This window comes from Lepidochelys kempii, chromosome 5 (genome assembly GCF_965140285.1).
Source record: "Lepidochelys kempii isolate rLepKem1 chromosome 5, rLepKem1.hap1, whole genome shotgun sequence".
Lineage (NCBI taxonomy): Eukaryota > Metazoa > Chordata > Testudines > Cheloniidae > Lepidochelys > Lepidochelys kempii.
Genome location: NC_136384.1, coordinates 119,246,377 through 119,318,465, shown reverse-complemented (window position 1 = coordinate 119,318,465; position 72,089 = coordinate 119,246,377). Strand labels below are relative to the sequence as shown.

At 43.7% G+C, this 72,089-nt stretch overlaps 1 protein-coding gene across 1 annotated transcript; it reads left to right on the top strand.

The window, feature by feature from the left end:
- Positions 1–54,407: 54,407 nt before the first annotated feature.
- LOC140911968 (tetraspanin-3) lies at positions 54,408–55,172 on the top strand. The gene has a single exon (XM_073346126.1). It carries the CDS (start codon positions 54,408–54,410, stop codon positions 55,170–55,172), a length of 765 nt encoding a protein of 254 aa, XP_073202227.1.
- Positions 55,173–72,089: the final 16,917 nt, after the last annotated feature.

Below are 72,089 nucleotides of genomic sequence, written 5' to 3'. Positions count from 1 at the left end.
CTTTCTGTATTCACAATAAATGTGGTATTTTGCCTTTTTCCCTTTAATAAGATCCTGCTGGTTTTTATTTTATTGGTACAACAATCTCAGAAAAGATGTGAAACTAGCTCTCCAATTTCGAAATGCCTCTTCCTCCACCCCTGAGATGTTACTAGCCTCCGGCATGATCTGGAGAATGATAATCCCTTTTGGGTGACTCATTATATCTCTAACACCGCAATATGGTTATTTTATTAATCTCATTAGTGTACATTAGTAACACTGATGCATTTCTATGCCTTAACAAAATAATTAACTCATTTGTCTCATTAAATTTCATATTATATTTCCATGATGCTTCTCCCAGCCAGGAAGAAGCCACCTGCTATGGCTGATTAAGTATCTTATTGGTTTAGCTATTAAAGTCACTGGTCTTGGTTCTGCTTCATCTGCACTATTTTCACCATCTCTAACAGCTGACAAAGGAGAAGCACAGGTTGTATCCACATCTGGTTATACATATCACCAAATAAAAATATCTCTGGAGAGAAGAGTAATTTATTGAAAATCTAAGAATAACCACAAGTAGTGATGAGGATGGTTTTGGGATTAAAGCACTGAAATGGGACTCTAGAAATGGTAGCACTTCCTGGACATGGAGTGAAATCTTGAATCAATGTACAGGGCCGGCTCCAGGCACCAGCTTTCCAAGCAGGTGCTTGGGGCGGCATTCAGAGTGGGGCGGCCATCCGTGTCCTGCAGCGGGAATTTGGCAGCAGCCCCGCCTCTCTTCCCACCACTGCGGCTTTTGGGCGGCAGCTCAGCCGCTCTTCTGGGCGCGGCAGCAATTCGGCAGCAACTGCTTGGAGTGGCAAAATTGGTAGAGCCGCCCCTGCCAATGTAGTCAATAGGAGTTTTGTCCTTGACTTCTCTTGAGCCAGGATTTCACCCTTCATATCTTTGGGCAAAATTTTCAAGAGCATCTGTCGTTAGGCATTTTGGAACCTTGGTCGTATTGAAAGTCAATGGGACTTAGATGTCAATATGCCTATATAATTTCTGAAAGTGGGATTTAGGCTCCTAAGTCACTTAGGCACTTTTGAAAATTTTACCCTTTGTGCTTCACTTCCTCTGCAATGCAAAATGGGGATACTAGGACTTCCCCCTTCACGCAGGTGTTGTAGGATTAATTTATTAATGTTTGTGAGGCTCTCAGATACCTATGGTACTGGAGGCCATGAAGTACCCAGATTCACAGACACTCAATTATTTTGCCCCTTTCTTTGTCAAACCCATAGAGGAGTTTTCTGTTATACTTTTCAGGATTCTACATCCCAGTTCACATATCATCCACTTGTCCAACTCTTAGTGATAGATTGACAAAAAGGTATCTTAGTGCTAGGTGAATGGATCCACAGATGAGGTAGGTTAAGAAAAATCAAATAAGAGTGTAAACTCCTTAGAGTAAGGATCTTCTATTCTTAACTGCTTGTAAAACGCTAAGCTCAAATAAATAAATAATAGCCCATGTCTTCCAGAACTGGTAGGAGCTCTGGATTGTGGAGTACATTTGCTACCTTCACCTGGAGATGTGAAAACAGCAAAGATATTCGCAAAAAGAAAAGGAGTACTTGTGGCACCTTAGAGACTAACCAATTTATTTGAGCATGAGCTTTCATTTATTTATTTATTTATTTGAGCATGAGCTTGCATCCGATGAAGTGAGCTGTAGCTCATGAAAGCTCATGCTCAAATAAATTGGTTAGTCTCTAAGGTGCCACAAGTACTCCTTTTCTTTTTGTGAATACAGACTAACACGGCTGTTACTCTGAAACCAGCAAAGATATTGAAATTTACAAAATGGTTTAGTTAGGCAGGTAGCAGAGTGAGATCTTCTTGGTCCTTTGTAGAGCTGTGTTTAAGGTTTGCATAGTTTTATTTTCCACAAGTTTCACGTACAGATTTTTTGGGTTCATTTGACACCTAAAATTCAAACTGAACTTAAAAGGAAAACTAGTTTTGCCACCCTCCTCTGTTTCCCATAGCATCCTTTCTGCCACACAGGCTCAAACTCACTGACAATTTGTGCTCTTCCATAATAATATATTCTGGTATCTTTTTGCTGGTGGAGAGTGTCTTGCACATGTTTCCAAACTTGAGACTGTTGGCAGAAAACAATTCAGAATACACAATTTGGGTGGTTAAAATGTTCTTTCATTTACTTCAAAAAGAACGGTTTATAGCTCAGGAAATAAATGGGTTTGGGAACTAAAGTCCTTAGATGTTACCCCTACAGTAGGAGACATCCGCAGAGGAAGGATTTCCTCACTGTGAGACTGTAGGAAGGGCAGAAGTGGAAGTGGAGATATTCAAAACTAGAGTTTACCCTTTTCTATCATTGGTGGAACAACGGAATAAATACATTCTGCATGATGGTGAACTAGTGGCTCATTCAAACAAAAGGCCCAGTCTGAGTACTTTATTTGCAGCCCTATTCTCTTCCACTCTTACTCACCGAGAGTAGCACTTTCTCAGGAGAGTAGTCCAATTGATTTAATTGATGTCAGTGTCAATTCTCACCTACAAAGATACAACTCCTGGTGGAATCGGGCACTTAATTTTATACAGTCTTTACTCATGTAAACTCTCATGGGGGTTAACCTGTGCAAAGGCTGTGCAAAAGCTCAGGACGATATTCTGCCAATGTAAATCCAAGGTAACAACACTGATTTGGGGGTAAGGCCCCTAGGATATGGCCCAATATGATTTGGTGATGAGGAGGAATATTGTGTGAACTCCTGGCCACACTGAAGTCAATGGGAGTTTTGCTATTGACTGTAGTGGAAACAACATTTCATCCACCATGTGCTTATATTAGGTGTCATGAGATTTCCAATGGCCCCCAATCAGTTGACTTAGTCTGATCACTGATATAAATTAGTTTCAGACTGCTGCAATATGCTGCTTGTTACACCCAATGCAAAACACAATTCCAAGAGTCATTGACCATCAGTAATGATATTTTCCTTTATTTCCTGGTGGGGTTATTCTATGGACTTTCCGTGTGACTTAATGCTGTGGATGAGACCTTCAGGATATGGACTGACGAAACCCTTTCAGTTCTCACTCGCATACAGACAAGCTACTGTAATAGTGCAACAAAGCATGGGAAACAGTGACATTGTAACAAGTAACATATTGGGGAATTGTAAATTTTCTAGTTTCTATGGCATATTTTTGTAGAAAGCCCCCGATAGGAATACTGTTGGAAGTAATTTAATCCTGGCCTTGTTACATCATAGGCGAATCGGGAAACTCGTTATTTATCTGGCACAAATTTAGCATAACAAATCAATTTAACAGGGCACATTAGACCAGGTAATTTAGAATGAAAGTCAAAGTCAAGAAGAAAAAGATTAAACATTTTTATTTCTAATAGCAGCATAATGTGCAAAAGACTTGGAGAACCTCAATGGCATTCTAAATTCATGGGGTTAAAAGCTATTGCGTCACCTCAGGAACCCCTTAGTAAAATTCCACCAACTGTTTCCCTGCCTTTGATGGAGTCACCCCCTCCAGATAATCCCCCACAGATGGTTAGTCACTAGGGTGCATAGAAATAATTTTTAAGAGGACATTTTTTTAGCCTCTGAAACTGCAAAATTGTACCCAATGATCAGACTTTTCCAAAGAGACTTGTAGGGAAGGATCCTTTTGGATCCCCAACAAAATCTTCTCACACGCTCCTCTCAAGTTGCCTCTTCATATTTATATGACTTGTGCTACACTGTTAATACATGCAGTATATTTTTCACCAGACAAATTAGAAGCATTTCCAACCAAGGGCTGTTTGATGTAAGTTTGTTTGCCAGATGGCACTTCCTCTTTTCTTAGATGTCAGGGGCTTTTTTTAATAACAGATATTTGTTTATATAAAAATGTAGATCCTCTTGTCCATCATTTTTCATTTTTGTAAGTGTAAGCAGTGTCAGGATGAGCTCCACCCTGACATCTGGTGGTGAGGTGTGGCAAGTTGTGGAAAAGAATTTCAGGGGCCGATCTCATTTGCATAGGCACACCCACCACGCCTAGAATGAGACCATAGCTGCCCAAATGGTCACTTTGGCTGCTGTGGGATCCCCAGTGTCTCTGTTATTGGGGCAGGAAGAATAAATTGTTATTACCCTGATTATGGGAACTGTGCTTGGAACTGTACGTGGCCTTTTGTTACGATGGAGGGATTCACCATCATCTAAGTAGCACTCGCTAGGCAAGGGTCATGGGTTCCAAAACTGTGTGAATGGAGAGAGGCTGGGGACAAGTATTAATACTTGGTGGCATGGGCCCCTTGGTGAGGGCCTTACATGCTAATTGCACTTCCTCCTCTCTCCACTGTGGAATATCAGAGCTAATTTTGATTTCATTAGAAGTCTAGTTACAGGCTGCTGAGCTCACTTTGGGCTGACAGTGCACCAGCACTGGGGCTCCCCTATTATAAGCTGAATTCACCTAAGCGCTGAAATCACTGAGTGTTGTGTTAAGTAGTGGGGGAGCCTGAAGATATATTGTGGAGCAGTTTGCGGGCCGGCTGGCGAAGCAGTTCGACACGGAGCAGTGTGTGGATGGCAGGAGCTGCTTGTGGGCCGTGGAGCTGAGCGAAGGAGTTCGTGGGGCGGCTGGCGGAGCGGAGCGCAGCTGAGTGAAGGAGTTCGTGGGGCGGCTGGTGGAGCGGAGTGCAGCTGCGCGAAGGAGTTTTGTGGGGCGGCTGGCGGAGCGGAGCGGAGCGCCGCTATGGAGCTATGGGGCGGTCAGCTTCAGATCACGTAAGGTGCCTCTTACCCCCGTCCCATTTCCACCCAGGTTGGGAGGTAAAGCTCCGCCGATAAACTTTCGAACTCTGGGGCTGCCCTGACCAGGGACAGAGACTTTTGGGGCATTGGACTTTTGGGGTTGCTGGACTCAAGAACCAAAGGGAAAAGGGCATGCCCCAATTTGCCTGGGGTGGGTTGTTTTTGCTCATGGGTTGTGTTATGAATCCGGTTGGTGGTGTTTCCCCAACATAATGCCACATTGTTTCTCTCTGTTATTAAAAGACTTTTGCTACACTCAGACTATGTGCTTGCGAGAGGGGAAGTATTGCCTCTTGGAGGCGCCCAGCGGGGGTGGTATATATTTGTCCCAGGTCACTGGGTGGGGGCTCGAGCCAGTTTGCATTGTGTTATTGGAATGGAACCCCTAGATATTGAACCCGGCCCTTGTTGCTGCCAACTCTGACGGGCAGAAGGGTTACATTTTTGGGGGCTCGTCCGGGATCGCCTGGGTCAGTACCCCTCGCAAGCACCTGTTGAGTGATCCACTACATTGGGAAACAATTTATATATTTTTTTTGTTTGTGCTTATATTTTGAGGAAATTACTGTTTGTATAATGGCTAATATGTCAGGTTTGTTGGGCCCTGGCTCAGCAGCTTCTAGCTCGGAGGCTGCAGCCTCGGCTGATGATTGGACAAAAGCTCTGGGGCAAATATTGGAAAAGGTTGTGCTGCCCCATGCTGAGTCAGACTCTTGTCGTAAGTTAAGATTATTTGCTGGGGAGGAGGAGTTTGAACCCTGGTTAGAGCATACCACTGAAATGCTGCAAGAGTGGGCCGTACCAGATGCAGAAAAGCGAAGATGCCTTATAGAGAGCCTTGGCGGCCCAGCATTAGATGTGATTCGCACCCTGAAGCTCATTGACCCTGGGGTCAGTGTGAAGGACTGCCTAGAGGCCCTTGAACACAACTTTGGGAGCGTAGAGGGCCCTGAAGACAGCTACTGTAAGTTCCTTAATTCCCGACAACAAAAGGGCGAGAAGGCTTCAGCCTACATACAGAGACTGGAGAGACTGCTTCAGAGAGCTGTCATGAGGGGAGCAGTGACTGCTGAGCAGATGGATCAGACCAGACTGGCTCAAATTGTAAGAGGAACTCAGTATCAGAACCCGATTCTACTTCATCTCCGGCTAAGAGAACGACGGGAACATCCCCCAAGTTACTCCCAGCTGATAAAAGAGGTCCGAGAGGAGGAAGAAAGGCAGGCTGCCAGTGAGTTTTGGGAAGCCCAAACATCGGAGCCAGCCAGCACAACACCACTGCAAATGGCCAGTGTACTGATGGTGAGCACCAGAGAGGAACTTGCCCAACAAATACAGGTCCTGACGGAATGGATAGCTGAGCTGCAAAGTACCGTTGACCGAGTTAAGACTTCTAGGAATAAGAAGCCTCAAACTGTGGCGATTGAGAAGCCCGCACTTAGAGCCACCATCCCCCCCAGGCGAAGGGGGAAAGGTCAATTCTTCTGCTACCGATGTGGTCAGGATGGACACAGTGCTGCCAAGTGCCGTAATGAAGAAAACCCCTCCTTAGTGTATGGAAAGCTGAGGATCAGTTGGGAGAGATCCGGTAGCTGCCAGAGGGTCTGGGGACGGGGACCCCCCAGGTCTGCAGGATTTGAAGATTCCCCCAGAAAAGACTGTCCAGCTGGGATCCCTGCAGGACTGATAGGGCCTCGAGCAGAGGTCATGGTGAGGATCGAAGGGGTGGAGTGTAAAGCAGTGCTTGACACTGGATCTCAAGTGACTATTATATTTCAGTCATTCTACCAACAGATGCTTAGGCACCTGCCTATACAGCCACTGACTGGCCTTGGCCTATGTGGCCTCAGCATGGATGAATACCCCTATCAAGGGTATGTCATAGTGCACCTGGAATTCCCAGAGGAGGTTGCTGGGGTGAGAGAAGAGGTAGACACAGCTGCCTTAATATGCCCTGACCCTAAAGGGACTTCTGATGTGTCTGTGCTGATAGGGACCAACTCCAGTCTCTTCAAGGTACTCGCAGATTACTGCAGAAGGCGGGCTGGGGACCAGTACCTGAATACCCTGATGATCCATACGCTTTGTGCTGAAGCCTATAGGAAAATTGAGAGCGCTAAAAGGGACACATCTGAGCTACCGCTTGGGGCACTGAAGTACGCGGGCACAACCCCCTTAGTAGTGCCTGCAAGGACGGAGCAAGAAGTGCTTGTCATGAGTACCTGTCTGAAAGGCAGTAAAGGGACGTTAGCAATGATAGAGCAGCCGATGGGAGGAGAGCTCCCTGAAGGAGTGCTGGTCCCCAGTGGAGTCATAACCCTACCTGCTGAAGCCCAGGAAAGGGTGACTATACTGATTGCTAATGAAACGAGTCGTGATATTTTTGTGAAGCAAGGACAAAAGATAGCAGACCTCTTTGAGCCTGAGTCGATCGTAAAACCCCAGTATGAAACTCCAGTTCCGGCAATAGACCCAGCAAAGTTTGACTTTGGAGATTCACCAGTGTCCGAGGACTGGAAAGATCGCCTGAGGAAGAAACTTTGTGAAAGATCCAAGGTGTTCTCACTGCATGAGTGGGATGTGGGATGTGCAAAAGGAGTAGAGCACAATATCAGACTACATGACTCTCGACCTTTCAGGGAGAGATCTAGGAAGATTGCTCTCTCTGAGATGGAAGATGTGCGACATCATCTTCAGGAGCTGGCTGCGAATGGCATCATTACAGAGTCCCGCAGCCCATACGCCTCACCCATCGTGGTAGTCCGCAAAAAGAATGGGAAAATCCGGATGTGTATTGACTACCGCACCCTAAACAGCCGTACGGTGGTCGACCAGTACACTATGCCTCGAGTGCAAGACGCCTTAGACTGTTTGCTGGGAAGCCAGTGGTTCTCTGTGTTGGATCTTCGAAGTGGATACTACCAGATCCCTCTGGGAGAAGAAGATAAGGAGAAGACAGCCTTCATCTGCCCATTAGGGTTTTATCAGTTCGAACGCATGCCCCAAGGGATTTCTGGAGCACCTGCCACCTTTCAACGTCTCATGGAGAAAGTTGTGGGAGACATGAATTTACTGCAAGTGTTAGTTTATTTGGATGACCTGATTGTGTTTGGAAGAACCTTAGAGGAGCATGAAGAAAGACTTCTTAAAGTGCTTGATAGGTTGGAGGATTATGGTCTGAAGCTTTCAATTGACAAATGCCAGTTCTGCAGAACCTCAGTGAAGTACGTGGGTCACATTGTGTCCCAAGAAGGTGTGAGTACTGATCCTGATAAAATAGAAGCACTCACTACATGGCCACGTCCAAGTAACTACAGAGAACTCAAGACCTTCCTTGGATTTAGTGGCTACTACCGCAGATTTGTGAAAAACTATGCTACGATTGTAAAGCCTCTGAATGATCTTACCAGGGGACATCAGTCCAGCAAGAACAAATCTAAGTCCAAGAATAAGGGGAGGTCCCCAAAGCCTCCTGTGCAGAGACACAATGGCCCCTTTGCACCATTTGGGCCACGGTGGGATGAGAGATGTGAAAGGGCTTTTCAAGAAATCATTACTTGCCTAACTCATGCTCCAGTCCTAGTTTTTGCTGACCCAAGCAAACCATTTATCCTGCATACTGATGCCAGTTTGGAGGGTCTGGGAGCAGTCCTGTACCAGGAAGTGGAAGGCAAATGTAAACCTGTAGCCTTTGCCAGCCGAGGATTGTCTGATAGTGAAACTCGCTATCCCACCCACAAGCTGGAGTTTTTGGCCTTGAAATGGGCCATCACTGAGAAATTTCGAGACTACTTGTATGGTGCTCAGTTCCAGGTGTGGACAGACAACAATCCACTGACTTATGTGTTAACAAGTGCTAAGCTGGATGCTACAGGGCAGAGATGGGTGGCCGCCTTGGCTAGCTATGAGTTCAGCATTCAGTACCGATCAGGGAGAAGCAATGTAGATGCAGATGCATTGTCCAGGCGTCCGCAGGCTCCAGAAGTTGCTGTGATACCCACAGATGGAGTGAGAGCTATTTGCAGTGTGAGTCGCCGAGAGCCAGAGGCCCGTGAAGACTTTCAGGGATGTGTTGCAGAAGCTTTGGGCCTGCCCCCTGAATGCATGCCTTCTGCTTCGGTGAACTATATTGCATTAGACCAATCTCCTTTGCCCATGCTCAATGCGGCTGACTGGCAAGAAGCCCAGCGGCAAGATATTGACATTCGTGATACACTACTTGCCAAAAGGGAGGGGCGAAGCCCAACTGCGGTTGTCCCACCTAACCCGGAGGGTAAACTACTATTGAGAGAATGGACCAAACTAAAACTGATTCAGGGAGTGCTACACCGAATGACCACTGACCCTTTACAAAAACAACGAGCACAACTAGTACTGCCAAAAAAGTACAGAGCCCTGGCCATGAGGGCCCTGCATGATGACTTTGGGCATTTAGGGATGGAGAGGACCCTGGAACTTATTCGTAGTAGGTTCTATTGGCCCCGAATGGCTGAAGATGTTCGCAGGAAATGTGAGACTTGCGCTCGATGTGTTCAAAGGAAAACTCTGCCCACGAGGGCTGCATATCTCAAGAACATCACCAGCAACAAACCTTTGGAGTTGGTATGCATTGATTTCTTGTCTGTAGAGGTAGACAAGAGGAATGTTGGAAACATTCTAGTAGTGACTGACCATTTTACACGGTATGCACAAGCATATCCCACACGTGATCAGAGGGCCACCACCGTTGCTCGAGTATTGTGGGACAAATATTTCTCAGTCTATGGATTCCCGGCTCGGATACACTCTGATCAGGGGCGGGATTTTGAGAGTCACCTTCTGAAGGAGGTGCTGAAGATAGCAGGAATTAAAAAGTCTAGGACAACGCCTTATCACCCCCAAGGTGATCCTCAGCCAGAGAGGTTCAATCGAACCCTATTAGATATGTTGGGAACTTTGCGACCAGAGCAGAAGGCAACCTGGAGCCAGCATGTCGCATTTCTGGTGCATGCCTACAATGCCACAAAGAACGATGCTACGGGAGTCACCCCATATCTCTTGATGTTTGGGCGAGAACCAAGATTACCCATAGACTTGTGCTTTGGTGTATCAGAGGATGGAGATAGCTATGAAACTCATCAGCAATATGTATCCCGACTAAAAGAAAAGCTGCGGGATGCTTATCGCTTAGCTACCGCTGCGGCTCGGAAGAACGCAGACCGCAACAAACATCGATATGATGCTAGAGTGCGTTCGCAGGAGCTCCAGCCGGGGGACAGAGTCCTGCTGCGAAATTTGGGTATTGCTGGCAAACACAAGATAGCTGACAGATGGAAGGCAATACCTTACCTGGTGATGGAAAAGCTGGGAGATCTGCCGGTCTACAAGATCAAACCTGAAGACGGTCCAGGGCAAATAAAGACGGTGCATAGAAACCTTTTGCTCCCTGTGGGGGAATTGGTAAGCACCCCTTGTGAGATGGGCCACGGCAGGGCCGCCGGGCAGAACAGAGGTGCTAGACCAAAGCCGCCATCCAACACAGACAGTGGGCCCCCTGCAGCTAACTTACCCCTATTCTGCACATCTGAGAGTGAGTCTGAGGAGGAAGACACAACCCTGGTGTATCCTGGGATGGAGACAAGATTTCAGTCTCGATCAGCTGAACCAAACAAGAGTTTTCCCTCTTCCGCCCTAAACCCAATGGCGGAACTATTTAGGCCCCTTTCTGATACCCCGGTGCTGCTGATGAGACCCCCCTGTGATGACACACACAGCTTATTGGACAATGGGGACAGACAGGTAGAGGATGTCCTGGGCACCTTGGACCCTCCAGCGTTAGAACTAGGAGTGCAGGGGCCTACGCCAGTAGCCGAGGGACCCTCCAGGGAAGCCTCTCCATCCGTCACTCAAGAGGATGTTCCCCTTACTTCGGCAACAGAGATTCTCAATAGACGAGACAGGGTGATAAGACCAGTGAAACGGTTAACTTATGATGCACCTGGGGTGACTAGTGAGGAGCCAATACATTTAGCACACAGGCTTGTGGAAGCTAAAGTGGGCTTCCTGAGGCCCTTTGGAGGAAACCAATGAGTTGGTATAAAGGGAGTGTGATTTGTCGGGACGACAAAGTCTCGGCTGGGGGGAGGATGTAAGCAGTGTCAGGATGAGCTCCACCCTGACATCTGGTGGTGAGGTGTGGCAAGTTGTGGAAAAGAATTTCAGGGGCCGATCTCATTTGCATAGGCACACCCACCACGCCTAGAATGAGACCATAGCTGCCCAAATGGTCACTTTGGCTGCTGTGGGATCCCCAGTGTCTCTGTTATTGGGGCAGGAAGAATAAATTGTTATTACCCTGATTATGGGAACTGTGCTTGGAACTGTACGTGGCCTTTTGTTACGATGGAGGGATTCACCATCATCTAAGTAGCACTCGCTAGGCAAGGGTCATGGGTTCCAAAACTGTGTGAATGGAGAGAGGCTGGGGACAAGTATTAATACTTGGTGGCATGGGCCCCTTGGTGAGGGCCTTACATGCTAATTGCACTTCCTCCTCTCTCCACTGTGGAATATCAGAGCTAATTTTGATTTCATTAGAAGTCTAGTTACAGGCTGCTGAGCTCACTTTGGGCTGACAGTGCACCAGCACTGGGGCTCCCCTATTATAAGCTGAATTCACCTAAGCGCTGAAATCACTGAGTGTTGTGTTAAGTAGTGGGGGAGCCTGAAGATATATTGTGGAGCAGTTTGCGGGCCGGCTGGCGAAGCAGTTCGACACGGAGCAGTGTGTGGATGGCAGGAGCTGCTTGTGGGCCGTGGAGCTGAGCGAAGGAGTTCGTGGGGCGGCTGGCGGAGCGGAGCGCAGCTGAGTGAAGGAGTTCGTGGGGCGGCTGGTGGAGCGGAGTGCAGCTGCGCGAAGGAGTTTTGTGGGGCGGCTGGCGGAGCGGAGCGGAGCGCCGCTATGGAGCTATGGGGCGGTCAGCTTCAGATCACGTAAGGTGCCTCTTACCCCCGTCCCATTTCCACCCAGGTTGGGAGGTAAAGCTCCGCCGATAAACTTTCGAACTCTGGGGCTGCCCTGACCAGGGACAGAGACTTTTGGGGCATTGGACTTTTGGGGTTGCTGGACTCAAGAACCAAAGGGAAAAGGGCATGCCCCAATTTGCCTGGGGTGGGTTGTTTTTGCTCATGGGTTGTGTTATGAATCCGGTTGGTGGTGTTTCCCCAACATAATGCCACATTGTTTCTCTCTGTTATTAAAAGACTTTTGCTACACTCAGACTATGTGCTTGCGAGAGGGGAAGTATTGCCTCTTGGAGGCGCCCAGCGGGGGTGGTATATATTTGTCCCAGGTCACTGGGTGGGGGCTCGAGCCAGTTTGCATTGTGTTATTGGAATGGAACCCCTAGATATTGAACCCGGCCCTTGTTGCTGCCAACTCTGACGGGCAGAAGGGTTACATAAGTATCTGTGTCCACCTCTCAAGTGATGAGGGCTTTTTTTTCTGTTGGGGAAGGATCTTCAGAAACAAATTGGTGTGGTAGCCGAAATGAAACTAAAGGGGAAAGGAATGCATGTACCAACCAACTGGAATCAGCGTTCGTGTTAGAACTGGTTGGAAAATGGAAGGAAATATGTTGCAAAACTATTTCCTCGTCTCCCCCACCCCCACTCCCTCACTTTTTGATGAAACATTAAGACTCTGGAAATTTTCCGAACAATTCTACACACCATTGTGTATATATAGCACAAAGACAGCGAAGTGCCTGACTCAGATGCCATTAAAGTTAATGGTAGTCTTTCTGTCCTCTTTAAAGGCAGTTTGGTTAGGATCCTAGCCACCTCTCCATGGTACACTGCCAGCTGAAGGTCTAAGTGCCTTGATTCAGCTCCTCCTGATGTCAGTGGTTGAGTTGGATCGGACCCTAAGAGAATGAAATATTGTGATGCCTACTGATAGATACATCACAAAAGGTTTGGAGGTACAAGTTCACTTTAAATAAGTATCCACCTGCATGGATAATTATCACAACTCCTGAGGCTTCCAGGTTGAACTGCAAGTCTCCTGACAGCAAGCTTTCTATTTCCAATGTTTTCCATTCCAATCAGGCTGCATATAATACGGAACAGCTTTTCTGGTCGTATTTCAGCATTTTGGTTCTGGTTGTGACCAGAATGAAAATGTAATTTTAAAAAAATAAGCATTTTTTTTCCAGGCTCCAGGAGTGTTTGGTTCAAAGTTTGGGAAGAAAGTGTGTGGTTTTTGTTTGTTTTTTAATTTTAACTCAAACAGTTTAACCATCCCTAGGGTGATCAGTAGGAATTATGGCCAAATCCTGAGTTGGTGTAAATTTTTTTGAAGTCAGTGGAGCTATACTCATTTGCACCAGCTGGTCTACATATCTATTTCAAAGTTCCATGCAGCTTCAAGGTCTATCACAGCCTGGACTGTGTTGTTACATTGGATATTTGCAACAGTGATTGCAGGCATATGCCAGCCAACATGGCAACTTGAAAATCTCCCTGAAAAGCTTGATGGGAGCCATAAATATTTACAAAATTTCCTGCGAGATCCCTTACACCTAGTCACTCTGTTTTCCCCTCTGACTTATTTTACACCAGAAAACCCACACTGAGATGCATTTAAATGATTCTATATGTTAGGGATGTGACAAATAGTTGAAACATATTCAAATCTGAAACAGCTACAGATATCTTCCAAGTACTTGGTGGAATAGCAGCAGATCCTCACATTGTCAGGAGACAGACTGCTTTCCAAAACAGTCTGATGTTGTTTGTTTCTCTCACTCATGTTATCAAATCCCAACACAGGAGCATTGGGCTACACCAGTGTACATCAGCTGATGATGAGACTCAGAGTAAGAAAGGGAAATCACACATCTAACGCAGACAGAATACTGTAACACCTCTAATTTCAGTCAGAGTGCCTCCTGGCTTCTGGAGTCGCTGCTGCACGGATCTGCACCTCTAACACCCCTTACTTCCACTGTGCTGCACTGACTTGTCCTTTGTCTTTTGTTCTGTGGCGTAGCCTTCCAGCCAAGACAGATTTCCAGTCTTGTTCCCTACTGGGGTATCTAAAGTCCAATGAAATAAAGTTCAAGCAATGGTAAACAAAAAAGTCCTCTGCCCCTTCACAGGCCTCTCTCAAAATTGCTAGCTTTGCTCTCAGCTATCCCTCAGGACTTCTTCCATGAGCGCTTATCTTGGCCTCAGGCTTCCCTCAGGACTTCTCTCACAAAAGCCTGTGTCTTGCTCTTGGTCCTTCCCAGGTCTTCGCTCACAAGAGCCTGCCTTGTCCTCTAGGATTCTCTCCTTGCAGGAGAGTCCTACCTTCTCTGCCATCTCTATCCCCAAGGTGAGTTCCCTCAGGCTGCTCATAAGGTCCAGGTGTTTGATGGCTCATCACTTAGTTCTGCTTCCTCTGGCTGAGAGTAGGGTGACCAGATGTTCAGATTTTATAGGGACAGTCCAGATATTTGGGGCTTTTTCTTACATAGGTGCCTATTACCCCCCACCCTCTTTCCTAATTTTTCACATTTGCTATCTGGTCACCCTAGCTGATTGGAAATCTGTCACCCCACATGTCTCTAATTGTTTCCCCCTCTTTTATGGTAAGTGATGGGATAAGAACTACCATACTGGGCAAGACCAATCGTCCACTTAGCCCAGTACCCTGTCTTCCAACAGTTCAGTACCAGAGCTTCAGGGAGAGGTTACAGAATAGGGCAGTTGGAGTGATCCATCCCTGTCTTCCCCCTCCTGGCTTCTGGCAGTCAGAGGTTTAGGGTCATTCTGAGTAGGGGTTGCATCCCTGACCATCTTGGCTAATAGCCATTGATGGACCTATCCTGTATGAACTTATCTAGTTAATTTTTGAACCCAGTTACACTTTTGGCCTTCACAATATCACATTGCAATGAGTTCCACAGATTAAGTGTGCATTGTACGAAAAAAATATTTCCTCTTTTTTGTATTCAACCTGCTGCCTATTCACTTCCTTGGGTGACCTCTGTTTTTTTTGTATAGTGGGAAAGGGTAAATTACACTTCTCTATCCACTTTTTCCATACCAGTCATGATTTTATAGACCTCTTATCATATCCCCCCTTAGTCGTCTCTTTTCTAAACTGAACAGCCCTATTGTTTTTAGTCTCTCTGCATATGGCGGCCATTCCATACCCTTGATCGTCTTTGTTGCCCTTCTCTGAAACTTTTCCAGTTCCACTATCTCCTTTTTGAGACGGGGTGACCAGAACGGCATGCGGTAGTTAAGGTGTGGGTGCACCATGGATTTATATCGTGGCATTATAATATTTTATGTCTTATTTTCTAGCCCTTCCTAATAGTTCCTAATAGTCTGTCGGTCTTTCTGACTGCTGCTGCTCACTGAGCTGAAGTTTTCAGAAAACTCCCAGATCTCTTTCTTGAGTGCACCCCATCACATGGACATGATAAAGGCTTGCCACTCCACACTATACCGTGTTGATGTCTGTACATGTGTATCACTAACCACTATTGGGTGGAGTGTGTCAGCCTGCTCAAGTGTTTATAAATTCACGGCTTTGGATAAATTAATGGAGTAGTGCACTTAACCGCCACAGTAGAAGCCTCTGATTGTGGAGCTGAAGGTTGCGTATCGGCATGCCTCATGCCTGAATAGCTTTGCCCTGTTCTGTCACCACAGAGGCAGAATGGTTGTCAGACAAACATTAATCCTTTGGCACTTAGCTACAGTTTGAGGCAAGTTATGTTTGCAGCTTACAGGAATGTTCTGAAACAGGATCCGAACAGAGCAAACATTTATCTGAAATTCCTTAAAAAGGTACAAATACAGATAATAAGATGCCTCCCCTACTCTGAAACTCAGAGTCCCCCCCTTCCAGGTATTTACATTTGAGGTGGGTGCAGATTCTGTGTTCTTCCATTCCTGTGGGGAAGGGGGATCTGAAGCAGCTGTTGTGCCTCCCGTATTCTGGTTCTGCCCAGGCTCTGTCTAGCACTCAGTGCAAATTAGAGTGGCCTCTGGACTGCTTGAAATCGGGCCAGTCTTTCCCAGCGCCGTAGGGTTGAGAATAGCAGGAGTGCACTACTCTCTGCCCACACACCCCTCATCCTGGTCCTCTGCTAATAAGGGTGCAAGGAAGGTCAGTGTAGAGTCATTGTGTGAGCTCTTTGCTACCCCTTATGTTGGGAATAATCCCCCAGGATTGTTTCTACCCCCTTTGTGACCTCTTTGTTCTGCAGCATAATAAAGAATCTGGCCCAGCAATGGAAAAGCAGTAAGATGATGCAAAAACTAGAAAATGCAAATATTTTGAGCCACTGCTCTTTCCCTTGAAAATGACAGTATCTGCATTTTATAACTGTACACTCAAATCTACCGACTGAAAGGGCTTTAAAAAGTTCATAAAAAGCAAAAGACGTTTCCAGATACTATCAGGAGTGCTAAAGGGTAGTGATATTTTATCTCCATCTTCCCATTAGCTTTTATGTTCATGCATTTAAAGAGAAAAGTAGGACCTGGAGACTATTCTCTTCGTTGCAAATAATTTAGATCAGTGGTTCCCAAATTTGTTCCACCGCTTGTGCAGGGAAAGCCGCTGGCGGGCTGCGCCGGTTTGTTTACCTGCTGCGTCCACAGGTTCGGCCGATCGCGGCTCCCAGTGGCCATGGTTTGCTGCTCCAGGCCAATGGGAGCTGCTGGAAGCAGTGCGGGCCGAGGGACATACTGGCCGCCACTTCCAGCAGCTCCCATTGGCCTGGAGCAGCAAACCGTGGCCACTGGGAGCCGCGATCGGCCGAACCTGTGGATGCAGCAGGTAAACAAACCGGCACAGCCCGCCAGCGGCTTTCCCTGCACAAGGGGTGGAACAAATTTGGGAACCACTGATCTAAATAAGTGTTGCTTCTCAGTCCTATAGTTCTCAGAGTCTATGCAGGCCACTTAAAGGTGAAAAATTGCATCCCGGTTGTGAAACTGGGGAAAGAACATCCTCCTCAAGAGCCAGTAATGGGAATTGGTGAAAACACACCTATGATCATAGTCTAAATCTTAAATTTCAGAGTAGCAGCTGTGTTAGTCTGTATCTGCAAAAAGTACTCCTGTTCTTTTTGTCTAAATTTTTGTCTAAGTTAGTTTAACTGGCAGTATAAGGGCCTGATCTAAAACCCATTGAAACCAGTATAAGTCTCTCCATTGACTTTGGTGGGCTCTGAATTAAGCCCTAAAAACATAAGGCTTGGGTTCGATCCCCAAATCTGCCATTGACTCTCCATGTGACCTTGATCAAATCACTTACCTTCTTCTGCATCATTTTCCCACACCTGTAAAACAGGGATGACAACACATGAAGTCTCTGTCTGCTTCATATGGGTGTGATGAATGTTAGTTAGTTGATGTTTATAAAGCATTTTAAACATGTAGAGTTGTATTCTCCTCTCAGTTACAGTGCAGTAAATTCAGAAAAAATGTCTGTGAAGTCACTAGTGTTACACAGCTATAAAACTGGTGAAAGTCAGAGAAACATCAGGCCCATAAAGCACTATATAAATACAAAAGATTACACAATTAGGCTAAGAGTCCTTCTAGTACAGTATCCCATTGCTGACTGGTCCATATCTGATGTGTCATAGGAAGTCATAACCATACTCCACTCCTCTATTGCAACTAACTAAGTGAGACCGTATCATAGTGGGGAGAGTGAACTTTTTTTCCCTAATCCCAGCCAGTGATCAGCTTTTTTCTATGGAGCCTGGTGGCTGATGAGTGTCTTTATACTTTCAATTCCATAAGTACAGGCACAATTCTCATACACAGAAAGGTTGAAGTTTGTTTTGAAACTCGCTATGCTGTTTGAAAGGATGTCTTTCACATCCAAGAAGTCTTAAAAAATTGTGTCAGATTCCAAAACCAAAGAAATTAATAAAATGGAAAGATAATGAATAACATACCACTGCCAAGGCTGTCTCCTAACTGTAGGAGTGTCAGTGATTCTGTCTTGTGAAACTAAATTTCATGGGCCTTGCTTCTCTTCCACAGTCAAGTTGCGGTGCAATACACCCCCCTGGAGTGAGGTCATCTTCTTTCACAGCCCTGAATCACCCTGCCACACATATTATATGGGGATTCCCAGATCACTGTGCTAATGATGGCTTTGAAACAAATCTTTCATTCCGACAGAAACAAAGCTTTTACAATGTAGGTGGATTAGTTGAGAAGTGCGCTGAGCATAGGCTCAAATTTCCAAATCTCCTGTGATCTTTCAGTGGTGACATGTCATTCAGTAATATAGCACATTTGAGGGTAGGTACTTACCCGTCAGCATTCCAGTATGACCTGTTACATGAGATTTAGCAGAAAACTTCCATCTTGTTCCTCTGCACATTTAAATGAGAGAAGGAAGCCTGGTTTGGCATTTCTTTAGCATCTGCGAGCCCAATCATGGTAAAATCCTGGGATACTACAACAAACAGGATGGAATTTGAATGACCTAATGCTGTATAAAGTACCACCAAAGGATCGAGACAGACACAGGTATCACGCAGGAGACTGACAAGAAGATGCCCTGGAAGCTGGAATCTCCACAGAAAGCACCCAGTCTTGATCCCACTGAAGTCCGCAGCAAAATTCCCAGGGACTTCAGTGGAAGCAGGTTCAGGTCTAAAGACCCCGATTCAGCAGAGCACTCAGCTTTACATAACTTTAAGCACATGCTTAAGTCCCATTAAATATGATGGGATTTAAACATATGCTTAAAGTTAAGCACAGGCTTATTGCTAAATCAGGGCCTAAGTAAGGATGCACAAAGTTCTGGGTGAGATGACAAGGAGATACGTTCTCCTACAGAAGAAAAAAGAATTGTCAGACTGCTAAAGATTTTGGCTCTCTTCCAGGAAGATGTTCTTGTAAAATATATCACAATTCTGTGAAAATGTTCATCAGGTAAGGGAACCCAGAGCATCACTCCCAGTTATAACTACTCAGCAAATCAGCTAGCAGATCAGCTCTTCTGCATTGCAAGACCTTCAGTATTAAGCACATGGATACCTTGATATCCATTACTTTTCTGAATGTGCCAGAAAGTTGGACGATTACCATAGCCAGCATCCAAGTTGATTTATGAGCAAATGAGCAAAACATTAAAAAAGCTTCCAGCAAATATAGTGTTTATCATTTGCTTCACCCACCCTACAGCATAAGCTATGCTGAGCTGAAGCAGTCATCCATGGTCAAAGTAATCAATATGAGCTGAAAGATGGTTGGATGTTTTAAGTACTCAATCACTGTGGTCTCAAAATTCTTGGAAGATTCAGCCTGCCTTCAAATTGGCTAGAAGAACAGTGACTCCTAAATGAAATTTGGCCTACTACACACTGCAATGTGTGATCAGAAATAGGTGGGCTCTTTCACAGAAGTGAGAACACTCATTTCTCCCCTGTGTGGATGCAGAGGATGAGTAACAAACTTGCCCTCAATAAATAATTTTTTTCAGATTATATTACTGGTTGGATGGATGAAAAAGTGCAAAATGTGTGCCATGTTGCACGGCTCTGATTAGTTACATTATTCTTTCTGTTCCCTGATTGGCTGTGTGATGCTGCAAGACCAGGTGCCAGCTCATGCCAGAGCCCCAGGCCAATTCACTTGTGTATTAGTATAGATCAAAGCGATTGTTAAATGTATAAGAGTGTATCTGGTATTTAAACATCATGAAAACTGGTGGGATGTTACTTGCATTGTTTTTACTTATTGGTAGCAAACATTTACATCGTGTATATCCCTGTAACTAAATAACCCATCAAAGGAGAAAGAAGCCTTGTGGAATGCAAATGAAGAACTTCACCTGAAAAATGCTAAAGGAAAAGCCCACGTAGTGACCCTGTCAGCTTGTGTTCTGTGAGAAGAAGCTATAAGCTTGGATTCAGGGAAAGATCCTTCATCTCTGAACTGTTTGGACTCTTAAAGGGAAGTCTACTGGATGCAAAGTGGAGATCCCCCAGAGACAGTCTGGGTACCCTGAAAAGATTGTTGGGGAAACTGGCAGTTTATTACATCACTGCCACCATTTGGAATTACAAACTGTGACTCACTGATGCATATACTTTACCTGCTTTAATCTCTCAATAACTTTCACTTCCTTTTCTTAGCTAATAAACCTTTAGTTAGTTTACTATAGAATTGGCTACCAGCATTGACTTTGGTGTAAGATCTAGGGTACCAATTGATCTGGGGTAAGTGACTGGTCTCCTGATACTGTGAGCAACTTAATGTGGTGTGATTTTTTGTTTAATTGATCTTTTATCACAAAGTCCAGTTTGTCTGAGTGGCAAGATAGACTGGAGAGCCTAAGGGCACTGTCTGTGACTCCATGGTAAGACTGGTATAGTGATCCAGGAGTTCATATTTGTTACCGGCGTGGTGAAATCTAATTATAGAACACACCACCAGCGTGGGGTGTCTGCCCTGTTTTCCGACAGTCTGTCCTGGGCATTCACAGTCATGAGCCACTCCAGGGGGCATGACAGGCTGAATAAGCAAGCACTTCTGGCTTGAATACTTGCACATTCCAATGTAAAACTGGGTTTCTGTAAACACTTGTGTGGTTCCTTCTGATGGTAAATTTAATGGCCTGCATGTTTGTAGAAGGCAGAGATAAAAGCATGTTAGAGGAGAATTAATTTCAAACTTCACACTTTTTTGTATTATTTTTCAAGCAGTAATATCGGTATGTCTCTGATCTAATCTATTGCGATTTACAAGTTTCCTCTCTTTCAAGCATCCTTGATAATTTGGGCCAGATTGGGATCCCCTTAGTCATGGTGAATAGTACCATATGCCATGAGTAGTTCTGTTTTGAAGCAATGTAGAGTAGGATACTACTCACTGTATTCAAATTAGGGTCTCACAATCTGACCCTTGGGATACATCTATTCTCCAATTAAAACTCCTTGGCTGGCCTGTGCCAGCTGACTCAGGGTTTACGGGGCCTGGATTAAGGGGTTGTTAAATTGCAGTGTAGACCAGTGGTTTTCAAACTTATTTGATAGCACCACCCTTCTTTCTGTCTGTGGTAGTTTACGCCCCCTATCCTGCCACATATACTGATAAAAAATCAACATGCAACTCTCACTAAATATTAAAACCAGTAATTCATTCATTCAAACAGAGCCATTTAAGTATATAATATATAGCTCTTCAGCCACCCAGCTCTGAAGGCAGCAGCACTATTCAGCAGCAGTGCAGAAGTAAGGGTGGCAATACCGTACCATGCCACCCTTGCTTCCGCACTGCTGCTGATGACAGTGCTGCCTTCAGAGCTGGGCCCACGGCCAGCGGCCACCGCTCTCAGCTCTGCCGTCTCATGAACCCCAGAATACATTCCGTGCCCCCCGGGGGGCATGCACCCAGCTTGAGAACCCCTGGTGTAGACATTTTTGTGCTTGGACTGGAGCTCGGGGCCTAGGTCCCTGCGAGGTGAGAGGGTCCCAGAGCTCAGGCTGCAGCCCAAACCTGAATGTCTACATTGCAATTAAACAGCTCCTTTGCTCGAGCTCCAGGAGCCTGAGTCAGCTGGCATGGGCCAGCTGCAGGGTTTTAATGGCGGTGTAAAGATACCCTTAGTGAACTCCGGTGAGCGTTTTGGTAGGTCCTGGTGTTTTGGCAAATTGTGTGCCTCATTGAAACTTTGGCTTCTCCTGTAGCCATCATTGAAAAGCAAAGCCCACATTTGCAGGTGCTGTGAAGTCTTTCAGAGCCTGGTTTGCACTTGCCAGGCAGAACAATGCACTGGAATGGAAATTCCCTGCTGAGCTCTGCAGTTACCTCCACTGCACCTGCAGGAATGAATGATACAACTTGTAGTGATGGCTGCTATACATATTTGGATTTCAGAAAGGAGAAAAGACACAATTTTACCCTTTCAAAATCTTTTTAACTTACAGCAAAGCCAGCAAAACTGCCCCAAATGCAAAACTGCATTTTTTACATGATACTGGCAAAAGTATCATGTCTGATTCTTTCCCCTGGTCTAGCTGTAGGTTTTTAATTGTTTTACACTGTTGCATCTATATCACCTCCATAGCACAGTAATGGTCTACTAATCTAGACTTGGTATAAGAGAGAGATTTTGTTGAATTTCTGAGTTTCCCAGAAAAGACCCAATCTGATTTTGCTTGCTGGTTTCTTTTTAAACAGTGTTAATGTTTAAAGACCTGGGGTGAAATCCTGGTTCCATGGCAAAACTTCCATCGACTTCAGTGGGGACAGTATTTCATCCAGGGTACGCAACTCAATGGGAATTGAGGGAATTTTGCATCTTCCACTTTTCAGACACTAAGGCCCTGATTCAGTAAGACATACAAGGCTGTACCTTACCTTGTGAGTGAAGTTGCAGGGCAGCAGCAGGTCCAGGCTAGGGGTGCGTTCTGTAGCCGACTCCTCACTGCTGGAGGTGGCCAGCTGGAGCGGCATGTCCCACAGAGCCCGGGGCCCAGAGGAGGGCAGAGCCCGGGGGTCTGCAGCCCACTGTCCCTGGCCAACATGACTTTGCTTGATGGTGGCAGTAGGTGGGCAAGGACCCTGGGCCAAGGGACCTGCTGGTGGACTAAAGCAGAGGCTGCCCCTATCTGCTGCAGCCTGGCTGAGCAGGGCCAATGAAATCAATGCCAAATTGGAGTCCTGTTTCACTGAGGTGACAATGTTCTTTAGTGATCAGATGGGGGGGCTTGCACCCAGAACTTCTATTCCCAACTTTTTCAGTCACTTGCTGTGACCTGTCAAATCACTTACACTCTCTGTGCTTTAATTTCTCCCCTCTGTAAAATGAGGATAATAAAACTCTCAGGAAATGTGGCGTTGGGAGGTTTAGTTATGGAAGGTTTGTCTTGCAGAACACTTTGAGATCCTCTGATGAAAGCTATTGGAGAGGAACACATTTGGATTGTGGCTGTAGCTGAGAAGAAACCCTGCTCAGTAGCATCAGGGAATTTTAAAATGGAAAGATGGAAAGAAGTAGTTAAAAAGTAAAATATTTCTGGCACATGAGTTATTCTTTTCTGGGAAGTCTGCATACCATAACTCAAGTACTTAGGCTTGAGGAGCAAATGTGTTCATAAATGAAATGATCTCCTCGGCAGTAGCACTGATTGTGGTTGGCAGTATTCGTCGGATGAGTCTACAAAATTCATCTTGAAGCAGCCATCACAAAGTATCACCAATTAATGAGATCAAGGCCTTTTCCTTCTCTTTATTTCTTTCCCTTACACTGGACTCTGTAGGCCAAATCAAGATCACATTTTCAGCAAGCTAATCATGCTTGCCTCAGCCACTTCATAAAAACAATGCTGAAATAAAACCTAAGGAGCTTGATTCTCCTCTCAGCTTTTCTGCTGTAATCCTGAAGAAGTCAGGGTGTAAAAAGAAGTGTTAGTGAGATCAGAATCTGGCCAAAAGCTTTTAGATAGGTCAATCTTCTTTCCATTAAGATTGTGAACCATGGAGTGCTTAAAAGAATACAAAAGTTCTTGTTCTTTTAGTGAAAATGGTACAGTATGTGCTTGGTTGACTGCGGTAGCCTCTGGTTTTTAAAGACACCTGCAATGATTTTAAGACAGCTATTTCTCCAGTTAGCCTATTGATCACTCTTTCTTTCTCCATTTTACAAGATGCCAGAAGATTTAGAGTACACTATTAAGAGGAATTTGCTGGTTAATTTTAAATATTAACCTGATAAACACCACCAACTTTTCAGGGTCCTTAAAAAGACCCTGAAAACCTTCAAACATGTGAGGCCTTGGAAATAGCTCACCTGTTTTTCAGTTATTCTTTCTCTGTTTCCTAATTACTATGAGCAACACTGGATCCCATCCAGGTTATGTCTAAATCTTGCAGATTCTTTCTGCATAACATCTTTAAGATATACCGTTTACTATTGATCCACACAGATAAAACCCTTGTCCAGGCTTTCTTCATCTCAATTACTTTAACCTGGGCCTTGACAAATGAAAAGATTTGGTCTTGACATATGCAAACTTACCTGGCTCATGTCCATTCTTATAGGGGCTACAAAGATCATTCTTCTAGCCTGTCGCTTTGACCAGGTCACCCTCTCTTTGAATCCCTCCCCTGGCTCCCCCTTCTCCATTGCATCAAATATAAGTTGCTTGTCTTCACTTCCAAGGTCTTTGATGGCCAGTCTCTGTGGCGGTTCAATACAAGACAGGACACGGCGTTAGGCAAGCAAGGAGGCAGGTCTGCTGACGGGATTGCCTCTGTCAGCTTTTCCACCTCTCTTTTATTTCTCTCCCCCCTGCGCATTACATACCCCAACTGACGCAAAAGGTGGAAATAATATGACTTTGATTAATATTCCTATTTACTAGCCTCTATCTACTACAATCTTTGTTCTCAGGCCTTGAGCTTAGGCCGAGGAAGCTTCCCACGGTTGATGTCCTTATTTTGACTTCCCAGATGGTCCATGTTTCCATGGTCCATGTCCTTGGACAGAGCAATGCAAAGTGTGCATTGCTCCTACACAACAGTCAGGGTGTTCCCTGACTGTTTCCAGGTGCATGAACGCTACATGAACCCTTCAAGTCTCCACCCTACCTATCATTACTCAATCACTATCAAAATGTTGATTCCTGCTTCTGATCGGCCCAGGATGCCAGCCTTCATTGCCCACTTGTTAATTTTCAGAAAACCTCCTTTGTGGTTTTCTCTCATGTTGCCCCACACACTTGGGAGGCGCTCCCTGTGACCATCCGCAAAGCTACCTCATTCTCCTCCTCAAAATCCCGCCTTAAAACTCACTTTGGCTGTGAGCCCTACATAAAGTTGACAATGGTTAGGTTGCTGGTGGGCAGAGACCACAGCCTGTCTTGCTGACTAATATTGTCTCATTGTTTCCTTGAGTTCCCTACTCTGTTGGTATCCATCTGTTGTCTCTTGTCTTATGTTTATATTACAAGCTGTTTGGGCCCGTCTTTGTGTTCTGTTTGTGTCTCAGTCTGCTCATGCCTTCCTTCCCTCTTTCCTTTCTTCAGGCCCGCATCTTTAAGGCTTTTCCTGGGATTTTGGTCTCTGAAGAATACACCTCACCATATTAGCTGGAGACTGAAAGGGAATATTCCCCCTCTTAATGGTTTCCCTATTATTTCCTCAAGGACTGTTGTATTAATTGAGATGGAATAAAGGGGCCCAAGGAGTCAAATGTGTTCACATGACCCTGAAACTGTCCAACTTCAAGCAGTTTTAAACAAGGTTCTGGATTTGGAATGCCAAGACCTCAACCCGCTTAGTACCATGACGAACACCATTAAAATATTCTTTAAAACCTGTTATTAAAGGTGCAGAAAAAAAAGAAAAACAATGAAAATGTTTGAAATGTAAAATCTTACTAAAGGATTTTGTATTAACAATATCCTTTGTTCCCTCTCCCTGGAGCTGTCAAGAGTCTTTAAAGGAAAAACATCCCTTGTTTGGCATCCTGGATGGTATCAAAGAAGATAACAATTGTACTTTTGCAGGGAAAGAGAAGAAGTTATCTGAGGTGAGCTGGAGATGTTCTGCTTGCTGCTGTTGTTGAAGTCCAATCCCATTTCCTAAAAGACACACAAAGACACTCACGAAAGAGGAAAGAAAAGAATAGCAAAAATAGAAAATGCAGCTTTTGTCTCCCGTGTCAACTCTCATTTGCAACTTCACTGCTGGGAAAACACAGGTACAGCATCCGATGAAGTGAGCTGTAGCTCACGAAAGCTCATGCTCAAATTGGTTAGTCTCTAAGGTGCCACAAGTCCTCCTTTTCTTTTTGCGAGGTACAGCACACAATCTTATCAGCCACTCTGAGACCTGGCAAACTAGTACCAACATCAGGCCGCTTAGGGCGTTATATTTAGTCGCCCCTTTCCAGTCACAGCAGTGTTGCAAAATATACAGTTGTAGCTGGCAAAGCCAGACTTTTATTGGACAGAAAATAAAAGGAGACGGATAGGAAAGAGAAGAAATAAGGAGGAGAAGGAAAAGGACACACTCTGTGTGTGTCTGTGTCTGTGTGTGTGTGTGAGAGAGAGAGACGCGCACACACACACACATCCCAGGCATTGTTCGGGATTTAGTGAAAGCTAGTGGAGATAACGATGCCGTCTGGATCCCTCTCTCTTGCGGTGGTCTGATCAAGATGTGTCAGGATTAGCACGAAGAACATCCAGGATCCAAAAGAGGGTGGGGGTGGCAGCCATGATGATGAAGCCCACTCTTTCCTCGTCTTTTAGTCAGCCAGCATTGATGCTAGCCAGGCTCCCCCAAAGCTTCTTTCTGAGGACCCCAAAAGGGCAGGATGGGCAGAATAGCCCATCCTCTTACATTTTCTTCACCAATTAGACCTAATACCTGAGGCATCAATTTTTGTTCGTTGATAGCCAGTCCCACACTTGGGTTGTTCTCCAGGCATGATCTTAACACCACCCTTGAATTATACCACTAGCCTTTGGTTTGGACTCATTCAATTTTTCTGTCTTTCTTTTGCACCATGTCCCATCAACATTTATTGTTATGTTTAGTGTAGGCTATTGTGATATTTTATAATCTTTCATTCACTTTTCACAGTTGAGTTTACAATTAGGGTAAATTTGTAGGCCCAGTTATCACAACATGAATCTTGGTATAACGTCTCATAGCACTGTACTTTGCTATTGTTAAATTTCCTGTTGGTTTCTCCCTTACAGCCTCCTTTGATTTAACTCTATGCACTCAGCCAGGATAAACCTGAGGGTCATACAGCGTTTATAAAATATACTACCCATATTATACCCTTGTTCACAACATTTGCCAAGAGAAGTTGTCCCTAAACAAGTCTCCGATCCACAGGAAGGACTCCCACATCATTTACTTCACACCTTCCGACAAGGACCTGATCCAAACCCCACTGTCAGTCTTTAAATTGACTTCACTGGCTGTTGGACCAGGCCCACAGTGAGGCAGGATAGCATGTGATCATATTAAAGACTGTCCCACACAAAAGGGTGGGGGGATGATTGTGAGGGGACAATGGACCTTTGAGTGCTTCACTTTGGAGCTATAACTTCCTTTTAATGCTTTTTCTTTATTTAAGGATGCCTGAAATGGGGCAGAATGCAGCCACCCATCCTTTCACATGGAGCTCTGACAGGCCCAAGACTGAAATGTTCCATCTGTGTCGTGTGTCCTGTGTCATGAGGGGGTCAGGGCGGGGGTGTGAGTCAGGCTAGATGATCACAGTGGTCCTTTTTGGCCTGAGAATCTATGAAACTTGATCTGATTTCTGTGATTTTTATCTGTGTGGCCTTCATGTTGCATTAAAATAGTTTTTCCCTTATTTTTTCCAGGTATCTGATACATGAAGTGGAAGTCATATTTATTTGAACTATTTCCTCTGTGTAACACAGATAGTGTTGGAATTAGGCTCTGAAACTATGGTGCATGGAGCAAACGAGGTCCAAGGAGAGTTGGCTTGTCAAGAAGTGAACGATTCCACCAGGTAAACCACATGAAAAGACGCTACAAGTACATACATCACTAATGATGCTTTTCCATGCAAGCAATTGCTGCAGTAGCCACAGGGATTTTACCTCAATACTGGGCCTACTTTGGGAAAGTAGGGTGAGATGATCCAGGTGTGTGGGAATGGAAATAGGAAATCTATGGGACAGGAAATGCTCATGGAAAGAGCAACAGCAGAAAGGGAGTGTGGCCCACTGGAAAGGATGCTGTAGAAGGACTCAGGAGACCTTAGTTCTACTCCCAACCCTGTCACTAATCTACTACGTGAATCTAGGCAAGTCACTTCCGTTCTCTGTGCTTCTTTCTCCCCTCCAATGCTTTGTTTGTCTGGCCTATTTAGCTAGCAAGCTTTCTGGTGCAATGACAGTCCCTTGCTATGTGTCTGTACAGTGCGTAGCACAGTGGGGCCTGATCTTGGGTTCAGCCTTCAGGCTCTACTGTGCAACTGTGAACAGGAAGGCACTGATTGTGTCTGCAAGATGATCTCTCTGTTAAGATGTGCTTCCCATGAGGAAGTCTGAGAACCCCTGTTCTGTTATGTTTTCACTGAACTCGGAGTAAGCAATAAACAGAAATGTAAAAAGTGAGAATTTGGTTTTCTGAATTCTTCTTGTTGGTATTTGATTTAAGGATTGGAACTGATTCATCAAGGAATTGCTGGAGCATGATGATTATCATTTCCCCTCGTTATTTAGCAAAGCGGAACAGTAATGTGATGGGAGTAGGGAATGTGAATCTATCCTATCTGGATTAATAATAAGCAAGCCTTTTCATATCTGAGTTTTTCCAGTAGGTTCTTTTCAAAGATGTCCGTTCCCTTCCTGATTACAGTGCTCCACTTGGTTTGATCAGTTGGTAGGAATTCCCAAGCATCAACTCACCAGCCATGCTAGCATCTTTAAGTGAATGCTTGAGGCTATCTTTAATATACTGTACTGAACATGCAGGTAACTGATTCACTATACTGTTTTTCTTAGATACCCTGTTACACTGTTAATGTGACCTGAATCTTGATTAGTGGAATACACTTCCAATAGTATACTTTACTGAGTATACTGAGAAAGTGTTTACTGTAAATCACTCTTGCACCAGGTTAGGTAATGCTGAATCTAGATCTTTGGAGGAGGGGAATGAAGTGTTGAAAACCTGGGAAGAGATAATTCTTCCTCCAGATGAAACACTTTTGAACCTTAATGTGCAATTTAGAGTGAAGTCTGCTGAAATATTTTGCCATATTAAAAATGCACCAATAATCCTTAATGGCAGTTGTTTTTGAAATACAATATCCCTGCTCCTGGCTTGTACAAGACCTTCAGTGATGGTGTGTTTTATAATGTGACATCAATAACAAATGATGTACTAAAGATAACGAGGTAATTTGAAAATGGGAGCTTCTGAAGATGCTCCCAGCATAGGATGAATGAATGTAAATGGGATTGTCACTTGTACTTCAGGCTTTATTCATCATTTGACATTGGTATCATTAGGTAAGGTGACAAACGTGCCTCCATCAAGTTTCCTCCAGGGATAAATTGCATGAATTTCTTTTTTATTTAAAAATATGAAGTTGCATCAATTCTTCCAAGTGAAAATTTTCAGGACAATCTAAGGGTGACAATTGCTCGGCTTCATAGAAGTCAGAAAAAGTTATTTAAACAAATCAAGGAGTTCTAAATTTCATTCATGATAAATTGCCATTGGGCAATGCCTTTGAAGGTTTATGCAATGTATTTCTGATGTGATTTCATGGGACAATGAACATGCATTTCCTTGTTAGCACTACCAGTGTAGGAAGTTTGAGAGTTTCAGCTTGCAGGGTATCATTCAGACAGCATTGCAGCTGAAACACCAAAGTTTAGCTGATCTTCAGATCAAAATGATACAAAGCTACTTAATTTTACATGTTTTTCACAAATTATCAGGTGTTTGCTTGAAGGTTGGCCTAAATTCTCTGAAAGATTTGCAGACTTTCAGGACACCTAGGCCGAGTTTCAGATTGCAATATATATCTCCTAGTTGGAAAGACTTTGGGGTTTTCTGGAAAGAAGTTGTCCAAACTGGAACTGGCTGCTGATCATCCATTCTCCTGGGACTTAACAGGAGTTAATGTTATAAATGGTTCCTGAACTCCTTGTAGGACACAAAAGTAGAGCAAAAGCAATTAAACAAAGGATATGTCTTCATTGCAGAGTTACCTGGAGTGATTGGTATTTGGGTTAGCCTAGCCTGGGTGTGGGCATTCCCATTGCAAAGTCCTACCTGGGTTACTGTGTCCTCAATGACAGGTTTCAGAGTAGCAACCGTGTTAGTCTGTATTCACAAAAAGAAAAGGAGGACTTGTGGCACCTTAGAGACTAACCAATTTATTTGAGCATGAGCTTTCCGATGAAGTGAGCTGTAGCTCAAATAAATTGGTTAGTCTTTAAGGTGCCACAAGTACTCCTTTTCTTTTTGTGTCCTCAATGCTTCTTCACTCGCCTGTGTGCATCCGAGACATATCCGAGGGTTCACTAAGTTCACTAGGACTCTTTCCCAGTCAATTGTGGGAGAACTTGTCAGTCTGTTGGGAACACTGGGGCATGGCCACTAGGTAACTCGAGGGGATGGAAGACCACAAGTGTCGATGAAGCCCCCTCGCACTAGGCCCCTGTGTCCTTGCCCCACCCCCTCCTGCCTGGAGGCACTCGCAGCAGCTCTGCGTGCTAGGCCCAAGTGTCCTTGGCCCCCCCGCCTGGAGGCACACACAGCAGTTATGCTGAGAATCTGCAACAGTATGTTGCAGAGTCAGACTGCCTGAAACTAAGCAAGGCCAAACAGGGGAGATATGGAAGAACAATGCTGAATAAAGCAGCTTTATGTATAGTTTAACAAATGATACAGAGAATCAGGGAACTAGCTGGGAACTGGATTGGCTGGCTATATGGATACTTGGAGCAGCTTGCTATTGGATAAGTATGCTGGGAAAAAGGATGTATAAAAGCCTGTGTAACTTCCTGCTCTGTTGTGCAGGATTTGAGATTTTATTCTCCCTGTACCTTTTTGCAGCTTCAAATAAACTTTTCTGCTTCTCCACCCCGTTGTGATTATTGGGTGTAGCACACCGGGTAACGAACCAACTCAAGCTGTTGTTCAGCCTCTCGGCACTGGGTGCTGGCAACAAGTCCTTCAGGGGAATTGTGGAAAGGGCATTGGAGGACTATCAGTACTTGAGTTATTTAACCTCTCTCCTCACTGCAAAGTGGGTGGGTTCCAGCCCGAGATAAAGCAGTGTGCAAGGTAGCCCAGGTGTAAAACACCTCCAAACCCAGATCAGAGTTTTTTTCTGTGTGAACAGTGGTTGGGCTGGGCAAGAGCTTGGGTTAAAATTCAGTGAAAGCATACCCTACGTTCTCTACTTCCTTTCTCTGCTAAACAGCCTACAGTAATAACATTAATAATAAACTACCTATGGCCATGAAGCCATTTTCATAGCATACAGCTCCCTTTCTATGTCTGAGTAAGCATTCACTGCCTCACTTTGTTGATAGTGAGGGTACATTTCTAAATAATGTTATAAAAGGTTAATAAATTATTAATGGATTTATAATTAGGGCTAGTCAATTTTTTTTGTAAAATGTTTTTTCCAGCTCTGCGTGTAGAAGACACGGTGCAGAGCTCCTGGAGAATGTTCTACGTGCAGCCGTTCGAGCATGTACCAATGTGGGGCCCTGCCCAGTTAATTCTCGTAACACCGTATGAGAGGGCTAGACAGGTTGGTGACAGTGAAAACAATATCCTGTTTGGTGATACTTTATAATAAATGTATGGTAGTTACATTGTGGTTAGGGTTCAATTACACCATAATGACTCTGTGATTATGCTTTTTGATAGATGTAATTACCACTAATTCATATGAGTTTATAACATGACTGAGAGTAAATGTAAATACAATAAGAAAAGGAGGACTTGTGGCAGCTTAGAGACTAACAAAGTAAATACAATGTAGTTAATAAATCTGGATTCTGATAATATATGTGTTAAGAACAATGAAGGGTTCTTAAGTAATAAATATATCAGTCAGATAATTACATTCGGCTTATAAGATTTAGTGGTAATTGCAGGCCGAAAACAAAGCCACAGTGGACTTACACTGGACTCCTTGTGGTTTTTGTAACTGCAATGTAATTACACTGTAATTAAAATACCCTTAATATAAAGTGTGACCTGCTGTTCTTCATCATCATTTTAAAGAAGTCTCCCATGAAACAGTTAAGAGGAAGGGAAGTCTGGTGGCTATGGCACAAAGACATGAAATAAGGAAAGCTCTGAAGGACTTCGGGCAGGCCAGTTACTTTTTGAGCCTCAGTTTCTCCATTTATAAAATGTAGCTGGTGATGCTCCCCAGCTCATTATTGGGAAACTAAGTTCATTAATGTTTGTAAATATATAAAGCAGAGCTTTCAGATCCTGGGATGGAAAGAACAACGGATGGGATTGATACCCTGCAATCTAGTCTAAGGAAGGGGCAGTACACAGAGAATCACAATATGGAGCCAGCTTCCTGCTTGCTCCATGGGGAATGTGAAATGTTCTGGAACATGGGATGGGGGCAGAGTCCAGGCCCTGTCCACTTCCCTGCTCAACAGTGCTTTATGCCCACTTCCTCTCATCCTGTGTATTTTTATTAACAATGGGCCAATGGTGTAAAGGGTAAAATATGGAAGAAAAAGAGAGAGAAGAGGTGTGAGTTAAATGTGTTATTAGCTCAGTACTGAGATTTCATAGATTCATAGATTCATAGATATTAAGGTCAGAAAGGACCATTATGATCATCTAGTCTGACCTCCTGCACAATGCAGGCCACAGAATTTCACCCACCACTCCTGCAAAAAACCTCACACCTATATCTGTGCTATTGAAGTCCTCAAATCGTAGTTTAAAGACTTCAAGGAGCAGAGAATCCTCCAGCAAGTGACCCGTGCCCCATGCTACAGAGGAAGGCGAAAAACCTCCAGAGCCTCTTCCAATCTGCCCTGGAGGAAAATTCCTTCCCGACCCCAAATATGGCGATCAGCTAAACCCTGAGCATATGGGCAAGATTCATCAGTCAGATACTACAGAAAATTCTTTTCTGGGTAACTCGGATCCCACCCCGTCTAATATCCCATCACAGGCCATTGGCCCTATTTACCATGAATATTTAATTACCAAAACCATGTTATCCCATCATACCATCTCCTCCATAAACTTATCGAGTTTAATCTTAAAGCCAGATAGATCTTTTGCCCCCACTGCTTCCCTTGGAAGACTATTCCAAAACTTCACTACTCTGATGGTTAGAAACCTTCATCTAATTTCTAGTCTAAATTTCCTGCTGGCCAGTTTATATCCATTTGTTCTTGTGTCCACATTGGTACTGAGCTTAAATAATTCCTCTCCCTCTCCGGTATTTATCCCTCTGATATATTTATAGAGAGCAATCATATCTACCCTCAACCTTCTTCTGTTAGCATCTCTGAAATGTCCCTGCTGGTTTCAGAGATAAACCTAATTTTTCATCATACATTATCCTTGTCCCTTCTCAGTTTGCTCCTCATTAAAGACTTCAACCTGAAAGGTAAAAAAAAAAAAAAAAAAAAGTCAAATTTGTAAGTAATTAAGCTTGATCTTTAAAATGATTTCATTACTCAAAGTGACCTGAGTGCATAGCTTTCAGTATCCTTAGTGCATCTTTACAAGATTCTCTCTGGTTTTAGTCCTTCCTCCTAGATTTAATTTTGAGAGTTGATTCCTATGACAGAAAAATATATGCTCTTTCTTCATATGACATCTCCGCATGTGGGGACCAGTGGCAGGTGCAGCACTGAACTCATACTTGCTGATGGAGCAAAATGAGGGTGTAAAAATTGTAGCAAGTGTCCATGTGGTGCATGTAATTCAGAATGATTTACTGTCAGTCTGAAAGAGTAAAACCTGTTTGTCACTTTCATTGCACTTTTCCAATCTTGCAAGCAGGGACTTAGTATTCCTGGAGAAGAAACATTTTTAATCAAAACTCATTCCTCTCTGTAATGACAGGTTCAGAGTAACAGCCGTGTTAGTCTGTATTCGCAAAAAGAAAAGGAGGACTTGTGGCAAATAAATTGGTTAGTCTCTAAGGTGCCACAAGTCCTCCTTTTCTTATTCCTCTCTGTGTGAGTGCTTTACTGCAGCACTAATGGCTATCAATGTACAGGGGTCCATAAAACCAGGACTAGCAAAGCTCAGTGTTTCTGGTTATCATTATATTTGTCTTAGGAGTTACTCAGTGCATGTCTACACTTATCTCTGGAGAGATCGATCCAGCAGGGGTCAATTTATCACATCTAGTGAAGACAAGATAAATCGACCGCTGAGTGCTCTCCTATCAACTCCAGTATTCCACCGGAGCGAGAAGCACAGGTGGAGTTGATGTGGGAGTGGCGGCAATCGACCTACTGCAGTGAAGACACCGCGGTGAATAGCTCTAAGTACGTCGATTTCAGCTACGTTATTCAAGTAGCTGAAGTTGCGTAACTTAGATCGATCCCCCCCCCAGTGTAGATCAGGCCTCAGATTTAAGGCTAAATTCTTCTCAGGCTGGGAGCAGTGCATGGAAACATCAAGGGGAATGTGACTCTGCAAGTAGCTAGCAATTCAGAGGGCTCTTCACAGTCTCCTCTGTCCACAGAGCTTCCAGCTCTATGGAAGTAATGGAGATGAGGCACAAATTGCGATGCTCCTCCCTTGTATGGGTAAGATTCCCCACACACCCGCTGGTGATGGTGGGTGAAGGCAGCACTGTGGTGGGTGGCAGGGAGGAGATGAAGCTGGCAGGTGGAGTCAATCTGCCTGGGTGCTGGTGGAGGGAGCTGGGAAGGAAAGGCAGTGGGAATGTGCTCAAGATGGAGGCTCTGGCTGGCTGCTGGTATGGGATGTAGGGGGGTGTAAAACAGTGTGGAACGTGCTGAGCTAAAGCAAATGGCACCTCCATCTTCTCAACTAGTCATATTTGGGGTGGTTTCACAAATCTTTCACTGCTGGAAAAAATGGGATAATTTAGAACTTTGTTTTTTAAACAAAAACAATTTCATGAATATTTGTATTGTACCTGCACAGGAAAATGATTGCTGGGCAAATTTTGGGGCTGGCAGAAGGGCCCTTTGGAAATTTGGCCTGAAGAACTCAATGACAGCCACGTGTGCAATAACAATGCTTAGCTTTCAACAGTAAGCCACACTCCGCCACATAGCTCATTCACCACTGATTCAGCCACTGCCATGAAGAAGTCAGAATGCCTACAAGAAATCAGCTTGTAGATGAAAAGCAGCTCACACAAGCTGAACCCAATTCAAGGTCAGAGGTACTCAGATACAATAGTGATGGAGGCAGGAAAAAACCCTGCAATAGATAGATCATAAGTCACTTAACACTAGGTTTGCGGCTAACAGAGGAGTTTTGCAAGGGAGTTCTCCAGGTGAAGGAGGTGCGATTACATGATCCTGGGGGTAAGTTTGTTGTCTGTAGTGTGTGTGTTTGTGGTGTGCTTGCTGCTTGACTGAAATATATTGTATGGTCTGTTTGTTTGGGGGACCGTGTGCTGAACCTAGCAGCCTGCTAGGCAAGGCTGAGAGCTTCTTAACAAGGCTTTGATCCCTAAGCCCTTTAGAATATATATTTAAAGGGATACCACTCATGTAAATATCACACTTCTATATGAAAAAAGTGTTGCCTACTATTTTACAGGTTATGACTAATCTGACCTAGAAATTAAAGGCATTAGGGAAAAAGATATTTTTCTCTTGTTCAGTTTGTTAATGTTGTGCATTCAACAGCATGTTGTATCTTGTCAGTTTCACTGTTTCTCCTGTAGTCAGTTTCCTTTATTGTTTGTCCAGGGAGAAAAAAATATCTTTAAACAGTGGGACGAAGAGAATGTGGTTATAAAACGACAAAAATAGCTCGGAGGATTCAGGGTCAGGCATATTACTACTAATACTGTTTATGTATCTATTAAAAATGGTGGTCCCTGCCCACTGTGACTTACAATATAAGTAGGTGTAGTATCTGAAACTACTTTGAATTTATTTTAAAAAAATGACGAGATTTCAAAATTAATGATGTCCGTTTAACTTTCAGCCCTACACTTTATAAATCAAAGCTTACTGAGGATGTCAATATTTGCATCTATTCAAATGCAACTGAAATCTAATCTAAGCAGTCTGAATAGATATATTAGTTTATTGTTTCATTTGAAAAAGAGTGAAAATTAAATATGAAAGCCAGCATCTATCGCTACCTGCTAATCTATTCACCAAAATATTATCTAGTACATGAATATGCATTTTGTATATCCCTGATGATAGGCTAATGGTTTAATATTGTTCAAACCTTTAGCTTTTTTATTCTTTTTCCAGCTTTGTGTGTGTTTGTGATTTATAAGTTTGAAATCCAAAAATATTATAAAATATTTTTAATTAGCTAATTTAACCTTACTGGATGTGAGGAGATTTTAAAACACATTTTAAGATAGTAGGCAGATTTTGATTTCATTTTGGTTTTACACTGTTCTATTTTCATTGATTAAATCAGTATAGAGACAAATCAGAAAGCATGAAAAGATTCCAAGTGCACAATGGATTAAATGAAGATTGATTATTTAAATAATGGCCCAACCCATCCATCAATTCACATACAGGAAACACATATTGAAGATAAACACAGGATTAAGCTTCATGATCAAAGTTTATATCAGAAGGGAAGAACACAGAGAATGCCGTTTCCCTCCCCAAAAATCTTTCTGCATGTTTAGCAAGACTTTTGTATGTTTCTGTTAGAGCTGTATGGAGACCAGAAGTTCCATTTTGTGAAGGATTTTGAGATTTCAAAATTTGACTTTGTCCTGAATCAGAGCGAAAACCAAAACGTTTGAAATTCTCCCCTAAGGAAGATTCAGAGAAAAAATTCTTTACGTGTTGTTCAAAACATTTCTTTTGATTTTGAGTTTTTAAATTTTTTTATGACATTCATATATCTAATACAAAATATAAATGAAAAGCCATTTCTAAATGAAAGATTGAAACGGTTCATTCTGAAAATGTCCAACACAAAATTCTGTTTAAATCAACCCATTTTTGTGAAGCATTTCATTTTTGATGGAAGTGCATGTTCCAATGGAATATGGTTCGATTGAAGTTTCTCTGACCAGTTCTTGTTTCGAGTCCTAATGTATATTCATGGAAATATCTGTCTTTCTATTTATCTACTCCCATTATTCAGTCCATTATTCTCAGTTTTTTTTTCATAGAGAAGGTCACTTGCAAAGATAAGGATCCTTTCATGGAACTGAGTTCATCACCACTGAACTTAATGGAAAGATTCCCACAGACTTCAATGGGAGCTGGATCCAACTCTGAACTGCCTCCTTTCCTCCTCTGAATCTAGATTCTCTGATTGCCCTGAAGCATGCAGTGCCTGCTTTCCTGATCAATATAAGGACAGTATTTAAAAAAGAAGAAACTTAAATAAGTTTGCTTTACTGAGATGTAGGTGGCTGCTTGGATGTTCCCATATTATTAACGCTTTACATTTCTTCTATCTGGGTGCAGGATTTTCCATTTAATTGTAACCCAAATCCTTGTTTCTACCTTTAGCCCCCACTACTCTAATCTTTCTGGTTCACTTTGTAGTTTAGTTCTGCCCTTTGTTGTTTGCTGCATTTCTCTGCAAATTTGATCCAGGGTAAATCTGAACCAAAGCAACATTCCTGATGGAAAAAGCCACGCACTTTTTGGTGTGATCGGATTGTTGATATGGATTTTTTTCAAAAAGCTCCTTAGTTCTTGTTGTTTATTGTAGTTAAGTGGGTCAGAAAAGCATCTGGAAAGTCTAAAACTGTCTTGGAGTGGGCTACACATTAGCAGGCTCCGACACTGTTTGAACTGACAGTTGCTTCCCCATTGTAACCAAAGCAGACCAACTTGGAACTCCTACACTGACCACAGTTGGAGAAACACTGCAGGGTGGCAACATAATCAAATGTTTACACACACAGGTCACTTGTGCAAAAGAGCAGCAGCTCATTCTTTACAACACCCTGGTACATGCATAGCAACACAGGGTTAAAAATGTTTTAAATCGACTGAAATGCAAAGTCTTTTGGTATTGAGAGTAATCATTAGTAACAAAAGCCAGTCAATTAACTAAACCAAACAGAACACAAAAAAGAGGGGAATTTAATTCTAGTCCTGTGTTTGCAGCTGAGGAAACATTGCAGAGTGTTTGTCACTGCATCAGCTACAGTCCAGGTGGGAAGTTGAGGCTGAATGGCTCTCTCATCATTCTGTCTATTCTAATCTCTGTCTATTTTAGGCTTACCTAAGGCATCTGCCATTGATTGTGATGTCTGTGGATAGAGCCTGAATGAGGGTGTGGAGTCCTAGGGTTTTGTTGTGACCTTCCTTTCTCTGGATTACAGAAATGTTGATGGCCAGACTGAAAACTGAGCCCACTACCTCAGAATCCTGTATGTGTGGGAGACAGGTATTTTTGTCATTTGTTTGCAGCAGCTCTTTTGCATATTTAGCTCTGTGACAGGCCTATAAATATTTATAAAGTGAACTTAGTGCTGGTGCAAGATGTCAGGACGGCAAGCTGAGAAATGGAAGCTGTCTGTTTATCCCCAGCGCTGATACAGCACTGACAGCCGCGGGATGCTTTTCTTCCTGACATCGATTGGGACCACTGCAAGTGAGGAGAGAGCAGCTTTTGTGCTCATTCAGAATTATTTCTGCTAAGAATGGCCACAAGGCGTGGCAGCCACTGGGGCGCTAGCCAGTGCCGGGGGCCGCAGAGACGGTAGTGGCATGGATGCCTGTGCACTGGAAGCTGAGCTGAGACCACCAACTCATTCCATACTAGCCCCTGAACAGCTGTCACAGGGCACCATCTAGGGCTGGCGGGAACACAGTTCAGTTTCACGCCCCATTTGGAGGGTCTGAAATCGGTTTTCATTCTGACCCAAAAAGAAAATTAACTCTTTCAAAAGTTGGAGAGAGAGGATATGTCTGCACTGTAATCACAGGGCAGTTACAGCTTGTGTAGACATACACATGTTCACTTTCATCTAGCTAGCTTGGGTACCCATAGCCGTGAAACTGAAGCCACCTGGAATGCTGGGTAAGTACCCAGGCAGCTAGGCTGCACTGAAGCCCATGTCACTGCTGCTTCCCTGCTACTGGTAACCAAGCTAGCTAGATTAAAACTAGCTCCGGTATGTCTACATGAGCTGCAGTCATATACCTGATTTCAGTGTATACATTCTCAGAGACTCTGACTTTTTATAGCTGAGAAAGAGTGAGTCGGACTCTCTGACTCTGTGTAGCTTAGGGGTTAGGGCACTGTCTTGGGACAGGGGAAACCTGCTCCAAATCAGGCTGGGACTTGAAGCATTTAGGACAAAAACCTTCTTGATGAAAGCATCATCAAAACTGATCCATTTCTGTGAAGTCTTTTGGTGGAAAAAAAGTTTAGTTGAAAATATTTGACGAGCTCTACATCCAGCAACTACTAATATAAGGCTCTAACCCTGCAGTCTATCCATGCAAGCAGACCCTTATGCTAGCATTGAGTCCCGTTGCAACTCCAAATGGGTGTAGGCATCTGCCATTGTGGACACAATTACAGGATTGGTGCCTATGTCATGAACCAGATTGAAACTAGCCTCCTAGATGGGAAAGTTTCCATATCCCATTACCAATCCCTTGACTTGCCGGTCCCTGTTGCCTCCTGCTCCTGTGATGCACTACGATTTTCTCTACGTCCCATCCAAAGGTCAATAATATTCTGCATGCTGAATGAAACACATTTGTACAGGCCATATAGTGTTACCCACTTGGCAATGTGTGTTTCTGTGCCCAATTCAAAGAGGCTACGCACCTGTTACACTCCCAGCTACTGCTATAGCAGCCTATGCTGTTAGCTCAGAAGGTCCCTGGTTCAATGCAAGCTGTATTGGCCAAGATGGTAGGTGTTACAATTGCTCTGAAAATTACCTCTGGGCTTTGTTCTCTGTAAACAAAGCCATAGCTATGTAACAAACTCAGACTTCACAAAAATATCTGCCATCCAGTACTGGGTGGCAGTGGTACGGTATGAAAATGAAAAGTGCTTCTCTGTGCTAGAACCTCCGAGAAAAATTCTGAAGTGAGATTAGAGGAGAAAAGCTAATACACTCCTTACCTCTGTACTTCCAGGCTTTATCCTGATCCAGCAACTGCATCCTCTATCTACAGGTGTTTCATGAGCAGCATTATTTGTGGGAATGGGTCATTGTGTGATTATGAGTAACTGTTTCCCACTTACTTTATCCTTCTCTCTGTTCTTAGTGCAGTTTATCATCTTTGGTTTCTCCCCCCTTGCTGTAGACTACTCAGTTCCTGGCTTAAGGTCCTGGTCCATGTATGTAATAAGCACAAGTAGTCCTATTGAAGGAAATGGGACTATTCATGTGCTTGAGTGCTTGGGGGGGGGGGAAGGATAGCTCAGTGGTTTGAGCATTGGCCTGCTAAACCCAGGGTTGTGAGTTCAATCCTTGAGGGGCCCATTTAGGGATCTAGGGCAAAAATTGGGGATTGGTCCTGCTTTGAGCAGGGGGTTGGACTAGATGACCTCCTGAGGTCCCTTCCAACCCTGATAGTCTATGAGTGCCTGCTGCATGGGGGCTTAAGTGTGAGTCAAGACTCAGTCGAGGTTAAAAGCTTTAGTGGGTAAAAGGGGTTTTGAAGAGGGACACAGCTAGGAGAGGCGGCGATGCATTATCTCACTATCCTTCCAGGTCTCACAATGTATCCCCTACTCCTACCAAGGTGGGCAGGTCTGGCTGTCCAATTCTGCAGTCAGATGCTAAGGGAAGCACTTAGGGTAGGATTCAAAAGGGCACATGCAATTTCGGAGCACAAGTGCCATTGTGGGGGCAGGGAGGAAAAGGGATCAAGTGATCAGTGCACCAGTCTAGGTCATAGGAGATACAAGTTCATTTCCTTGCTTTGCCACAGACTTCCTGTGTATGACCTTTGGCAAGTCTCTTTATCTTTCTGTGCCTCAGGTCCCCATCTATAAAATGGGATTGACAATGGCACTGCTTTACCTAACCAGGGTGTTGTGAAGAAAAATACAATAAGGCTTCTGGGGCTGTGACATCGTGCACAGGACACCCAGAACTGTGAGCCTCTTAACATGTGTTCCCACTCTGTATTAGCAAGTTTGCTGCGGCTAAGTTGTGTGTCAGTTCTCTGCTTTGCTAGCAAACTCTTCAAGACTCTGCCAGTCTAAACTTTGCCTTGAAAGTAACAGTTAGTGAACCCCAGTTCCTGAATTTCCCAGAGACCTCTCCCTGTCACATCCAGTCCCTCTCACTGGACACTGAGAGAAATTATTAAGAGCCAGAGGACTCATGAGCCAGAGGATTCATTAGCCTGTTAGATTAGCTGAAGACTCACACTTCTCTGTAATACACAGCACTGAGGTGGTTTCATCATAAAGCAAGGATAAATTTATTAACAAAGAACAGAGATGTATGTGATACTAAGCAAAAACAAAAGAGACCGGTACGGTTAAAAATAAAACAAAACATAGCTTCAAGTTACGAAAACTTGATTTTAGCAAGGTACAATCTATGCCTAAGGAATTGCCTTACTTACATCAAGTTATCAGCCTCACTAGCTCTCCAGATTAGAGGATCCAACTTTCACAGGCTCAGAGGGGCTGCACTCTATGTCCCCTCAGTGGTGGATAACTAAAAGGTCTTTTTGCTCCCCTTATCTTACTCAAAGTCCATTGTCTCTGACTCAAGAGCCAGGAAGTCTTCCAGGGATGCAGACTCGGATTCCCAGCATGATCATGACATAGTTTTCTTCTCTGCTTGGTAATCTTAATGGTTTTGTTTATCTTATATGTGAATGTACTTCCATTGTTCTCTGCCTTAACCAAGCAGATCAAACAGGTAAATACACATTCCTTTGTCTAGGACAGGCTGGTTTTATGCTCTGCCTCCCAAACACATTTTAAGAACATATTTTCAGCACACATCTGTAACTGTTTGTACTCAACCCATATATATATATATATATCATACAGTGATTTTCAGGGCCATCGTATCACTGGTTTGCATAAGACACCTTACCTAAGGTTGCCAGGTGTCCAGTTTTCGACCAGAACGCCCGGTTAAAAAGGGATCTGGCTGCTCCAGTCAGCTCTGCTGACCGGGCCGTTAAAAGTCCAGTCAGTGGTGCAGCGGGGCTAGGGCAGGCTCCCTGCCTTGGCTCTGTGTGGCTCCTGGAAGCAGTGGCATGTCCTCCTTGAGCTCCTACGTGTAGGGGCAGCCAGGGGGCTCCGTGTGCTGCCCCGTCACAAGTTCCAGCTCCCATTGGCCAGGAACTGCAGCCATGGGGAGCTGTGGAGGCAGCATCTGCAGATGGAGCATCACCCAGAGCTGCCTGGCCTCACCTCCGTGTAGAAGCCGGACGGGGAGACATGCTGCTGCTTCCGGGGGCTGCCTGAGGTAAGTGCCACCCAGAGCCTGCACCCCTGACCTCCTCCTGAGCCCCTTCCCCCTGCCCCAGCCTGGATCCCCCTCCTGCCCTCTGAAATCCTCATTCCCAGCCTGAAGCATCTTCCTGCACCCCAAAACCCTCATCCCCAGCTGCACCCACAGCCGAAGCCCTCACACCCCCCATGCCCCAGCCCTGATCCCCCTCCCTCCAAACCCCTAGGCATCAGCCCAGAGCCCAGTCCCGCACTCTGAACCCATCATCCCCAGCCCAGAGCAACCTCCTGCACTCCAAATTCTTCATCCCCAGCACCACACCGGATCCCACACCCCCAGACAGAGCCCTCACCCCCCTACACCCCCCAATCCCCTGCCCCATCCCGGTGTTGGGAACACTGGGGCATGGCCACTAGGTAACTCGAGGGGATGGAAGACCACGAGTGTCGATGAAGCCCCCTCGCACTAGGCCCCGGTGTCCTTGCCCCCCCCCCTCCTGCCTGGAGGCACTCGCAGCAGCTCTGTGTGCTAGGCCCAAGTGTCCTTGGCGCCCCCCCCCCCCCCCCCGCCTGGAGGCACACACAGCAGTTATGCTGAGAATCTGCAACAGTATGTTGCAGAGTCAGACTGCCTGAAACTAAGCAAGGCCAAACAGGGGAGATATGAAAAAACAATGCTGAATAAAGCAGCTTTATGTATAGTTTAACAAATGATACAGAGAATCAGGGAACTAGCTGGGAACTGGATTGGCTGGCTATATGGATACTTGGAGCAGCTTGCTATTGGATAAGTATGCTGAAAAAAAGGATGTATAAAAGCCTGTGTAATTTCCTGCTCTGTTGTGCAGGATTTGAGATTTTATTCTCCCTGTACCTTTTTGCAGCTGCAAATAAACTTTTCTGCTTCTCCACCCCGTTGTGATTATTGGGTGTAGCACACCGGGTAACGAACCAACTCAAGCTGTTGTTCAGCCTCTCGGCACTGGGTGCCGGCAACACCGGAGCCCCCTCCTGCACCCTGAACCCCTCATTTCTGGCCCCACCCCAGAACCTGCACCCCAGCCCAGAGCCTGTACCCCCTCCCAGATCCCAACCCCCTGAGCAGCCCGGTGAAAATGAGCAAGTGAGTGAGGGTGGGGAGAATAAGCGACAGACGGCGGGGGGGATGGAGTGAGTGGGGGCAGGGCCTCGGAGAAGGGGCAGGGGTGGGGCCTCAAGCGGGGGCGGGGCAAGGGTATTCAGTTTTGTGCGAGTAGAAAGTTGGCAACCCTACACCTTACAACACTGGTCCCCAAATTGGTGGCACAACCCCTAGGAAGGCATTGTGGAACATCCAGGGAGGCGCCGAAGGGCCTAGGCCTGCCCCCAGCAGCCCTCCAGCACCTACCCTGGCCACAGCCGCAGCCCCGGCTCTGCTCCTGGCTCCCGGCCCTAGCTGTGTGCCCGCTTCCGGCTGCAGCTCAGCCACCGGCCCTCGGCCGCAACCCCGCTCCCAGCCCCTGGCTGTGATTCCACTCCCGGCTGGGGGAAAGGGAGAGCACGGACACATTCCATTATAGGTAAGGGTCGGGGGCGAGAGGAAAAGTTTGGTCACCATTGCCTTACGTGATACCTTTGAGATCTTTGTTATGACAACGGTGTGTTCGGGCAGTGATGTGTCAGGCCTGCTGTGAGTTGGCCTTGAAGGGCTCCCAGGATCGCAGGGCTACTCACATACTATGGTAATGGGGGCCATATAATTACCTTAGATTAGGCACTTATGAAAATGCCACCCTTAGGTCTCTAAAATGGGGTTTGGGCTACACAGGTGCCCAAACTTAAGCACCCACGTTTGAAAATTGGGACCTGAGCCCCAAATGAAGCCAAGGCAACAGGAGAGCATAGCTGCAATTGGTGACAAGGGGATCTGTGCCTAATACTGCAGGGCTGAATTTGGCCTGTAAGGTTTTATGGGGACCCCTTTCCTGGAAATAGGCAGGGGAAATGTATTTCTGTTTTATTCTTTAACTGTGCTCCATTCTGTTTATTTTTCCATGTTCAAATAACTTTTACAGCTGTTTGTTTTGTTTTTGCAATCAGATGCTCCTAGGAGTATAAACCTAATAGACTATCTCCCCACTTGAGTACAGTACCTATGCTTAAAAGAAAAATGCCTTTTGAAAGCAATTGTGTGGTGAGGGAATTGTAGGTAGCAACACAGCTTAGAAGTAAATTGCAACTATCATGTTGTTGTTTTTTAAAATTAACATTCAATCTGAATAGAAATGCCTAAAAATCCCATTAAGATTGGTTCTGCTTCCTAGCTGTGTACCACAGAACTAATTCGGACATTGCTGACAATTTATATACTGCTATCACGAGCTTGGAAAGATAATAAAAATAGATTATGTACTATAGTAACTATAAAATGTGATATTGATATGTTATGAACATCACATTTGATATATGCCTGTTTATCACTGGAACAATAAAGAAAAGGATGCTGTCTAATTCCCACCCCTACAGCTGCCATATCTGCACCCTCTTTATAGCTTGATAATAAAATGTATTCCCTTCTCATATTGTCCTTTGCCAAGTGGAGAAGATTTCTAATTCTTGTGCTCTTGTAATCTGCTGGTCCTGTTTAGTTTACTTTCTTCGTTTATGTCCAGACAGCATCAGCATTATCAACACAGATCTGGGGAGAGAATGTGGTAAGTTAACATGGATTCTCTCAACTGGCTCTAATCAAGCAGAACACAGAAACATACATTAGGAATCACTCTCCTGTCCCTTCCTTGCCTCCCCTCCTTCCCTTCCCATTTCTTTACTTTTTTGTTCCTTGGTCTTTTTTTTTCCTTTCCCCCTTATTTTTGAAAAAAATAAATCAATAAAATATAAAGAAAACAAAAAAAAATTGTGTTTTTAACTGTATTACAATAGCATCGAGATCAGGGTCCCATTGTGCGAGGAACTGTGTGTACCCAAAGCCAGGTAAGGGACAGTCCCTGCCTCAAAGAGCTTACACCGTAATAGATGTGACAGGTAAAATGAGGGGGAAACTGAAGCACAGATCAGGGACATGACTTGACCAAGGTAAGGCAGCAGACCAATGGCAATGCTGGGATAACATCCATGTCTCTGGAAACCCAGGCCACTGCACTACCTGCCAGCCTGTGCTGCCTCCGCTTAAGTACTTTTCTGAATAGACAAAACCGCACTTTCAATATAATTAGCAGGACGTAGGGACACCCATTCAAAACTGGGATGTGTGGTGGTGTAGCATAAAATATACTCCATTATTCTGAATTCATGTTCTTTCCTCTGTCAGGAGAAATTTAGTTCAAGACAGCTGCATGCCACATACAGATAACAGGATGCTGTTATGCTGCTGACTGTTTGCCAAAGAAATGAATGTCAGTTGTCCTGAATAATGATGAAGCATTCCCCTTGATTATACAATGACATCCACAGAGAAAAAATGATACAATCAGGAACATCAACAATTGGATACAGTCAGGAACATCAGAAACCAGCAATGTGCGTCCAACTTTTAAAAAAGGCTAGAAGAGTTGTCCTGACACTTACCACCAAGGAATTCTAATCTGTTTCTTACTGGTAAAGTAATGAATGAAATATTAAAGGGGGAGGATGAGGGGTGGTGGGATTCACTAAACATGGAGACAATTTAAGTAAGAGCAACAAGCAGCATAGTTTTAAGAGCAAATCTACTAAATGGACAGTTGACAACAATCCTGCACTAAGTTGGATGAATTAAATCAGCAAATAGATTTTTTCCATCTCTGATTTCTGCAGTTCTGTAGACCTTCTCCTCCCAGGTTGAAGTAAATCTAGGTCATTTTGCAAATCTAGTTCATTGTGGCCTCCTTGATTGTTAGGCTCAAGATTTTAGTGTGCAACTTCCTTCCTCACCCCACTCTCAACTGCTACATCCTGGCAGTTGGAGAGAAGGGTATTGAACCGAAGAACAGGTAATGTAGCCAGAATTGCAGACAGGGTATATGTGTGAGAGAGCGAGAGAGAGAGAGACATGGGAAAATGGAGGTTCCAACAGGATGAAAGAATAAATCTAGCACGTGTCCCTGTGTGGTTTGTAATAGAAACAGAAACATCCTGATTCTCTAGAAAATTTAAGTTACGATCATCTCTAACCTCTGTGTGTACGAAGGAGCTCTTTCTTCATACCATATGGCAAAGGAACACAAGACCTAAAAAGGTTTCAGAGGAACAGCCGTGTTAGTCTGTATTCGCAAAAAGAAAAGGAGGACTTGTGGCACCTTAGAGACTAACCAATTTATTTGAGCATGAGCTTTCGTGAGCTACAGCTCACTTCATCAGATGAAACATCTGATGAAGTGAGCTGTAGCTCACGAAAGCTCATGCTCAAATAAATTGGTTAGTCTCTAAGGTGCCACAAGTCCTCCTTTTCTTTTTGCGAAGACCTAAAAAGTCACACTACAGCTCAGGTGGGACTTTGTGACCTAATAGCACAATCTGAACAGGTCCTGCTACATACTTGCACTTGTGTAATCCAATTCTCCCATATTGCAGGAAGTATCTGAATCTCCTGCAGGGGATGCATGTCAGCAGCCCTCTGTGTTTTACAGGCCACAATTGTCTCGACACAGTTTAGCTGTTCATGGTCAGTGGATACCTCTGTATGAATTTATTTTGGAATGCAATCATTACTCCAGAACTGTGCAAAATGTGGTAGTTTCTGTGGAGTTTAAGGCTGAAAATTTCAAAGGCACCTTGAAGATCGGAATGCCTCATTCCCATTAGGAATTGGGTATCCTTTTCAAATGTGTCTAAGTGACTTAGGAGCCTAACAATCACTGACTTTCAATGGGACTAAGAGTTCTTAAGTGCTTTTGAAAAGTTTATTCCAAACTCCTTAGGCAGCTTTAAAAACTCTCAGCCTAAAGCTTTGCTCAGTTCAGTACTGAATGAGGTCCCTAACTCATATTAGCAAGGGGAAAATGTCTCACTAGGATCCCTTTCAGCTGATGGGTTTGTTCAAAATGTGCTGTCAGAAACTTTAACTCATTGCCTCCTCTTTATTCAGTAAGGTTGACTAGACTACTATTAAAATTCTCCACTAATGCACTGAGACATGATGTCTATCTCCCTACAGGCAAAGCAGTAAATCATTTTCATGAGTTAGCAATTAAAAAGCCTCTTGTTTTGTTTTGTGATTGAGGATGAGGCTGGCTCTTTAGAATTTTCGAAACCTCCAGAATGTCATGTGCACAGTGTGAACTACAAATAGTCACATTTTAAAAAAAATGTAGCTAGAGCTGATTGAGAAAACAATAATTTCAAATTGGCATCTGTTTCACAGGGCTCAGAACAGTTCCCCCCTGCTCCTCCCAACAAAATATTTTTCCACAAATTTCAAAATTTGGAATGTTTGAAATTTTGAATGTTTTCCCCCTTCCATTCCCTCCTATTGCATTTATTTAATTATTTATGTGTATGTTTGTTAGCAAGTACAATAAAATGAATAGGAGTACTTGTGGCACCTTAGAGACTAACAAATTTATTTGAGCATAAGCTTTCGTGAGCTACAGCTCACTTCATCGGATGCATACTGTGGAAAATACAGAAGATGTTTGTTTTTATACACACAAATCATGAAAAAATGGGTGTTTATCACTACAAAAGGTTTTCTATAAGCTATTACCAGCAGGAGAGTTGGGTTGGGGGAGAGAAAACCTTTTGTAGTGATAAACACCCATTTTTTCATGATTTGTGTGTATAAAAACAAACATCTTCTGTATTTTCCACAGTATGCATCCGATGAAGTGAGCTGTAGCTCACGAAAGCTTATGCTCAAATAAATTGGTTAGTCTCTAAGGTGCCACGAGTACTCCTTTTCTTTTTGCGAATACAGACTAACACAGCTGTTACTCTGAAATAAAATGAATGATGGCCAGGCTTTTATTGTTAATTTTTTATTCATTTTTTCCTTTTGCCCCTCTGTAATTTCAATACTTCTCCAAATGTCGAAGTTGCAGAGAGGTAGAGTTAGTTTTCTTTTTCTTTTTTGTTTTTGTGTATCTTTTCCAAAGTCTGAGGAAGTTTTCAGCAATTACTGAGTGGCAAAAAAAGAAAAAAAAATGGAAAAAGAAAAATGTAAAACTGGATAAATTAACCCTAGACATCATGCATTCTATTATATAGTCAGTGGTAAAAAAAGGGGGAGAGGGGAAGAAGAGGGAAAGCAGAAAGGAAGTAGCAAAAATGCATAAGTTCAAATTTTTGACATTTAACATGTCAAGATTTTAAATTTCCATGAAAAATGGGAAAACTTAAAAAAAATAAAAGATGTTGACCTTTAATGTTTTTCATGTGAAAATAATAACTTTCATTTTGAAGTACAAAAAACTGGAAACATCCAGATAAAATGTCAAAATGTGACAATTGGACATTATCATTTTGGGTTTTTTTTTAAACAAAATGTAATCAAAATGACACCAGTTTTGAAACTTTCCAGTTTAGACAAAAATTGCTTTTTTGTTGATGTTGTTTTTGAAAAACTGTTTCAATGAAAAATTTCGAACCCCCTTTAATCACCAGTTCCCAATTTGCTAACTCCTCTGATGAGCAACCAAAATGGCTTAAGGCCACAAGGAGGGGAAGATCAATAGCTTGAACCTGAGACCGGTCAATTAGTCAAAGTACCTCCAGTTCTTATAAAGACTTAGGGCTGATTCCCATGCTGTGGCTTTCCGCCAACTTTCTGCCCCTCACCTCCCAATCCTGGGAGATACTGAGGACTAAGTCAGACCCTGGTGCACATTACATATGCTTCAGGAAAGGAGCTGTTCCACCAGCCAGGATCACCAGGGATCAGTGTGCTCAAGCCCCACCCCCATACTTCACCCTGTCCTGAAATGCCCCTTGAATGCGGTGGAGTTGGCATGTAGGGCTAGGTACACTAGCCTAAGGCCTGCTATGGATTCAGGGGAATTTTCAGCTGCTGTCTTAAGGCTGCTTTAAGTTTCCTTTATGCTACTGCAGTGACTTGCACAGGAATTGCCAGGGCCTGAGGATCTGGCCTGGACGTCCAATTCCATCTTTTGCTAGGTCTTGTCTAGCTTTTGTTCTATGCTTAGGTTCATTGTATCTTACTGTGTGCACTGATCCTGTCTAGGTTCTGTTTCCAGTTGCTGCATAATTCTTAACTGGCCCACTTAAATTCAGTTGTCTATCACAGCAAGGGCTTGCTGATCCTTGTGAATGACAGCCCATGTCATATCAAATCAATCCACATCTCTGTCTGCATCTCATTTTTGTGTCAACACACATACCCCGACATCACAGTGCTCTGAAGTCCACCCTCCAAACCACGGTGGAATGAACCTGTTTGACCCATTCTCCTAATCAAAACAGTTCAATCTTAATCTTAGTTTGGTACAACAATAATGCAAAACATATGCCCTTGGTGTTTTATTAACTTGAAGGATTATGCTTTCAGCAATGTATCAGAAAGCATTTTATCTAAGCTGTATTAGCTGTTAAATTTGCATTTGAATTTCAATACCCATCATTTCACATGCAGAAATGACCCCAGAGAAAGCAGGGACAACATTCATCATGTTATACCACTTTGTCAGTGGAAGGAAACCAGAAGAGCATTCCCATTCCACTTCATCTATATTCTCATCATCAAATTTTCTTGCTTTGGTGGATACCTTCACTAAGTACTTTGCAATTCTTTTGGCTGGATGTGCCTTTAAAATCTATTTTACATGTTAAAAAAATGGCATCGTTAAGGGCTGTATTTCTCCCACCCAGTGCCTGACTCATCTATAAAAAGAAAAGGAGTACTTGTGGCACCTTAGAGACTAACAAATTTATTTGAGCATAAGCTTTCGTGAGCTACAGCTCACTTCATCGGATGCATTCAGTGGAAAATACAGTGGGGAGATTTATATACATAGAGAACATGAAATAATGGGTGTTACCATACACACTGTAACAAGAGTGATCACTTAAGATGAGCTATTACCAGCAGGAGAGCTATGTAGATTGTAAGATCTTTGGGGCAGGGACTGTCTCTTACTGTGTGTATGTACAATGCTTTGCACAATGAGGCCCTGACCTTGGCTGGAGCTTCTAGACTTTCCTGTAGTACAATTAACAATAATCCTGGAATGTTATAGTCCCCTCTTGTAAAATGCTGAGCACTCTCTAATCCACTGATACCAATGGGAGTTGACAGCTCTCAGTACTTGACAGGATCAGGTTTTTGGTTACTTTTGTGTAGCGGTGGTTTTTAGCGTTTTGGGGAAACCACAGCTTACATGTTGTCCAAAGGAGTAACCAAAAAGATACACAGATCCTTCCACGTGTTGACTTTACCAGCTGGGACCCAGCTGCGGCAATGAGTTCCATGTGGGTAGACCCTGTGACTGTGCAGAGCCCCATCTATTTCAATGGGTCTCCATGTGCATACAGCTGTACTGAACTCATTGCAGGATTGGGGCCTACATCTCCAAAAGCCTGTTCCGCTCTTGCTCTCCAGATGGAAAAAGAAACTAATAAAAGGCCTGAAAGTGCTTAGACATTTGGATGATTTACAAAAGGAGACAAATAATGTTCTTTGATTTTATGTGGTCCAAAGAGTCAGACTGAAATAAATGGGAAATTGTATATTGGGGAATATTTAGCAAGACAAGAGCCTCTAGGCCTCCATAACCACTGAAATTCCCTCCTGCATATTCTGAGAGGTGATGGCAGTTACCCAGGTTGAAACAACCTGCAGGTGTTATAAAATTCTCTTGTAGGCAGTTTGAGGCAGCCTAATGTATTTCAAAGCTTGCAGAATAAGCTAAAAATAAAGAGTGCTGTAATTCGATTGTTAATATCCCATTAAGTTTTATGAGCATGAGGGAAGAAGAAGAAGAAAAAAAGGTTGCTTTGTGGGCTCTTTTCACAAAGCCTACAAAATAGCAATAAACAGCCAGCTTGCCATTAGACTTAGAGACTATTTATAATACTTCTGTGAGGCATCTCTCCTGCTTCATGGAAATATTAAATCAGTGGAAGAGTGGAAATTTGGGGGGTTGGGGGGAACTGGTGTTCCTTTTCTTCCTTCCCCTCTACCACCTTCCCTGGAGACACTGACTATAGTCATTAGAGAAAATGACATTCCGCACAAAGAGAAAGCAACTTCACTTAAACCAGCACGGCTCTGCATGCTGGAGGATGTGGGTGGGCGGGCACGGAGTTCAGAGACAAATTGCAGGGCAACATATCCCAGTCCCATTTTGAAATAAGTAAGCATTTGCTTAAGATTTAACAAGTCAATCACTGTATGCTAATTGTTGTAAATGGTGAGGATTAAAAATGATAAGAACAATACGTCTCATTTCAAAATAATTAGCTTTAGTGACACGTTTGTACAGCACACGGAAGGAGCGTGTTAATGGAAATCAGCCCACTCTCTGTATGTATATATGACTGTATTGTAATATGGGGCACTTTTATACAGTGCCTTGCAGACACCGGCTAATCAGCTATGATCACATTTTCAAGGTTCCAAGCAGTTCCCATTGATTTTGATTGAGCATGCAGCTGGTCAGTACCTCAAAAAATCAGGGCATTAGACCTCACCAATGTCCTGTCAGGTAAATATTATTATCCCTATACTGTATTTGCCAAAATTGAAATCCCTGCAAGCTGCATGGGAACTTTTTAAAGACATCATAATAAAGGTTTAACTTAAATGTGTATCCCAAATTATAAAACATAGTAAGAGAACCAAAAAAGAGCCACCGCGGCTAAACAACAAAGTAAGAGAAGCAGTGAGAGGCAAAAAGGCATGCTTTAAAAAGTAGAAGTTAAACCCTAGTGAGGAAAATAGAAAGGAGCATAAACTCTGGCAAATGAAGGGTAAAATATAATTAGGAAGGTCAAAAAAGAATTTGAAGAACAGCGAGCCAAAGACTCTAAAAGTAATAGCAAAAATTTTGTAAGTACATCAGAAGAAGGAAGCCTGTTAAACAACCAGTGGGGCCACTGGACGATCAAGATGCTAAAAGAGCACTCAAGGACAATAAGTCCATTGAGAGAAACTAAATGAATTCTTTGCATCGATCTTCACAGCTGAGGCTGTGAGAGAGATTCCTAAACCTGGAATGTTCTCTTTTGGATTGGTAACTGGTTAAAGGATGGGAAAAGAGTAGGAATAAATTATCAGTTTTCAGAATGGGGAGAGGTAAACAGTGGTGTCCTCCAGGGGTCTGTACCGGGACCAGTCCTATTCAACATACTCATAAATTATCTGGAAAAAGGGGTAAACAGTGAGGTGGCAAAATTTGCAGATGATACAAAACTACTCAAGATAGTTAAGTCCCAGGCAGATTATGAAGAACTACAAAAGGATCTCTCAAAACTAGGCGATTGGGGAACAAAATGGCAGATGAAATTCAATGTTGATAAATGCAAAGTAATGCACATTGGAAAACCTTAATTCCAACTATACATATAAATGATGGGGTCTGAATTAGCTGTAACCACTCAAGAAAGAGATCTTGGAGTCATTGTGGATAGTTCTCTGAAAATATTCACTCAATGTACAGCGGCAGTCAAAAAAAGCAAACAGAATGTTGGGAATCATTAAGAAAGGGATAGATAATAGACAGAAAATATCATATAGCCTCTATATAAATCCATGGTATGCCCACATCTTGAATACTGCATGCAGATGTGGTCGCCCCATCTCAAGAAAGATATATTGGAATTGGAAAAGGTTCAGAAAGGGGCAAAACAAAAAAGATTAGGGGTATGGAATGGCTTCTGTATGAGGAGAGATTAATAAGACTGGGACTCTTCAGTTTGGAAGTGAGACAACTAGGGGAATATGATTAAGGTCTATAAAATCATGACTGGGGTGGAGAAAGTTAATAAGGAAGTGTTATTTATTCCTTCTCATAACACAAGAACTAGGGGTCACCAAATGAAATTAATAGGCAGCAGGTTTAAAACAAACAAAAGGAAGTACTTTTTACACAACACACAGTCAGTGTGTGGAACTCTTTGCCAGAGGACGTTGTGAAGGTCAAGACTATAACAGAGTTCAAAAAAGAACTAGGTAAGTTCATGGAGGATAGGTTCATCAATGGCTATTAGCCAGGATGGGCAGGGATGGTGTCCCTAGCCTTTGTTTGCCAGAAGCTGGGAATGGGTAACCTGGGATGGATCACTTGATGATTACCTGTTCTGTTCATTCCCTCTGGGGCACCTGGCATTGGCCACCGTCAAAAGACAGGATACTGAGCTAGATTGACCTTTGGTCTGACCCCATAATATTTATGTTCTTATGTGTATGGGGAAATAGAAGAAGAGAGGATTAGTGACTTAATCTAAAACATTGAGTGAGTCCCTGACACTGAAATTTAGGAGTTCCTGGCTCCTATGCTCATGTTCTAACCACTAGACTATGCTGCCTTTCTTTGTCCTTTCCCATATCGTATACACCCAGGGATTGACTCTGTTCTACCTGTTGATCTGTGACACTGACTCCCTTAGTGACCAAGGGCAAGTCACTTAGCCTTTCTGAGACTCATTTTCCCCGTATACAAAGTGAGGAAAATAATGTCATTATTGTGTGTATTACAATAGCATTTGTCTAAAATCAGTTTTGGTGCAATCTAAACAGGGTTAAGTGTGTATATAGTGTGTGTGTTGGGCAGTGGTTCACCCACATAACTAGATTGATTTTCATTTCACAGATAGAAGTTTTGCAATGAAGACAAAGCCCAAGTATTAATTATTATGTTAAACTCTCATAAAAGTCAATGAATGTACAACACAAAGACTAAGAAGAAAAGGATAACGAGTCTGGTTTTGGGGGTGAGGGTGGTAAATATGGAGGTACTGACTAAATAGATCTGTCCATCTTAAACCACTTTGACCTGGGTAATAGTTTGTGTCTTAACTAATGATGAAGGACTGAGTTTTACAATGTATGGCTGGACTAACCTTATCCCTAGCCTCTAAGTTGGAAGGGCCAAGGGGTGTGATTAATGCAGAATGAACAAGCTACCCTCATTGCTTCCTTCATCTTAGCCCTTTATCATGTGGATGGAGTAGATTAGTGTTTGTTTTGTAGCTAATACTGCCCTTTTGCTGCCATCCTTGTTCTGCCTCTGCAAATGAAAATGACTCCACAGACAGCAAAATAAATGGACTTTCATTAACAAGCACTATGTTGATCTTACAGATTTATGCAAACTGCATTGAAAAGACAACACACATGCATGCCTGGGATAATATTAATTGTAATCTGTCCCAGAAAGCTAGATCTTTTCATTTGCTTTGTCTCCTTTAAAATGTCAATTGATGCTGGGTGGGAGCTGTATCTGCTTCACCTGGATAAGTAGATGAAGGCCTCTCAAATGGTGGCTGCAACACCCCCAGAGGTAGAAGCTAAGAAAGATGAAGGGGGTTAGATATAGTGCTAGCTTGCAGCCTCTTTATTGCACCATGGAGTCCTGGGTTAGACCCCTTGCTAGAGTGCTGCTGGCTCTACTTGGTCTTATTCTGTGGGGGGCTGCTGCAGCTTTGGTCTTTGGTGGAGCTTTTGTGATCCTTACATACAAAAATTATAAATCCTTCTTTTGGGATTGTTTCCTGCTTGTGCCAGGCTGGCTGGCTATTGTATCTGCCTTTCTGCTGCTGCCCACTGGTGCTTTAGCTATTTGTATCTCCACAAGGAACTCCCGCTATCAACAGGGGACTTTCATGTACTTGCTTGTTGTTCTGCTTTGCCTGGAAGCCTCTTCAGCAGTCTTGGCGCATGTCTACTCTGACAGGATGAGCTCTGAACTGAACTGCACCATGGGTCACCTCTTCCATCAGTACAATGGGACTTATTCCCACCATCCAGGCAGTAGGGCTGTGGACGTAATCCAGAGACAGCTGCAGTGTTGTGGGGTCCACAACTACACAGATTGGGCAGAGGCAGCAGCTTCACGACATGTCCACACTGGAAATATATGTGCTCCTGAAAGCTGTTGTAAAGAGACTTATTCAGATTGTACTGGTGACATGCACCGGTCAGAGCAGCTCTTTCAGGAGGGCTGTCTAAGGAAGCTGGGCTATCGGCTACAGTTTGTCATGGGCTATGTGTTTTGGTGCTGTGTTGTTGTAGGTTGTCTGGAGGCGTTAGCTGCTATTAGCAACGGGATACTCCTGAAGCACAGGCCATTCCAAGACTTCCGAATTCTGGACTCTGCCACGTTTTCATAGACTTAAGAAGCGGGAACTTGATTGATCTGCCCCATATCTCCTGAGGATGTAGGTCAGCACCAGTTACAACTATACTGAATGCAGACTCTTTTTATTTAAACACAAGAAACTTATCCTAACCCACTACTAATTTTCCCTAAAATGGAAAACCCTCTCTTAAAGAATGGCCAGATCCTGAATTTGATTTTATAAAACTGATATTAATAAAAATCTTTGTATTTGCAAATCCAGTTCAGTTAACTGAGTGGGCAATTAAGCCCTTGAGAAGAGGTGCACGTTTGAGTGTATGCAAAACTGAAACTGCTGAAAATAAGAGTTGCCACAGGTGTAGTTGTAGGCTTAATTTGGCTCAGGAAAGCACCATTAGCCAAATCAATGGGATGAGCCGTGGTACTAAAGTTAAGCATGTGCCTAAATGTTTGTAGGATCAGGGCCTAAATCACAAGAATAAATCTGACTACTTAATTGACCTCACTGGAGTCAGAGCTTTAACTGAGATCAGAAACAGTCCCTATTACTTGAACATAAATTCAAACCAGCAGATTCATATCTCCAGCCTTTCACACCTGGCATTTATGCTACAGGCCTGAGAGAGAGAGAAAAGGATCAAAACAAGAGTATTGTATTAGGATATGCTTTTTTATTACAGGCTAATGTCATTCTAATATTTAACTTCTACTGTACCCAAACCAAGAGATCTGGAATAATACAGGGGTATTTTGCTAAAACAAATCCCTATCTATGTTGTTCATCAGGAATGGCAAACTGCATGGATTATGAAATATCTGTGTGGGGGAAGGGGAACTAAAGCACTGGAAAAGGTAGCTCATGGCATCTAAGCAACTGCATAAGAGTGGTGTGGGAGGGAGTCAAGCTCGGCTATTATGGAGATGGTTAATTTAACAAATCCTCAAGTTTCCCCTCTTTACTTAATGAAGAGTGTTTGAGACTTGTTATGGCAAAACTAAAGAAGGAATAAATTGTTTTTAATCACTTAATTATTAGCTTTTGAAGATGACAAACTGTAGTTTGTAAATGATGGCAAAACTTAAAGTGTAGTATTACAAAAAAAAAAAGTATGTTTAGGGGAATCTCCTCTCAGAATACAACTGAACTAATTCAGTTAAGCCTGTTTAAAAATGTGAAAAACATTTAAATGAAACCTGTTGCAGAGCTCATTCAAAACAAATGCCCAATGCTGCGTATCCATAGGGAAACAACTTGTTAATGAATGAAAAGGGGGAGTGCAATGGATCTTTTGGAAAAGAGGGAGCTTTCTGAGACTTGAAAAACTGTACAACAAAGGTAATTGTATGAGTTTTCAAGCAGGATAATAAGAAACCTTTAAGAAGAGTCCTGTTACAGTTTACAGTGTAGACATTGCATGATGGAGTAATGTACTTAGGAACCAGAAGAGACTCAGCTGTCGTAGCCTGACATTATCTTAGCACACAAACATTTTATAATGCTATGATGTTTCAGTGATGTAATCAGAAGGCGGTGATTCTGCAAATAGTAGGGAAGGGGCCATCCCAGTTAGGAAATGAAGTCATTTGAAGCAATTAGGGGATAAACTAAGAGAATGAAATCCCTCCTTTTCCCCATCTCCCTGGCTTAGGGAATTTAGCTCCTCACCCTCCCCCAGTCAGAGAAGATGGTGGGGGGGTCTCCCATCCTTCCTGCTGGTAAGTGGAGCAATGGCATTACTTCTCAGCTAAAAGAGGTGTGTCACATGGGAATCTCATATTCATCTTCTGCCCTCTAAAATATCAGTTTGTCTCCTGGCTTCTTCAGTCTTACAGTGGAGCTATTATATTAAAGAAACAATAAACAAAGAGGGAATTAAACCTGCATTGGGACTTATCCACCACAGTTGATTTGTGGAGCCTATTTAATAACACCACAAAAAATGTATTTGGTCTTCTACATACAGTAAAATCTATATTGGTAGAATATCAAATAGACTATTTTGACCCAGGCAGGAATGGTGGAGGGTGAAAGCAAAAGAGAATGGACTCCTACAAATGAGAAGTTTATATGTAGTAAGGTTGCTAGGTAAATTATTATTAAGAATTATTTGGTCTCAGGCTGAGAGCCTTTGAATGAGGAAGGTTACTGTGTGGAACAAGTTTTTAAAAAATTGGATGTATCCAAAGAAATAGGACAGTTGTGTTCCCTGGATGTCATTCCAGTGCATTTCTACTCGTATAGTAATCAGGTGCTCAGATACTACTATAACAGATGTTACAGTCATTTGTAATGTCATACATTGCTATTGCATGTCTCATTTTGAGGAGATCTCAAAGTGCTTCTCACATGATATGTGAGCAGTGTCAGTACAGGTAACTTACATGTAGCATGCTATACAACAGTGGTTGAAGGGGAGGGGAACTGAGCCTAATCCCCATTGCTTACAAAACATCACGTGATCTTTAACATTCCTGTAGAATAACCTGGAACCTATCTGTGTAGACTTTCTCCTGAGGTAATCTTGGGGGAATCAATGGGTTCTGAAGGATTAACCTCTTTTCTAACAAAAATGACTGAGGTAAATGTAAGCAGTGAAAGAAGACACCCCTTCTCAAAGGGAAGGAAATATAATCAAGATTTAGTGATAGCAGGCAGACAAGACACCTTCTTTGATACCTAGCTAATCCCTCTTAATCTTCCCTAAAGCAGGGTTGCCCTTTTAAATGAGTCTTTTTTCCCAGCAAGCCTTTCTGGGGCTGTCTTCTTAAATTTGGCAAAGACTGACAGCTGTAACTCTAAGTGGCCATTTTAGAACTAGCTGCTGCTCACGGACTCCTCTACACCTTACACTGGTGGTCAGTCTTAACTCTCTTATTTCCTCTTCTCTTTTCTGAAGTGATAGTACGTTATCGTGGGGGGAATTTGGCTCTTTAGAGTGAAAGGTGTTTTGTTTTGTTTCTAGCTCAGGAACTGCTAACCCTAGAAGTTGGTATTGGCCCTGATGCACTGTCTCATCCTTTGTGGGGGATGTTAATTCATGATACTAAAATACAAAGGGGGGGGGGAGACAGGGCATGCACAGGGATTGGCGGAGCAGGGGAAAGTGTTGTGTTTTGGGTCCAAGTGGTTAAAGCTTCATTTCCTGCCTGCTCTGTCACTGAAGTGGTGAAAATCACCTGAAGTTTAATATTTCCAACAGAAATTCTGGGCTTGATGCAAAAACTTGTGGGTGAGGTTTTCTGGCCTGTGTTATGCAGGAGGTCAGACTAGATGATCTTAAAGGTTCCTTCTGGCCTTAGACTCTATGAAAAACAGAGAGGCCTTAACACTTTTCAGCTGGGTGAGCTGCCCCAGGTGGGAAAGTTTCCATGCAACAGCGGCAGCTTTTGTAGGTAAGCAGAATCTTGCATACCGAGTAACACCACCAGGGACAGCCTTTGCCAATATCTGGCAGCTGTCACTTCAAACACCCGGAAGAATCCCCATTTTGTACAACTATCCCAAGGATAACTGGATTGTTTAAAGCAGCAGAATATTTTCTGGGAGGCTTTCAAGGAGGAAGTAATATGACCGTGAGTTCACAACTGTTTGATGTTCAGTTATGGTCTGAATGGTTGGAATATGCTAATATAAAGATATTTAGAGTGCTCTAAAACCTGGGTTTCTGTTGAGTCCCCTTTTGCCTGCCTTTTTTCTTTTTTAAAGGAGGTAACCTTTTCAGAAAATCTGCTATTGTTTGCTGTTTACTGTGGGTCACTATGGAAACAGATACCCTTGCCACAATCTAAATAGAAAGTAAGGTTAATTGAAGAAAAGGAGTACTTGTGGCACCGTAGAGACTAACCAATTTATTTGAGCATAAGCTTTCGTGAGCTACAGCTCACTTCATCGGATGCTCAAATAAATTGGTTAGTCTCTGAGGTGCCACTAGTACTCCTTTTCCTTTTGCAAATACAGACTAACACGGCTGCTACTCTGAAAGGTTAATTGAAAAATTCAAAACACATGATACACTGGATTTAATTGACCCAGTGGTGGGTTGTATACAGGGTTGGATATTTTTCTCCTGTGTTTGTATAGCACCTAGCACAATGGGGTCTTGGTCCATGTTTGGGGTTCCCAGTTGTTAGTAATACAAATAAATAATGATGTGCACTGTAACTGCATGTGAAGTCAACGTTTGGTATTTCAATTCAGGGATACTTGAGGGATAGGGTGGGAGAGACCTTTTGATGACTTACATTTGCACATCTCTTGCAAAACACTTGTCTTGTTTGGCATAAGAATTTACTGGTACTTTACATGGAATTACTCACCTTAGACTGGACCAACCCTGCAAACACTTGTGCATGTGAGTAACTTGACTCTAATTGAATTACTAAAGCTACTGAGATTTGTAAGTGTTTGCATTTCAAGTACCTAATACTCCACCAAAATTCCCGAATATTCACTGCTTCCAAGGAATTCATATAAACATAAAACACAAAGAGGAGGAAAAAGTAAACAAATCAATTCAAAGGTATTTCCATTCTGCTTTTCAGAGTGGTGTGAATAACAAGTTGTTTGACAAATTTAGCATGTGTGGAGTTTTTGTTTTAGTGGAAGATTAGTCTTGTACTTAAGGCACAGGACTAGGAGTCAGGAGACTTGTTTTTTCCCCTGCAGACTGCTTTAATGGCTTTTGACAAAACACAACCTTTCTGTGCTTCGCAGTCCCTGCCTATGAAATAGGGATAGTAACTTCCCAACCTTGCAGATGCATGGAGGCTTTACACGTTTGTGACATACACAGACACTATGGCTGAACATCACAGAAATGACTCCAAATACTTGTTTCTGTTTGCAAATTGATTGCAAGCAGTGTTTTGTTTTGTTTTAAATCATGCTCTCTTGTTAATATCTTAGAAAACTCAATTAGGGAAGAAAAATAGACATTCCAAGGGACCATCCTACCTAGAAAAATATCTACTTAAGTGTCTTGCTAATGCTTGAAGCCAACTCATCAGTTCTTTGAACTTTACTAATTGCAGAGAAAAACTGAGGGTAGTAGCAAAAAGAAAAGGAGTACTTGTGGCACCTTAGAGACTAACCAAGCCACTACAGTATTCATGTTGTGTATCCCTTTGAGTTTATTCCACTCTTAAATTCTGAATGTATCCTTAGTAGGGGAAACCTCTTGCAAAATTGTGTGTGATTTTCATATATGTTGGTGTATGTTATGTTTGGAATATGCAATGTGCGATTTGTGTCTGTGCCTAAACATATGTATACTGTGGGGTGCTAAAGTTCCATTGAAATAAATAAAAGCATGATTATCTGTCCTATGGTATTAGGCAAGTAATTTAAAAAAAATGTCTGAGGATCCTTTAGAGACTTGCACAGAAGTTCACTGGGTGATAAGGCTGAAATTGGGCAATAGTACTGCAATTTGTTTCTTAGATGTCCCTTTTTAGTTAAGGGAACTTCATGTGGTAGCTGTTGATCACATGGAATGCCTGAGAGACTTACCTGCTCACAGGAAATTTCTCATCTGTTGCTTCATCCTTTAAAATATGCCAACAAGGGTCTCCTCTGATAAGCATCAACAGATGCAGCAAGCATGCCTTTCTGATTAGGTTTGAAACTGTTAAATTTCTTATCAAGGCTTATTTGCTACCTCCTAAGAAGATTAGCCAGAATGCAGCTTTGTTTGTTAGTGAAAGTATGAAGTTGAATCTAAATTAATTAATAAAAAGAGGGTTTGATGCTTCATTGGCTAATGAAAAGAGTACTCTCACCATACAGTCTGAAAACATCCTTTTGAAAGAGGGAAGAAATCACTCAGAGCTAAACAGTGTAGTGTAACCCTCCAGGCTGTAATGTGTGAACTCTGTTGTCTCCTAAAAAGTTGATAAAATGTTAACATCTACCAGGAACATGGACCTTTCATGAAAGAAAGAGGCTTGTATTGCTATTTGCTAGTGCTGCCAGCTCTTCAATCTAAGGTGCAGCTCTTCAGCTGACATGAACTGGTTTAGAGCTTGTCTACAAGGGGAACCTATTTTGGAATAAGGCAGAGTGTGAATAGCTCTTCTGGAGTAGCTCCCCTGGGGGAGATGCTTATTCTGGAATCCGAGTGCCTTTTTCTGGTTTAGCTTAATCCACTTCCAAAGTACAATTAGCTATTCCAAAACAGCTATTCCAGTCAATTTCCCTGTGAAACCATAGCACCATTGACATCAATCGTGCTAGGCTGAGCTGCACCAGCTGAGGATCTGGTCCTATATCTTCAACTGACTTTTAGTATACAGGCTCTTTTTTTTTTTTTTTTTTTGTAAATGTACATAGCCCCTTTCAGTCTCATTTTTGAGAGGGGGAAGAATGGCCCTGTGGCACTGGCCTGGGACTCAGGAGACATTAGTTCAATTGGTTGCTTTACCACAGCCTTCCTCTGTGACCTTGGGCAAGTCACTTAGGGCCAGAATTTTGAAGAATTTAGAGCTCTGTGCCTAGGGGCTTTTGTAAATTCCACTAAGTGCCGAGCTGTATCTTTAGGTGTCTAAATTCCTTTAAAAACCTGACCAATAGTCTCCCTGTCTCTCAGTTCCCCACCTGTAAAATGAGATAATTGCACACTCCAGCTCCCAGGCATGTTCCGAGAATTAATTCATAGAATCTCGGGGTTGGAAGGGACCTCAGTTCCCCACCTGTAAAATGAGATAATTGCACACTCCAGCTCCCAGGCATGTTCCGAGAATTAATTCATAGAATCTCGGGGTTGGAAGGGACCTCAGGAGGTCATCTAGTCCAACCCCCTGCTCAAAGCAGGACCAATCCCCAATATTTGCCCCAGAGCCCTAAATGGCCCCCTCTAGGATTGAACTCACAACCCTGGGTTTAGCAGGCCAATGCTCAAACCACTGAAATAAATGAAATCTGAGCCCCCTGATTTTCAAAACTGATCAGTACCTACGGACTTAATGGGAAGTTGCTAGGTACTCGGGACGTCAAAAAAAAAAAACAGGCCACTTGTTTAGGTGCCCGACATTTTGAAAGTCTTGGCTTGTGGTGGTGGTAGCAGGTCATTTCTAAGGATGTAGTGGCCAGATTATGCTGTCATGTATGCCAGCATAAATCAACTGAATTACATATAGAGGAGGGGAGAAGCCAGGCCCAAGCTTCTCGTTTTACAGTATGATTCCAGGAGATTACAGAAAAGCATCCTGTAGTTTGTGGTATGGGAGGAGGAGAGTGCCAGTTAAACTTCTTATTCAATTATGTCAAATGATGGACGTTCATTATGTGAAGTAAAGTGAAATTAAATTACAGCAAGTCAGTGATTATATTAGATAAAGTGATGTCTTAAATTGGATAATGTGATCTCCATTCATTTATTACATTAAGTTCAGAATGTTGGATATCCATGCTGTTACTGAACCCTTAGAAAAGCTTATAAAGGGAGACTAGTTAAAACAAACAGCTCATCACTGAAGCTACCCTCTCTCCAGTCAAGTCCCTCTTCATGATCCACTTACTTTGTGAGGCCCACAAATGCTGGGTCAGAAAAACCTGTTTATGGGCAGATAAAAGGAGATGTTAGATATGGCTTGCCCTGTGGTCTGGAGAGCCTAGGGCTAAGCCAACGTCATTACAGAATGAGCCCAGCCTGAGGGGAATCAGGTAATTCCTCATAAAGAGCAGAAGGTGGCTACACCAAAGAGGAAGAGTCAGGCATAACTGATGATAAAGTCCAGCTGGAAAAAGAGCTGGAGTGATAGCCAGGTAAGCAGCTTGGAGCAGGAAGGAAAGCTCTCCAGGCAGGGAGGCCTGGGAGAGACCCTGCAGAAAGCAGGAAAGAAATGAAGTGACCTAGATGGGAACTTAAGAGGCTGGGTAGAAAGTGCCCTGGGTAAAGGAGCAGGCCTAGCTGTTCACCACAGGGCCCTGGGTTGGAACCCTTAGTAAAGGGTGGCATGGGGTTTCCCTACTGGCCCTAAGGAATGGGGTCTACAAGCCCATTGCAATGGTTATTGAGCCCAGCAGGAGTACTGCAGGCTAAGCCTGGAAGACCCGAAGGGGTGGACTGCGTATGGTGACCTGGATGGAGGACCGAGTCACTGGAGGAGAAGCCAACACAGTGCCAGATTGGTCATTGACAAGGGGGTGCCAGCAAAGCAAGAGAGCAGTTATGCCATGCCTGGCCATGAGGGAGTGCCTAGTGGTGAGTCGACTCATTTACAGTATACAGACCTGTGAGTTAGCCCCATGCTTTGGCTCTCCTGGTGTCTTGTGTGTCCAGCCTATTTATGGTATTGTCTGTTTGGGGCAGCACATCATGCCTTTCTTTATAGGCCAAATTCTGTAACTCTTGTTCACGGGACTGTAGTCAAGGGAACTACTCAGTAGTTCTGTGTATGAGGCCCAAGGTATTTCCTGGTAGCTGAAGAAATATGGATGCAGGAACTTACCTTTAGGGACCCAAGTCTGAAAACCTGGCCCTTCTCTATCTGCTGTAGCTCCCATGACTGTAGTATCTGAGCATATGACCCTCTTTAATGTATTTATCCTTGGAACACCCCTGTGAGGTAGGGAAGTGCTATTATTCCTGTTGTACAAATGGGGAACTCATAGAGAGACTAAGATCCATGAAGGCATTGTAAGTCTCTGCATGATGGTGCCTAGACAATTGCAGGAACGGCACAGTGATCCACAAAGCCTGAGTTAGGTATCTAGGCTCCCTATACAATGCATGGACAAAGATGGGCACCTTCGAATGCGACCCACAAAAGCCGGCATGCTCGATGGGGAGCAGCCCAAGCTTGCCAATGGGAGATAATGATAATGGGTGTGTGCTAAGCCTCACCCTCTCTGAAATGGAGTCAGGCAGCTTAGGCACCTGATGCCAGGGCCGGTGTGACCACTAGGCAAACTAGGTGGCCTCCTAGGGCACCAAGTGGTTGGGGGCGGCCAAAAACGCGCTCCGGGGAAGCGGTGGAGCAGAGGTGAGCTGGGATAGGGGGATGTGGGGAGAGCCGCCTGCAGCAAATAATGGGGGAGGTGCGTAGGGGAACCGCTCCCTGCCCCAGCTGACCTCTGCTCCTCCTCCTCCCCCAAGCACGCCACCCTGCTCTCCTTCTCTCCCTCCCAGGCTTGTAATGCCAAACAGCTGATTGGTGCTGCAAGCCTGGGAGGCGGGAGAAGCGGCGGTGGTGCTTGAGCGGGGGCGGGGAGCTGCTGCATGGCTCCCCAGGCCAAGGGGAGGTGGGAGGGAGGTGGGGAGCTGCTGCATGGCTCCCTAGGCCGAGGGGGGGGGCGGGGAGCTGCTGTGGGGGGGCTCAAGGCTGGGAGCTGCCGCAGGGCTCCAAGGGGGTGCGGGCACACGGTGGAAGTTTTGCCTAGGGCACGAAACATCCTTGCACCGGCCCTGCCTGAGGCGTTTCTTGTGGGAATGAGTGAGACCCTTGATACGCTCCACACAACATGGTGGGAGGAGGAGGAGATGGTGATGGGGTGCCCATCTTATAACTTTTAGCTCAGTGGCTAGAGCAGTCACCTGGGATGCTGGAGACCCAGGTTCAATTCCCTGTTTTTGCTAGAGAGAGAGAGAGAGAGAGAGAAGATATGGACAGGGGCCTCTCGCCTACCAGAGGTACAAATTTAGGTATGGAGTGAACTTTTACCCTGACAAGGCAGTGAGAGTGAGGCAGTGAGAGTGTGTAGGCCCCTACGGGGTTCAGTGAGAATTCTGTGGGTTACAGTGGAGCCAGTATGGGGACTTAGGTACCCAAGTGATTTGCCCAAAGTCTCACAGGCAGTCTATGGCAGAGCAGAAAATTGAACCTTGCTCTCCCGAGTGCCAGACTAGTGCCCAAAGCACTGGACCATCCTTCCTCTTATTCCTGGATGAAGCCCTTGGTTTTAATGATCTTATTCAGAAAAGCCCCATACAGCAAATGACATGGAACTCAGTTTACCAGTCAAATATGGAAGAATAAAGGTTTGGGATGATCCTGCTAGGACTCAAATCTGTTGTTGCAGTAATTCAAAAGTTAATTGTTAGGGCACTAATCTCCCATTTACAATAAGATGCAAAACTATGGAGTCATCCCGACAAAGCCTACAGCTGCTACCAGCAACTCCATCTGCCTGAAAAATGACAGTGTTTCCATTGCGATTGTTCCTCCATTTGTCACTATAAAAGCAACTATGTGTCTTTCCATTCTGCATTTAAAATGGCTGTAATACTTGGCTAATGAACACAGGAAGTGTTTTGTTTCAATATTTCATAGTAAGAAATGGCAGGCGATGGATTTGAGGGCTGTCACATATTGTGCTGGGTGCTGTGGTAAACTTACAACTCGAATTTTGTTGGTGGAAATGCAGGTTCAGATCCATGAGCTCTCAGCATTAGAAGCTCTATTCATAAATGGAATAGCTTGGGTGGGATTTTCAAAAGCATCTCAGTGATTTAGGAGAACAAGTCCCATTGAAAGCCCGAGGTGGTTTTATAAACTCCACATATCACTCTACATTCACTGGGAGTGTTGTCTTCAGTAAGGAGTAAGTCCTTCTGTCTGTTTGGATATCTCAGAGTCTGAGCAGCACCTTACACTCATTCCTGGACTTTAGCCTCACAACATCCTTGTGACACAGAGTGGTATTCTCTCCATTTTCCCAATGGTGAATTGACCTACAGGATAGGTTGAGAGTCTGTCTTGCCCAAGGTTATGCTAAAAGTCTCTGACTGAACTGAGTATTGAAACCAGATCTCCTGAGTCCCTACCCAGTGCCCTACCCAGTAGATCATCCTTCCTGAACAGAAAAGTTATGGTAGGGAAGTCCTTCAAGCCAGAAAGCTTCAACTATGGAAGACTAATCAACAAATTGGGCTTAATTCAATGTGGGAGAAAATAACGCGTTAAAATAAAGTAAAATGTGATTGTAAAGTCCACAAAAATTGGCAAAAACGGCCATGGAAATCTTTAGCCATGCAGGCCAGACAGGATCTCATTTTTAAGGACTAGTGTAAAAGAGACCCATAAAGTAAATGACAAGGTCACTCAGCTATCTCCCTTGGAACATTCAGGGGCCAAGTTGGCCTTGCTGGGATTTGAACCTGGAGTATGTTTCTCTGCATTGTAAAACAGCTGCTGCATTTTTACTTAAGAGGTGGTTGCATTTTCAGTGCTGTAGTTATTTGAATTAATATCTATTGATTCATATAAAAATGTAAATGTTTTTTAAAGATGAACAGAGAACATATGAAAACCTAGAGTATAAAACTCAGGGGGCTATGTGTGCGAGTAGGGGTCCACCTGCTTGATTCTGACTGGAGGATTGGTGCTTAATTATGTGGGGAAATGGTGAAGAATTAAAGTTTGGTTTTTTTTAACCTAGACTCTTCCATTAATGATGATTGTGTGAAGCTATTAACAATAATAGGTTAAAAAAGAAATCTAACCACCACTTTGGTCTGATTTTTTTTTTTTAAACCTGAAGACATCTCTTAAGTTAATATCACAACTGCTGTAAGATCTAAGTATAGACTATATGAACTTCAAAACTCGTAGGGTTTGACCAAGTTCTTAATGTTTTCTGGGAAGCATTTTAAAAAAAAAATTACTGTTTTGAAGCTGTTCCTGTGAAAAACTTTGATTGAAAAATGTATATTGTTCAACTTTTATACAGGCAGCATATTTATTCTTTCCTCCTCCTACTTCCTAATGGCTTATTGGCAAGCAGGTTAACACCGGTTTATAAAAACAAAACTGAACTTCAAGATGTCTATAAGCTTCCTGTCAACATTCATTGTCTCAAATGGACAAGAAAAAATATGTTTGCAAATACTAAATTGTGAGAAATGTTAAAATGAAAACTAAGCTATGAAGAGTGACAATAAAAAATGACTGTTATTAGAGAAATATTTTTAAGGGCTTCAACAATTACGCTCTTCTCGTGCATGCAGATTTATAGTCATTAATATCCTCTGGCCTAATCATAGGATCAGAATATGCTCTCAGAAATTGATGATCCTAAATTAATTTTATGCACAATTTTATTGCTATAAAATGAATTAATTTGCTATGATGTATTTGCAGCATCATGTTAAAAAAATACATAATAAAAATACTAGTCTTATTCTGAGATAATAGAGTATCATCACAGTCCCTTCTTAAAAGTCCACATCCTGGTTTCGTTGTCTTTATAACTAACAGGTAGCATAGCCATGGGGAGGAGATGGGGGGGAAATGGCCTGCAAAGTCACATCAGCAAAAGTAGAGCAGATCTTCATAGATTTGAAGGCCAGAAAGGACCATTATGATTATGCATAACACAGGCCAATGAAGTCCACGTTTTGCTGGTATTACTACCCTGGTCTATCAGTAGCATAATCTTGTGTGTAAAGTGTGAGAGTCAGAGAATATAGCTGGATTGAGTCCTTCATATCGGTGCATAGAGACACCCCTCCATGTGCAGATCTCCATGCTCTTGCCCCAGAGGAGAGCTCAGTTGCCTTCGCGGCAGCGTCCATGTTCTGCATGGGGGTTAAGGTGGAATGTAAGAGGGAGAGGATGGCCCCAAATCCAGTAGAGTTAGCAAATGGATATAAATGGCCCATCAAGTTTAGGCTTTAAATTAGATGAAGGTTCCTAACCATCAGAGGTAGGGTTGCCAACTTTATATTTCTAGAAATCTGAACACCTTTGCTCTGCGGTCTTACACGCCCCTTCTCTGAGACCCCCACCCCGCTCACTGCATCCCCCCTCCCTCCGTTGCTCCCTCACTCTCTCATTTTCATAAGGCTGGGGCAGGGGGTTGGGGTGCAACAGGGGGTGACAGCTCCGGCTGAGGGCTCTGGGGAGGGGCTGGAGGTGAGGGGTTTGGGGCAGGAGAGGGCTCCAGGCTGGGGCAGTGGTTTGGAGTGCAGGAGGGGCTGAGGGGTCTGGGGTGGGGCTGGAGATGAGGGGTTTGAGGTGCAGGAGAGGGCTTCAGGCTGGGGCAGGAGCTTGGGGTGTGGGAGGGAGCTCTGGGCTGAGGCAGGGGTTTAGGAGGGGGTATGAGCTCTGCTCTGGCTGTGCAGGCTCTGGGCTGGGGCCAGAAAGGAGGTGTTTGGGGTGCAGGAGGGGGATCTGGGCTGGGGTAGGGAGTTGGTGTGCGGGGGGGTGAGAGTTCCAGCTGGGGGTGTAGGCTTTGGGGTGGGGCTGGGGTTTTGGGTGAAGGAGGGGCTCAGGGCTGGGGCAGGGGATTGGGGTGCTGGAGGGGGTTCAGGGTGTGGGCTCCGGGTGGTGCTTACCTCCAGTAGCTCCCGGGAAGCAGCAACATCTTCCTCTGGCTCCTAAGTGGAGACATGACCATGTGGCTCTGCCTGTACCTGCAGGCACCTCTGCCTCAGCTCCCACTGGCCGCGGTTCCTGGCCAATGGGAGCTGCTGAGCTGTCCCTCTGCATAGGAGCCAGACGAAGATGCCGACAGCTTCCCGGGAGTCATGTGGAGCTGGGTAGGGAGCCTGCTTTACCCCTAACTGGACCTTTAATGGCCCAGTCAGCAGTGTTGAGCTGAGCCACCAGGGTCCCTTTTCGACTGGGCATTCTGGTCGAAAACTGGACACCTGGCAACCCTAATCAGAGGAGTGAAGTTCTGGAACAGGCTCCTAAGGGGAGCAGTGGGGCCAAAAAATCTAATTGGCTTCCAGACTGATCTTGATTAGTTTATGGAGGGGATGGTGTGATGAGGTTGTCTGCAATGTCATGTAGCTCTTTTGTGGCTGCTAGTAGCAAATATCCCCAATGACCAGAGACGGGACACTAGATTGGGAGAGCTCTGAGTTACTACAGTGTATTGACAGGTTTCAGAGTAACAGCCGTGTTAGTCTGTATTTGCAAAAAGAAAAGGAGTACTTGTGGCACCTTAGAGACTAACTAATTTATTTGAGCATAAGCTTTCGTGAGCTACAGATCACTTCATCGGATGCATACTGTGGAAAGTACAGAAGACGTTTTTATACGCACAAAGCATCAAAAAATACCTCCCCCCACCCCACTCTCCTGCTGGTAATAGCTTATCTAAAGTGATCACTCTCCTTACAATGTGTATGATAATCAAGCTGGGCCATTTCCAGCATAAATCCAGGCTTTATTTGTGCTGGAAATGGCCCAGCTTGATTATCATACACATTGTAAGGAGAGTGATCATTTTAGATAAGCTATTACCAGCAGGAGAGTGGGGTGGGGGGAGGTATTTTTTCATGCATTGTGCGTATAAAAGGATCTTCTACACTTTCCACAGTATGCATCCGATGAAGTGATCTGTAGCTCACGAAAGCTTATGCTCAAATAAATTGGTTAGTCTCTAAGGTGCCACAAGTACTCCTTTTCTTTTTACAGTGTATTCTTTCTCAGGTGTGTGTCTGGTGCGTCTTGCCCACATGCTCAGGGTCTAACTGATGACCATATCTGGGATTTGAAAGGAATTTTCCTCCTGGTCAGATTGGCAGAGACCCTGGTGTTGGTCCCCTTCCTCAGCATAGGGGATGAGGTACTTGCTGGTTTGAACTAGAGTAAATGGTGGATTCTCTGTAACTTGAAGTCTTTAAATCATGATTTGAGGATTTCAGGAATTCAGTGAGAGTTTATGGATCTATGACAGGGGTGTGTGTGTGAGTGAAGTTATGTGGCCTGCAATGTGCAGGAGGTCAGGCTAGATCACAATGGTCCCTTCTCGCAAAAAGGGTCCCTTCTGGCCTTAAAGTCTATGAGGAGAGGTAATTCAGTCTGGGTTGTGCAGCAGAGCCTTATCACTTGGTGGGGAGGGAGAGGAAGGGGCTCTTCCTTGAATGGGGATTTCTTTGGCAGATGCATTCAGAGGGAAGGTCTGGTGGCTCCTTTGGAGCTATTCTACCAAGGGTTGTCCCAGACCCACCAGGGCACAGGGCTTATATACAGGTGGATCTAGTTCTCTTGCTGATCCCCTTGAGTTTTGTGTGGATCCTTGGGCATCCTCTAAGTGTGCAGGATGACCCCATGTTCGCTGCCAGAAGTTGAGGGGGGGATGAACTCTTTTTCATGGAATATTCCTGCCCCTAAGCCTTGTGTGACGGATTTTACTGTGGGAAGAAGGGGGATCTGATTCCTAAGCCCAAGTAAGTCTCTCAGTAATCCCCTAACCGTCTCACAGAGATGTTGCGAGACTTAATATATTTTGGAGAAAGGCTATGAGAGATCCTTGGATCAAAGGTACTTTAAATGCTTACTGCATATTACTTTTGCCCCATTTCCTCTGCACTGCTGGCCATTTTCCAAATGGCCTAGCCATATGAAGAAAGAAGATTGCACCGGGTAAGGGACGTGAGAGGAGGGTGGTTTGGGGGAAATAATTTAGCCAGTAGAGGGCATTCCGCAGGAGCCAAACAGATCTAGCAAAGCACTTTGTAGAATATTTGTTGTGACTGTTTGCATCCTTACCGTGCTCACTTCCCACCACTATTCTAGCCACTGACTTTGCTGGTGGCCATGTTCCTAGGCAGCAAAGTTCATGCTCAGGGCCCTGAGTCAAAAAATTTCCAAGAATGTTTTTCTATCCGAAAATGCCTTTTTGTCAAAATTGAAAATTTCCATAGGAACATAACACTTTTGATTGAAATTTCATTTAGAAATAAATTGAAATGAAGCATTTTGATAACATTGAAACAGAACCTTTCAATATTCCAGAAATAAATGTTAAGATTTTTCATTTCTAATTTTTGTTGTTTTGAAATATGTTGTATTTTATATTTATTTTTAAAAAATAAAGTCAAAATTGAAATGGAAATGTTTTGATTGACCCAAAATGAATATTTTAGAAAATTTTGTTTTCTAGGAAATTTTGAAATTTGTTTCCATTCCAAAAAGGAACAAAACAAATTTCCTACAAAACAGAAATTCTTGTTCCAGCACAGTGCTAGTCATGAATATTCTCTCCAAAAACAGGATTCTCAGTGTCAGAGTCATCTAGCAATGTGGAGGGGAAATACAATACAATGGATAGCTCTGAACAAAACACTGAAATACAAAATTAGAGATGATCCAACTTCTGGAGCTGGGACTGAGGGACTGCTACACATCATGGCCCAAGTCTGGCCCCTGATCCGGTGGGACTTGACTAAGCAAGAAGAGGGCACTTTAAAAAGAGTGACAGCAGCATTGAAAACCCTCGTGTACCTGACTGGTTCCAGCAGCTGTCCTCAGCTGTTTCTGTGTTATTTCTGTCTAGCTATCTAAGGTACTTATATGGTTCCCATTATCTTAGTATCTGAGCAACTCACCATCTTTATGTATTTATCTCTGATAACACACCTGTGAGGTAGGGAAGTGTTGTTATCCTTATTTTGCAGATGAGCGACTGAGACACAGAAACTAAGGGACCGGTTTTAAAGGTTTATAGGCACCTAACTCCCATTGAAACCTCTGGGAGTTAGGCATCTCAATACCCTAACTAACCTGCTGAAGATCATACGGAAAATCTGTGGCACAGCAGAGAAGTGAACTGAAGTCTCTGGAATATTAGACTAATGCTCTAATCAGTTAACCATCCTCCCTTCATTAAATTTTCTCAGATGAAGTCTGTTTTACCCTAGGGCTCCCAAAATGGTGAACACTAGTGGAGCAAAACTGGTGCTAATAGTGAGAGCCATTTTGAGTGTTTATATAATCCCTTGTGGAATTACATTTTCTCCAAATATTTCAAACCCCTGAAGAAAATACCTCGAGACAAAACTTTCTCCGGGCGATAAAAGACGACGATGATCAAAAAACCATTTGTTTGTCATTATGTCCATTGGCTCCAATGTCACACTGTCCTTTAATAACACCGTTAGCGCACAATTGGCCTGATCAGAAAGCAATCAGGTACCAGGATACAGTGACTATCTGTGATTTGTTGACAGTATTGTGTGTGCTATTAGACCAGCTGCTGGCAACGGTAAATAACCAT

Bases quoted from the DNA above. Each gene is read 5' to 3' on its own strand.
- LOC140911968 (XM_073346126.1), top strand. From the start codon at position 54,408: ATGGAGTCCTGGGTTAGACCCCTTGCTAGAGTGCTGCTGGCTCTACTT.